Genomic DNA, 67,612 nt, shown 5'->3' with positions numbered 1-67,612 from the left:
AAACGCGCGTTTTTTTTAACGCGCGTTTAAATCTCGACATGCTCGACATGAAAAACGCACCATACAAGTGTGTGCGTGAAAAATAATGCAAGTCTGAAAAGACCCATTGGTTACAGTGCAATGCAAGTTGAAAAACGCACGTGTAAAAAGGGGCCTATTAGGTACAATTAAAAATAGAGCATTAAACGGACATGGGTGCTTTCATAGCAGAAACATATAAGTGTCGGCAGTGAGAACATCAAATAGGCGTATGATACGTTATTGTTATAAAATGCATAGTGCAAAGCCTAAAGCGCAGCACAACACAAATATATCAAAGGTAATACTAAAGTAAAAAAGTATACCAGAAATCAGAGAATAGTGAGGTGTATTGAAGAAAGCACTGCCCAGCTACTCCCCGACACGTGTTTCGTTCCCTACAGGACTTTGTCAAGGGCTGGTGCTGAGAAAATGGAGAAAAAGGATTATATTGTCTGAAGTGACCAATGAGAGAAACATGTACACACCTTCGTATGATGATAGAAGACATGAGGTAAAGGAAAGTATGGCGCATGATCCATGGTTTGTGCGACAGTGTGGATGGGGGGGCGAGACAGACGCAACATCCGGAGCAACCCTGTGATCCAGATGATGCAGTGGCAAGCCGCCTGAGCATGCAGGCGCACAGCGGCCATCGGGTATGCGCACAACCTACCAACATGTCCTGGCGCCATCTTGGAATAAGGCACAAAAAGGGAAGCCAGAAGCTGCCGAATAGATAGTGAAAATCATCAATAGCAGCATATTTAGGTATTGAATAATGCAAATCGTCAGTTGGATAATAAAAATAGCCAATAAGGAGATCTAAAAAGTATTGAGTGCAAACACACATGTAAACAATACGTTTGGAAGCTTCCCCACGGATATGTCTCTCATAGGCTCGAAAGCTAATAGCAGCCAAGTGGATACAACCGCTCCCCCCCCCCCACTATCAAAGAGCTGAAGGAGCGCCTCAATGATGTAATCCGATTAGAGAAAGGAGTATATAGGAAAAGAAAAGCCATAAAAAAAGTTTGACACCATATGGGGTCCCTGGATTGAGACACCGGGTCTCCCCTGTAGGTTTCTTCTGTCTCCCTCTGCCCTCCTGGGATAATCGTGTTATACTTGTATTAAGTATGACCTGAAAGATTAGTAATACTCTTGTGGGAAAGTGCTGTATGAGTGAGGGAAGAATGAATAGCTAGGGGAAGATATTACGTTATCTGATTGTAAATTTCCAAACCCTTGAATGGACTCATCGCCTCAGCGTCATATTATGATGTAGACTTTTGTACTGCTGTACCGGGGAATGGGAGGGGGGAATCTAGGGGTGGGAGTAGGAATTGGGAAGGTGTTGTTAAGTCTTGTTCTAATCGTTGTAAACGGAAAATGTGTTGGAGTGTTTAATAAAAATGATCTGATTTAAAAAGAAAATCTGCATAAAATACAAGTATGATCAGTGTTGCTATATAATGCAGGTGATGACAAAGGTAAAAAGCGAAAGTGACCTATGTGAATGCAGAGGCACTAATAGGTGATGTATACAATGAATACATATAGGCCAGTATTATGTTTCAACCTATGCGATGAGATAGGACATGCTGCTGATAAGCCGCATGCGAAAAAGGTCCCACAAAGGACAAGAAAATATGAAAAAGAAAAAAATGTGTAAAAATTCAAAATTACGAGTGAATGAAGGGCAAGAAGTGACACACAAGGAAAAAGAGAGACAGACTTTGTATGAGCTTCCTAGGAGATAATAAACTGCAGGGCTGCATAGGTCAGTTATTCCAAATTCTTCCAACTGATATTAATGTTCTATATATATATATATATAGGTTTTATTTTATAGGTTTTTATATTTATAGGTTTTATTTTGTTTTAATAAATTTTTTAAAAAAATTCAACCTTCTGTACAACAAAAATGTCTTTGTTTTGCCTTTTCTGGCGCTAATAACTTTTTTCATACTTCAGTGTACAGGTGTCTGGTGTCAGGTGTGGGTTGATCTGACATTTTCTTTGCTACCATTTTGGGGACTGTACAACATTTTGATCACTTTTTATAATTTTTTTAGGTTTTGCAAAATACCGACAAAGTGTCGTTTTGGACATTTGGGTCACTATGTTCTGTCACAACGGGAATAACCATTATCATATCTTGATAGATAGGACATTTTGGGAAGTTGTACTAAACATGTTTATGATTTTAACTGTTTATTTTTACATTCGTTTTAAGAAAACTTAAAAGGAATTTTTCCTGTTAAATACCATCAATAGGGACTGCAATTGCTTATACAGAACAGGGCGGATTCTAGCATATAAGCATATAGCTTAGTAATATACTGTACCCATATACAGCCCCCACTCCAACTTAGTAATATAGTGTATCCCATATACAGCCCCCACCAGCTTAGTAATATACTGTATCCCATATATATTCCCCCCAGCTTAGTAATATACTTTATCCTATATAGAGCCCCCCAGCTTAGTAATAGACTGTAGCCCATATACAGCCCCAGCTTAGTAATATACTGTAGCCCATATACAGCCCCCCAGCTTAGTAATATACTGTATCCCATATACAGCCCCCTAGCTTAGTAATATACTGTATCCCATATACAGCCCCCAACTTAGTAATATACTGTATCCCATATACAGCCCCCCCAGCTTAGTAATGTACTGTATCCCATATACAGCCCCCCCCAGGTTAGTAATATACTGTATCCCTTATACAGCCCCCCAGCTTAGTAATATACTGTATCCCATATACAGCCCCCCCAGCTTAGTAATATACTGTATCCCATATACAGCCCCCCCAGCTTAGTAATGTACTGTATCCCATATACAGCCCCCCCCAGGTTAGTAATATACTGTATCCCTTATACAGCCCCCCAGCTTAGTAATATACTGTATCCCATATACAGCCCCCCAGCCTAGTAATATACTGTATCCCATATACAGCCCCATCTTAGTAATATACTGTATCCCATATACAGCCCCCACAGCTTAGTAATGTACTGTATCCCATATACAGCCCCCCCCAGGTTAGTAATATACTGTATCCCTTATACAGCCCCCCAGCTTAGTAATATACTGTATCCCATATACAGCCCCCCAGCCTAGTAATATACTGTATCCCATATACAGCCCTCAGCTTGGTAATAAACTCCCAATCAAAAGGAGGCTAAGGAGCAGCACCGCTTTAAAAGCGAAAAACTCGGGTGCAGGTCTTCACAACAAGGTCCGATACTGGCCCGTACATCCAAAGAAAAATTATAATGAAGCAGCACTCCGTAGATGTGGGTGAAGTAAGGCTAAGGGGTAACTCACGCGTCCCTGTGGTTACCGTGGTTGCCAGTACAGCGTCATACTCAATCTCGGATTGATCATCCGAGTATGTGAAAGTGCTCAAGTGCAATAAAGTACAATACATAAAAATATGGGGCATACAAAACTCTATGAATATATTCAAATGCAGAGAGACTTGAAGATAAAACATATATTGGCTGCGCGGCCCACAGGCAGGTCTATCTGTGTCATTGCGTAATCGGAGAAAATAGTCCGCGCATGCGTGAAAGAACTTCTATGCCAGTGGTGGCCATCTTGTGTACTGGAAAGTCCCAAACATAGAACCCCGAGCAATCTGGACAGGTAAGGGATCGGGAGCCGCCACAGGGGTTCCGGGCACCGGAGGTTGACTATTACATTTTTTAAAAAATGACTTGTGTATAAGCCGAGGGGAGGTTTTTCAACACATTTTTTGTGCTGAAAAACTTGGCTTATACAAGAGTATATACGGTTTACAGGCTCCCCAGTATAAACAGTATCCGGCCCCATATAAATATATACAGACCCACCCCCAGTATAAACAGTATCTGGCCACATATAAATGTATTTAGACTCTCCAGTATAAACAGAATCTGGCCCATATAAACATATACAGACTCCCACCCAGTATAAACAAAATAAATAAATGCAGACCCCCTGACCCCCAGTATATACAGTATCTAACTCCATATAAATGGAGGGAAAAAATGACGGAAAAACAGTACCCGGCCCCATATAAATATATACAGACACACACCCCAATATACACAGAAACGCACCCCATATAACATATACAGAAGTCCCCCCACCAATATACCAATATATACAGTATCCGGCCCTATATAAATATATACAGCTCTCACCAAGTATATACAGTATCTGGTCCTATATAAATATATACACCCTCCAGTATAAACAGAATCCGGCCCCACATAAATAAATGCAGATCCCCCAGTATATACAGTATCTAACTCCATATAAATGGAGGGAAAAAATGCCAGAAAAACAGTATTCGGCCCCATATAAATATATACAGAGACCCCCCCCCCCCCCCCCGAGTATAAACAGTATCTGGCCCCATATAAATATAAACAGACCCCTCAGTATAAACAGAAGCCTGCCCCACATAATATATAGAAACCCACCCCCCCCCCCACTATATACAGTACCTGGTCCTATATAAATATATACAGACACTACCCCCTCCCCAGTATATAGAGTGTCCAGCTCCATATAAATATATACACCGCACGGCTCTCTTCTTTTCCCGACACCTCTGTCAGCCGCAGCTCCGCTCAGAGACACAGGCGGTGTGACGTCATCACATGCCACCTGTGTTCCTGCATAGTATGGAGTGACGCAGGCAGATGGATAGGTGCTGCATCGCTCAGCATGTAAATCTCACCTGCATCTTAAAGAGACAGGTGCAATTTATTTATCTGGTGGGCAAAATTTGTTGCCCTAATGTGAACGATTCCGGCGCCTGTTGCCGCCAGAATTGTTTACATTAGGTCAGCAAACTTTGCGGCTCCCCAAAGGGCTCTGCATTCTGCCGTCTGAGGTGAGATTTCCGTCTTGCCACATGGCAGATGCATCCCTGATGATCTTACTTGGAAAAATCAAAAAGTTATTGATTTTTGAAGATGGGGATTGAAAAATGGATATACAAAAATGAAAGATGGCCTGGTCGTTAAGGTATAAATACTTGCAGTATCCAAAATTGTGTCATAGGGTATTTCTGTGATGAATTTATCTATTACCAGTGGAAAGGGTCTAGAATTGGTTGCCTCAACTGTGCCCAGAAAAGTCAAAATGCACTCCCGCCACTGTAGGCCCTTTCAATTGTCCAGAAACCAAATAATGACCATGTTGGGGGGCATTTTTCATCACATAAGAAATGTTGCTAGTTCTTTATATTTTAAACCTAAACAAAACCTTACAAATGTGACAAAATAATGAAAATTAGAATTTTTCATATTTGCTTTGCATTAATTCTGCAAAAAAGTGCTAAAGTCTAAATACCTGCAACTACCCTAAGGTGCAAACACAAAAGACTACACAATGACCTTGACTTTTAGGAAATTAATTGTTCTCTAATTTTGATGTTTTTTAATGTAAATAGTTTCTCAGTCCGCAAATATATAGAGAGAAACGCTCCATTTTATATTACTAAGTGTGTACACTGGTCCAGTCTATTAGAGCCTCTCTTACTCAAGTAAGGGTACCAAGATTCAAGTGAGGGGATTTTATACTTGCAATACTTCATCAGTCATTTATATGTTAAAAAGCCCGTGCGGATTAGCATATGTAGGACAGGCATCTAGAGCCATAAAAATTAGGTTAAACAAACATAAATCAGTGATTAGGCAATACCTGACAGAAGAAGAATTAAAAACAGTAAAAATAGGGTTAAACAAGAAACAGGCGTTGTTAGACATATTTTCGTGAGTTTCAGAAAAATGTAAGTGACTTGCGTTGGTTAATCCTAGAAGAAATAACACAAGTAAATGAATTAAAAAAGAAAATATTCCAACAGGAAGTCTATTGGATTACTAGACTAGATACGCTGCACCCTCGGGGGCTCAATGAGCAATGTAATCTAAATGTATTTTTGTAGGATATTTTTGTATTATTATAATATTGTATTTTTGTATTGTGATTTCATAAGTTTGTTGTAATAGTAGTACTTCTAAGTACTTCTTATGTTAAAATGAATATTGTGTAGATAGGAATTACAAAGGCATTTAAAGCTATCCCTAGTCTTTACCGCGCATGTCTGTGGAAGGAAGAACCACCTCCAAAACATCGTAGGATACACCTATGAATGTTGTATTAACGTATGGTCTGAGTAATTTTTGGATCACTAAATAGTTTCTCAGTCTACAACGTATTATTTTGTACTTTGTGTGACCAAGTTAAAAATTAAAACAAAAGTACAACCTGTTGTAGGAAAATTAAACATATTGGCTTATATCACTTTGCGTTATCACTCTGACCTGACTATTGTATTTGTATTTGTTCTTGTATTAAAGGGGTTTGCTCATAAAATAAAATTCTCACATTTCAATCCCCTGGTGATGTCGGCACAATAAAGATCCTTTTTAACCCCTTACTTTACAATTTTACTCAGTTTTATTGCTGTTTTAGCTCATATCACTCAGTGATGGTCAGTGTAAAATTCCAGAGTGTGGACGGGGATTCTCCAAGCTGACACTTCATGATCCCTCTAGTGCTGTGTGAGATTCTGTTTGCTGACAATGTGCTTAGATGATCAGGATCCAGGTTTATATATACTTTAATTTACCTACTGAACATTCTACTAGTAAGTGACACATAGAAGATGAGACATATCAGAGATGAAAGATGATGAGATCCATTAGATGCATATAACACACAATGACAGTACCAGCTTTGCTATCTCAGTCATAACATATACTGTCAGCTCTGTTATATGCCTTCTTCCCCTGGATAAAGACTGTATCTTATCTGTCGCTTGTACAGTAAATCTCCTCACATTGTTGATTGCTCAGTAGGAGGTGTCTCATCTTGGAATGCAAGGGGAGGGGCCGATGCAGAGAAGAGCACACTGCAGCATCAGACAAGTGAACAATCTGTATTGCTTGACCCTAGACTTCTGATCTACGGTCGGATTCCAGGACAACCAAAATTGTATACAGCAATTAATTATATATATATGAAATGCTGTATTTTTGTTAAAAGCAGTGAATGAGAGAATGTGTTAATTTGTTATCCTGAGTATATTTAAGAATCTTGTCTTTGTGGGAATACCCCTTTAATGTAATGTATGTGAACTTTTTTTTAACGGCTTATTATTAAAAATAGATTTACACCTTTAAATCATGAAAACTATTTCAGTAATAAACAGATTATTAACATGGAATAAAAGTTTATTTGGAAGTGAGGTTAAAGTAAAAAAAAATATGAGATGAAATAAAAAAAAGACACATATAGTTTTCGGAAGCGTTGAAACACGTAAATGTAACAGTTTTTAACCATAAAAAACAAAAGCAGTATCAAAACTAAATACAGTTCTTCATGATAGTTAATTGTCTCATCATGACTTGCCTATCTTATCTTTAACCAAAGCCTGGTGTAGGGTAAGACAAGGCGAGTGAGATCCTGTCCTGGAATGTAGAGCAGGGTACATATGGGATTATTCATCTATGTATTAATGCATATATACTGCAATGTAATGTTTTGGTAAAAGTTTTGATGGATGTTGTAATGATTATTTTATCAAGATTTTGACTGCATATCAGAAATAAAGTAAAATAAAGCTGTTTATATATAATGTTGTACATCTAAAATGATGGAGCCACCTTTAAAAGCTATTATACCAACTAGTGCTATCCTACTCAGGTCTTATACATAATGACAGCTAATAGCAGAGCCAGAATACACAGTCCTCCAACCCCAAATATCACTGACATCGAGCTCCTATCCTGACTTTTCACAACTCGCGTTTTAGTCGGCTTCATAATTCGGTCCCATGTGGTCATAATTTGCTTCCTTGCTATTGGCCATTTTCCTGGACCTGTTAAGCGAAACTGTGCTGGAGTACAAGGTCCAAAGATGATTTTGAATGCCAGAACTGGGTCTTTCGTGAGAAGCTCCAATATATTAGGCTTACAGCCTATGTCTGTTGTTAGTTCATCCAAGTATTCAATGTAATCCACCTGGATAGTGTGTTCTCTTCTTGGACCAAACCTGTGTAAAAATGATTTTGTAGCATCTAATCAGAAATGCTTCAGCACATGTTAAAAAAAATTAAGTTTTTATGCCACAACATGACAAATTACAAAGTGAAGAAACTCATTTCTCAGGTGTTTAAAGCACTTGATTTCAGAAATTTGAAGCTTGATGTTCTAAGAACTTCCATAAAATTGTATAATGAGAGCACTTCTTGAGTTATTCTCTGAGGACAGGTGTTGTTTTCTAATGTCCTCCTTAAGGTGCAGGTGGATTTGCATCTTTCACATGTAGATGTGTTTAGATTCTCCATTGGAAAGACCTCATCAAAGTGTTCTCCAAGCCAAACCTTATATCCTTATAGTACATATACACAAAGGGAGCAATTTATCATTTGTTTTTTGTCTATGTTTGGAGTTGTTGTGGTACAAATGCTGTTTTGTGATTTTTCATTGCACCAAATGGACAGTGCAATGTCACTTTGACATAGACCCTGCTTGACCCAAACTCATTATTTGCATAAGCTAGTTTTCACAATGCAACTGAATTCATGATTTGCAATTTGGCCCAAATTTCCATTTAGGCCAGTCCCCACCATGGTCTGTGTTGTGACTTTTGATGTGTTTTGGGGGACTTTTCATGCAACTATCGCAAACAACCCACACAGTGAAAAAACGCTGTCAGCAAAGTTATCAAGGGCCAAAGGCACTTTAATGAATCTGACTGCAGAGCAACCCCAAAGGCAGGCATAGAAAGAGCCGGTCTAATGATAAATTACCCCCAGTGTGTATATATGAAGTAGGGCTAATTATTGTTGTCATTTATCAGTGGCACATTCTGTAAATAGCCCTTTGCCGTTCTGCACTCTCTAGGAGGTTATAAGGTCTGTTAAATATAGAAGAACGGCACTTTTGAGATTATTCATATGCCCATTGTATGGATGTGACGAGTCACAACTACAAAAAGGTATTGGTGAAGGTAAGAGCACTATTTTTATTTCATGCTGCTCTTTCTTAAAATAATATATCTTCAGCAAAATAATTGATAACCAATCTTATGTGAACAACTAGGTCAAGAACTATGGTTCAGTTTACATTCTTCTCTTTTGTATTTCCCTGCTCACCCTCTTGAAGTGTTAACTCTTTGTTCAATGTTAACTACAACTGAGACCAACTACCCAGTCCTTGAACATAATAGCACTAATCTAAAAGTATGGGCCAGTCCACATCTACCCTTGTCAGTAGTGCAACAGTGTGGTCAAAATGATGGTGTAGCCTAAATGAGTACATATCTTTCAGCAAATGCTTGTTAAAGGAAACCTACCATTTAGAATGGTAGGGGTAAGCTGTAAGTACCGAGCACCAGCTCAGGGTTAGCTGGTGCCGGTACTTACTTTCATTGGTGTTATAAACCGCGGTATCGCGGTTTTAACACTTTTTAAACTTTAGAGCAGCAAAGGCTTCGGCGCTGCGTGCGCACGATCGTGCGCGCGCCTACATAGGAAATAGCGGAGATGTTGCATGCGAAGCCCCTTCTGCTCTAAAGTTTAAAAAGTGTTAAAACCGTGATTCCTTTAAAGTCCCAAAGTCTTTCTTTCCCTCTCTAAACTCTCTATCATTTATTTGGGGTTTTTCAAAGTCTAAGCTTTGATTCGCCACAGGACCAAGCAATGCAGAAAAGGGCCTGGGTACTTTTACCTCTACATGCAATTTTCATAGTTGTCTATTTGAAGCCCTGGTGGCAGATCCTGACAAACGAAGTGAATGGCTTAACATCCATGCCAGCATCATCCTTTGCCCCTATGTTGCAAAATCAGGATACACTGATTTTGTCTTTGTATTTTACATTCTTAGTGTGCACATTGGTGTGAACATTGGTTTATGTGTTGATTGAATTACGCCACACCCCTCAACCTGCAGCTCTGCTCTGGTTAATCAACAGTTCCCCTGCTATGGCAGAGCACTTCTCCAATCATTCCTGGGTCAGGGACTGTGGTTTCACATAAATCATCAGCTCACAATTTATTAGGTGCCTGCTATATTCTCTGTTTGGAGCAAACTCCTGGTATCCTAACATTGTTTTTCTCTGCTTTCTTTATTATGGTATCCTGACCTTCTGCCTGTATCCAGACTACCTTTATGCTTTGTGATGATTTTGTACTGCATTTGCAATCTATGTTGTGACATGGGTCTAGATACTATTCTCCTGTGTATGCTTGTTTTGTCTTCTTCTCTTTGTTTTGCACTTTGGCATCGGAAGGGATTGTCTTCTAGTTGTCTATCTACCACCTAGGGTTGCCTGGGCAATAGGAAGGGACAGCTGGGAAGTGGGTTTAGTGTTAGGGCCCAGTCTCTGTGTCACCTGTCAATTCCTAGATCCTGCATTACAACTGACCATGACTTACTTAGTTTTCTGGAGAGACCAGAATACACAAGACTGTTGGCAATGCTTTCACTACAAATCCTGAAGTTCAATATCACACATGCCTCTCGTTTGTATTAATTGGCTGATGATCAAATAACACCTTATTCTGTTTTCCCCTGTCCCTGTTCCCCTTCCTGTATTTGGGAAACCTTGCCTGCCAGTGCTTCATTCCTCTATTTTTGATCTCTGGCTTTTCTGTGATTATGCTTCTTGGTAAAGCTGAACCCTGGTAAAGTTGTTGACCATACTTACAATCTCAATGCAACATATAACAATCTAGGACTACCCCAGGAGTCATAACATGCAAAATTAATGCCAGAGAGTAGAGATCCAAGTACAGGGGTTAAAACATAAAACCAGGAAATCTCTAAGACATCCTAGTTTAACCAATTAAAGCCAGATTAAGACCATTTAAAGGCCCATTGACACTATTAACCAGCATATGAAGCATATACCTCAGCCATTTTGTTCTTATAGAGTATCAATACCTGCTCATGGCTATTTCCTTCTTTTTTTCAATGTCCTTCCTGATAGCATCTGGAGGTGGTAATGTGCACAGACCTAATTAGCAAAACACAAGTTAAAAAATATTTAAGTCATACTACTTGAATTCCTATAAATCTCATCTTAATAACTGCAATGGAAATATCCAATTAAGTAATTCATTCCAATATTACATGCTGTGATATGATGAGCTGTGACATATTCCAAATTGGTGACTGGAAATACATTAGAAACACACTTTCACAAATAACTTTGCTGTCTTACCTTTGAAAACCCTTGTCACCCAACGAGCTTGTATTTCTGAAGAAGACATTATAGGACCAAGAGGTTGAATGAGTCCTATTACACCGAGAGTAGGTTTTTCCAAGTTTTCTGGAAATATGTTTCTATATAAACTTATTTTGTTGTCTTTAACCTTGATAATAGATTCATCCAAAAAGGGGAAGGAGAAGCGATATCCCGTAGCAAAAATTACAACATCAATGTTTTCCACAGACGTTCCATCTTCAAACTTCAAAGATGTTTCTGTAAACTCTGTAACATCTGGTTTTACCACCACATAACCACAGGTAATGCGACTTGGTAGTTCATCATTGAACAAAGGCTCCTTAAATTGAGTACTGTCATAAGAATCAACATGATATAATTAAATGTCAGTCAAAAATATACTGTACTGATGAGCTCCTGTCCCTTCTCCCTCCAACATTGCTTGTCTCAAAACCACCCCTCCCACATCCTCTCTCTCCTCTTCCCTCTTCTTGCTTACTTTGGCGGCCTCCAGCAAGCAATACTTGCACTTCCACCCTGAGCTTTCTTCCTCTTCATGTGTTCTGAAAAGTGTCTCAATTCTCAGTGCGCATGCGTCATGTCGATCTGCCTGGTTGTTAGGCAGTGAGGAGCTACTTAAACTCCATAGAGAGATTGCAGAGTTTGCAAGGTTTATCACTACCATAGCATCATTTGCATTGGTGAGCCAACATAAACAAGAGAAGGGACAATGAGAAATGAGAGAGGATGTGAGTGGGGTTTGAGATGAGTAAGGCGGAAGGAAGAAGGGTACAGAGGTACAGATTACTGTTGAGATCTAAAATCCCCCCAGAACTCAGGACTGAGATACTGGCAGGGAGCCAGGTAAGATAACATGATTGTCAAAGATTAAAGCAATTTATGCACTCACAAAAGATCATTTGCATTCAGCATTAAATGCCATTTGGAACCTGTCATGAATAATATATGTCATTTGTGATGACAGGTTCCCATTAAAGGCAATTTCTAATTAAATTAAATTAAATTTAAACATACATAATTCGTATTGGAATGAAGTATACTTGCAGTATTTCCCTATAAGGCACTACAAGCCTTCTTGTTATCAGGGTTGTTTGGGACATTGGAGGGAGCACCTACAGCTTTAAGATTGTAGGTTGTAGGAAATGTGTGCTAAGGCTACAAAGTGTCCTTCATAATACTTGTTTTACTTTTTGATAAGTTAAGAAGTTATAGACCTACATAAAAGATCAATAATGTAAGGAATAGATTTTTTTCATATCTGCATTTTCTTTATTTTCATCACTAAAAAAAGCATTAAAGTTCATTGTTAAAAATAGTAGACAGAAATAAACCTAACCAAAAATGTGCTCTACCTGTCTCGAGGCTGCAGACCAAAGTTCGCATGGTCAAACCACGCATTCATTTTTTTTTCTGTTAGCCAAATGACAAAAGATGTAGGAAGAGTATTCCTAAGCCAATTCTGAAATCGAGTGTCAAAGCAGATGTCCCAAGGATAACCATGTTCAAATACTCGACTCATGACCCATGATCCTCTCCTTGTGCTGAGGAATACCTACATTGCAATAAATACAAGTCATACATTGTAATAATGAGGTTTCATTACAGATGTGACAATGCTTCTGTACAAGGGCAACAATCCTACTGATGTGACCTGCTTTTAATGACATTGAAATAGTCAAGATGACAGGAGAGCAACGGCATTGCTTCAAGTTATGTGTATGTTATATGTTTTCTAGCGTTAGAAAACATATAACATTCTATGTTATATGTTTTCTATGTGTTCTAGCTTTAGAATTGCCTTATCTGCTAATCTTCTATGAAGGAAGACTAGAGAAATGGGCGGAGGGGACACATTTAGAGATGAGCGAACACTAAAATGCTCGGGTACTCGTTATTCGAGACGAACTTTTCCCGATGCTCGAGTGCTCGTCTCGAATAACGAACCCCATTGAAGTCAATGGGAGACTCGAGCATTTTTCAAGGGGACCAAGGCTCTGCACAGGGAAGCTTGGCCAAACACCTGGGAACCTCAGAAAAGGATGGAAACACCACGGAAATGGACAGGAAACAGCAGGGGCAGCATGCATGGATGCCTCTGAGGCTGCTTAATCGCACCATTATGCCAAAATTATGGGCAACAGCATGGCCATGACAGAGTGACAGAATGAAGCTAGATAGCATGTAAAACATCCAATAATTGACCCTGACACTATAGGGGACGGCATGCAGAGGCAGAGGCAGCGGCAGCAGGCTAGAGAGTGGCATGGCGACATACCCTAATTGGACTCAGGCTTCAAACCAATGGGTGTCAGAGAGGAACCAAAGGAGGTGAGCAAGAAGCGCTCAAATAATATCGGTACATGATAAAAGTTTGCCAGTATATTTTGTGGATTACACAGCAGGGTGGCGACAAAGTTAACATGGAAGCCATGAAAACAACCCAAAATTCTGCCTGACACAGCTCGTTTGATAAGGGGACCATGTATGCTTACAGTTCATGCCAGTCGCTGCACTGGCTGCCAGTCTCCTTTCGAATACAGTTTAAAATAATAATAACCCTCATCCATAAAGCTCTGTATAATGCTGCACCCCCCTACCTCTCCTCTCTTATCTCAGTCTATCGCCCAACCCGTGCTCTTAGATCCGCCAGTGATCTTAGATTAACCTCTACCCTAGTGCGGACCTCCCACTCGCGTCTCCAAGACTTCTCTAGAGCTGCACCAATTCTATGGAATGCTCTGCTCCGGACTATCAGACTAATGCCTAACCTCCAAAGTTTCAAACGTGCTCTTAAAACCCATTTCTTTAGGCAAGCCTATAACACTCATTAACTGCATGAAGTTTTAACTCTTCTACTAACCCGTCCTGTGTCGTCCTCCCATCTGTTATCCAGCAACCAACAGGCACCAGACTTCTCTGCAGTCCCATTCACCCTGGACCTGGTATATAAGATGACGGCTGAGTGGTTCAAGCGACAGCAATTCCATTTATTATATTTTTTTCTATTCCCTAAGAAGAATGGCTTGACCATTAAATATTCTTTTACCTCGTGTTACCCCATCATCTTCATAAACCGTAAGCTCTGGCGAGCAGGGACCTCACTCCTGTTGTTCCATACAAATGTTGTGCTCTGTTACATTACATTTGTATTTGTTTCCTATGATTTGTAAAGCGCTACAGAATATGATGACGCTATATAAATAAAGATTATTATTATTATTATTATGGAGGCAGTGAACTAGTAGTAGATTAAAGGTGCTGCAACTATGTTAGTTGGATCTTGGGATGGAGCTGGCGCTCTGCAGCCAGGCGAGCTTTTGCCAATCCAAGCCCCTGTCTCTAGGCTACTCCCCAAACAGCACTTCTAAGAACCTTTTGTATAAGATCAAGTGTAGTAGCGTTCTTATAAGTTTAGGATATGGAGGGTGAGGGGAATGTAAACAGATGCGCAAGAAGCGCTGAAATAATATCCCTAAATGGTAAAAGTTTGCAAGTATATTTTGTGGATTACACAGCAGGGTGGCGACAAAGTTAACAACTTTGATGTGGAATGCCCTGTAATAGCTCTTGGGCGGTGTGCCTTTTATCGCCTAGGCTCAGCAGTTTCAGCACCGCCTGCTGTCGCTTAGCGACGGCACTGCTGCTGTGCCTAGAGCTACCGACTGATGGCGCCATGCCCACGGATGGTAATTCGGAGGAGGAGGAGGTGGAGGAGGGGTGGGAGGAGGTATAGTAGGCCTTTGAGACCTGGACCGAGGTAGGCCCTGCAATTCTCTGCGTCGGCAGTATATGACCAGCCCCAGGGTCAGACTCGGTCCCAGCCTGCACCAAGTTAAGTGTAGTAGCGTTCTTATAAGTTTGGGATATGGCAGGTGAGGGGAATGTAAACAGATGCGCAAGAAGCGCATGATGCGCATGGAGCTGGCGCTCCGCTGCCAGGCGAGCTTTCGCCAATTCAAGCCCCTGTCTCTAGGCTACTCCCCAAACAGCACTTCTAAGAACCTTTTGTATAAGATCAAGTGTAGTAGCGTTCTTATAAGTTTAGGATATGCCGGGTGAGGGGAATGTAAACAGATGCGCAAGAAGCGCTGAAATAATATCCCTAAATGGTAAAAGTTTGCCAGTATATTTTGTGGATAACACAGCAGGGTGGCGACAAAGTTAACAACTTTGATGTGGAATCCATGAAAACAACCCAAATTTCTGCCTGACACACCTCGTTTGATAAAGGGACGATGTATGGAGGCAGCTATATGGACGACTTTTGGAGGTAGCAATGGAGACAACGTGTGGAGGCTGCTATGGAGACAATTTAATTTGGATAGTGCCTGTATGTGGCAGTCCCAAACATTTTTCAAACCAGAGGAGCAGGTAGGTGGCCCTGCAGTAAAATGGAATAGATTGAGTGCCTGTATGTGGCAGTCCCAAAAATGTTTCAAACCAGAGGAGCAGGTAGGTGGCCCTCCAGTAAAATGGAATAGATTGAGTGCCTGTATGTGGCAGTCCCAAAAATGTTTCAAACCAGAGGAGCAGGTAGGTGGCCCTGCAGTAAAATGGAATAGATTGAGTGCCTGTATGTGGCAGTCCCAAAAATGTTTCAAACCAGAGGAGCAGGTAGGTGGCCCTCCAGTAAAATGGAATAGATTGAGTGCCTGTATGTGGCAGTCCCAAAAATGTTTCAAACCAGAGGAGCAGGTAGGTGGCCCTCCAGTAAAATGGAATAGATTGAGTGCCTGTATGTGGCAGTCCCAAAAATGTTTCAAACCAGAGGAGCAGGTAGGTGGCCCTGCAGTAAAATGGAATAGATTGAGTGCCTGTATGTGGCAGTCCCAAACATTTTTCAAACCAGAGGAGCAGGTAGGTGGCCCTCCAGTAAAATGGAATAGATTGAGTGCCTGTATGTGGCAGTCCCAAAAATGTTTCAAACCAGAGGAGCAGGTAGGTGGCCCTGCAGTAAAATGGAATAGATTGAGTGCCTGTATGTGGCACTCACAAAAATTGTTTCAAACAGAGGACCGGGTAGGTGGCCCTCCAGAAAAATTAAATGCATGAAGTACTATAGCAAGAGCCAGTGGGCCCTGTCAAAAAATAGCCATTTTCCTCTGCTTTACTGTACAAAGAGGAGGAGAAGGAGGAAAATGAGGAGGAGGAGGAGTGGATCAATTATTCAGGTTGAGCTTCCTTCACCTGGTGGAGATTGGAAATTCTGAGAAATCCAGCCTTTATTCATTTTAATAAGCGTCAGCCTGTCAGCGCTGTCAGTCGACAGGCGTGTACGCTTATCGGTGATGATGCCACCAGCTGCACTGAAAACCCGCTCGGACAAGACGCTAGCGGCAGGGCAGGCAAGAACCTCCAAGGCGTACAGCGCCAGTTCGTGCCACATGTCCAGCTTTGAAACCCAGTAGTTGTAGGGAGCTGTGTGATCATTTAGGACGATGGTATGGTCAGCTACGTACTCCCTCACCATCTTTCTGTAAAGATCAGCCCTACTCTGCCGAGACTGGGGACAGGTGACAGTGTCTTGCTGGGGTGACATAAAGCTGGCAAAAGCCTTGTAAAGCGTACCCTTGCCAGTGCTGGACAAGCTGCCTGCTCGCCTACTCTCCCTCGCTACTTGTCCCGCAGAACTACGCACTCTGCCGCTAGCGCTGTCAGAAGGGAAATACTGTTTCAGCTTGTGCACCAGGGCCTGCTGGTATTCATGCATTCTCACACTCCTTTCCTCTGCAGGGATGAGAGTGGAAAGATTTTGCTTGTACCGTGGGTCCAGGAGAGTGAACACCCAGTAATCGGTGCTGGAATAAATTCTTTGAACGCGAGGGTCACGGGATAGGCAGCCTAGCATGAAATCTGCCATATGCGCCAGAGTACCAACGCGTAAGAATTCACTCCCCTCACTGGCCTGACTGTCCATTTCCTCCTCCTCCAACTCCTCCAACTCCTCTTCTTCTGCCCATACACGCTGAACAGTAAAGGACTCAACAATGGTCCCCTCTTGTGTCTCGCCAACATTCTCCTCCTCTTCCTCCTCATCCTCCTCCACCTCCACCTCCTCCGATATGCGCTGAGAAACAGACCTGAGGGTGCTTTGGCTATCAACAAGGGAATATTCTTCCCCTGTCTCTTGTGACGAGCGCAAAGCTTCCGACTTCATGCTGACCAGAGAGTTTTTCAACAGGCCAAGCAGCGGGATGGTGAGGCTGATGATGGCGGCATCGCCACTGACCATCTGTGTTGACTCCTCAAAGTTACTCAGCACCTGACAGATATCAGACATCCACGTCCACTCCTCATTGTAGACTTGAGGAAGCTGACTGACCTGACTACCAGTTCTGGTGGAAGTTGACATCTGGCAGTCTACAATCGCTCTGCGCTGCTGGTAAACTCTGGATAACATGGTCAGTGTTGAATTCCACCTCGTGGGCACGTCGCACAACAGTCGGTGAGCGGGCAGTTGGAGGCGGCGCTGCGCTGCCCTGAGAGTGGCAGCATCTGGGCTGGACTTCCTGAAATGCGCACAGATGCGGCGCACCTTCGTGAGCAAATCAGACAGATTGGGGTATGTCTTGAGGAAACGCTGAACTATCAGATTTAACACATGGGCCAGGCATGGCACATGTGTCAGTCTGCCGAGTTGCAGAGCCGCCACCAGGTTACGGCCGTTGTCACACACAACCATTCCCGGCTTGAGGTTCAGCGGTGCCAGCCACAGATCAGTCTGCGCCGTGATGCCCTGTAATAGCTCTTGGGCGGTGTGCCTTTTGTCGCCTAGGCTCAGCAGTTTGAGCACCGCCTGCTGTCGCTTAGCGACGGCACTGCTGCTGTGCCTAGAGCTACCGACTGATGGCGCCGTGCCCACGGATGGTAGTTCGGAGGAGGAGGTGGAGGAGGGGTGGGAGGAGGAGGAGGCATAGTAGGCCTGAAACACCTGGACCGAGGTAGGCCCCGCAATCCTCGGCGTCGGCAGTATATGAGCAGCCCCAGGGTCAGACTCGGTCCCAGCCTCCACCAAGTTAACCCAATGTGCCGTCAGAGATATATAGTGGCCCTGCCCGGCAGCACTCGTCCACGTGTCCGTGGTCAGGTGGACCTTGTCAGAAACGGCGTTGGTCAGGGCATGGATTATGTTGTCTGACACGTGCTGGTGCAGGGCTGGGACGGCACATCGGGAAAAGTAGTGGCGGCTGGGGACCGAATACCGAGGGGCGGCCGCCGCCATGAGGCTGCGAAAGGCCTCGGTCTCTACTAGCCTATAGGGCAGCATCTCCAGGCTTAGCAATCTGGAGATGTGCACATTAAGGGCTTGGGCGTGCGGGTGGGTTGCACTATATTTGCGTTTCCGCTCCAGCGTCTGGGGTATGGAGAGCTGAACGCTGGTGGATGCTGTGGAGGATCGTGGAGGCGACGATGGGGTTTTTGTGGCAGGGTCCTGGGCAGGGGGCTGACTAGCAGCTGACACAGGGGAAGGAGCAGTGGTGTGCACGGCCGGAGGTGAACGGGCTTGTTGCCACTGAGTGGGGTGTTTAGCATTCATATGCCTGCGCATACTGGTGGTAGTTAAGCTAGTAGTGGTGGAACCCCTGCTGAGCCTGGTTTGGCAAATGTTGCACACCACAGTCCGTCGGTCATCCGGTGTTTCCTTAAAGAACCTCCAGACTTCTGAAGATCTAGCCCTCGCCGCAAGAGCCCTCGCCACGGGAGCTTCACTAGTTGACACATTTGGCGCTGATGCACCAGCTCTGGCCCTGCCTCTCCGTCTGGCCCCACCACTGCCTCTTCCAACCTGTTCTGGTCGAGGACTCTCCTCCGTCTCAGAAGCACTGTGTTCACCCGGCCTCTCAACCCAGCTTGGGTCTGTCACCTCATCATCCTCCGATCCCTCAGTCTGCTCCCCCCTCGGACTTCCTGCCCTGACAACAACTTCCCCACTGTCTGACAACCGTGTCTCCTCATCGTCGGACACCTCTTTACACACTTCCACTACGTCAAGAAGGTCATCATCACCCACAGACTGTGACTGGTGGAAAACCTGGGCATCGGAAAATAGCTCAGCAGCAACCGGACAAGTGGTTTGTGACTGTGGGAAGGGTCCAGAAAACAGTTCCTCAGAGTATGCCAAATTTTCCTGGGAGGGGGCAGACTGGGGGGGAGGAGGCTGAGGTGCAGGAGCTGGAGGAGTGGCGATTTCGGTGACATGGGTGGACTGCGTGGAAGACTGACTGGCGGTGGACAAATTGCTCGAAGCATTGTCAGCAATCCACGACATCACCTGTTCGCACTGTTCTGGCCTCAACAGTGCTCTACCACGAGTCCCAGTAACTTCAGACATGAACCTAGGGAGTGTAGCTCTGCGGCGTTCCCCTGCTCCCTCATCAGCGGGTGGTGTCTCACCCCGCCCAGGACCACGGCCTCTGACCCCTGCAGTAGTTGGACGCCCACGTCCCCGCCCTCGTCCTCTACCCCTAGCCCTCGGGTTAAACATTTTTAAAATGAGAGTTATAACTTTATTTTTTTTTTAACTTTTTTTTGTTTTTTTTTGTGTTTTTTGTTTTTTTTTGTGTTTTTTGTTTTTTTTTGAGTTTTTAAAACCAAACAATGCTATCCTATTGCTATGGCTATTTTCTAGCCAAGTATCAAAGCACACTACTATGCCAGATGAGATGACACTGAGTTAGTGCCTAATTGAAATCCAACCCCTACTAAATTTTCCCACTTCGGTCTATGCTATGGATATGTGCGTCACTAAGCGCAGAACACAGCGGTCGCAAGTCTCACTACAAATTGCTCAGAATTGGCTAGTACATGCACTGCAGAAAGTACAGCCACCAGCAGATCAACCAGAAATCAAATATATAGAACGCTACTGTAGGCGTAAGTAAGCTCTTTGTATTCTCCTATGGCTATTTTCTAGCCAAGTATCAAAGCACACTACTATGCCAGATGAGATGACACTGAGTTAGTGCCTAATTGAAATCCAACCCCTACTAAATTTTCCCACTTCGGTCTTTGCTATGGATATGTGCGTCACTAAGCGCAGAACACAGCGGTCGCAAGTCTCACTACAAATTGCTCAGAATTGGCTAGTACATGCACTGCAGAAAGTACAGCCACCAGCAGATCAACCAGAAATCAAATATATAGAACGCTACTGTATGCGTAAGTAAGCTCTTTGTATTCTCCTATGGCTATTTTCTAGCCAAGTATCAAAGCACACTACTATGCCAGATGAGATGACACTGAGTTAGTGCCTAATTGAAATCCAACCCCTACTAAATTTTCCCACTTCGGTCTTTGCTATGGATATGTGCGTCACTAAGCGCAGAACACAGCGGTCGCAAGTCTCACTACAAATTGCTCAGAATTGGCTAGTACATGCACTGCAGAAAGTACAGCCACCAGCAGATCAACCAGAAATCAAATATATAGAACGCTACTGTATGCGTAAGTAAGCTCTTTGTATTCTCCTATGGCTATTTTCTAGCCAAGTATCAAAGCACACTACTATGCCAGATGAGATGACACTGAGTTAGTGCCTAATTGAAATCCAACCCCTACTAAATTTTCCCACTTCGGTCTTTGCTATGGATATGTGCGTCACTAAGCGCAGAACACAGCGGTCGCAAGTCTCACTACAAATTGCTCAGAATTGGCTAGTACATGCACTGCAGAAAGTACAGCCACCAGCAGATCAACCAGAAATCAAATATATAGAACGCTACTGTATGCGTAAGTAAGCTCTTTGTATTCTCCTATGGCTATTTTCTAGCCAAGTATCAAAGCACACTACTATGCCAGATGAGATGACACTGAGTTAGTGCCTAATTGAAATCCAACCCCTACTAAATTTTCCCACTTCGGTCTTTGCTATGGATATGTGCGTCACTAAGCGCAGAACACAGCGGTCGCAAGTCTCACTACAAATTGCTCAGAATTGGCTAGTACATGCACTGCAGAAAGTACAGCCACCAGCAGATCAACCAGAAATCAAATATATAGAACGCTACTGTATGCGTAAGTAAGCTCTTTGTATTCTCCTATGGCTATTTTCTAGCCAAGTATCAAAGCACACTACTATGCCAGATGAGATGACACTGAGTTAGTGCCTAATTGAAATCCAACCCCTACTAAATTTTCCCACTTCGGTCTTTGCTATGGATATGTGCGTCACTAAGCGCAGAACACAGCGGTCGCAAGTCTCACTACAAATTGCTCAGAATTGGCTAGTACATGCACTGCAGAAAGTACAGCCACCAGCAGATCAACCAGAAATCAAATATATAGAACGCTACTGTATGCGTAAGTAAGCTCTTTGTATTCTCCTATGGCTATTTTCTAGCCAAGTATCAAAGCACACTACTATGCCAGATGAGATGACACTGAGTTAGTGCCTAATTGAAATCCAACCCCTACTAAATTTTCCCACTTCGGTCTTTGCTATGGATATGTGCGTCACTAAGCGCAGAACACAGCGGTCGCAAGTCTCACTACAAATTGCTCAGAATTGGCTAGTACATGCACTGCAGAAAGTACAGCCACCAGCAGATCAACCAGAAATCAAATATATAGAACGCTACTGTATGCGTAAGTAAGCTCTTTGTATTCTCCTATGGCTATTTTCTAGCCAAGTATCAAAGCACACTACTATGCCAGATGAGATTACACTGAGTTAGTGCCTAATTGAAATCCAACCCCTACTAAATTTTCCCACTTCGGTCTTTGCTATGGATATGTGCGTCACTAAGCGCAGAACACAGCGGTCGCAAGTCTCACTACAAATTGCTCAGAATTGGCTAGTACATGCACTGCAGAAAGTACAGCCACCAGCAGATCAACCAGAAATCAAATATATAGAACGCTACTGTATGCGTAAGTAAGCTCTTTGTATTCTCCTATGGCTATTTTCTAGCCAAGTATCAAAGCACACTACTATGCCAGATGAGATGACACTGAGTTAGTGCCTAATTGAAATCCAACCCCTACTAAATTTTCCCACTTCGGTCTTTGCTATGGATATGTGTGCCACTAAGAGCTAAACACAACGGTAGCAAGTCCCCCTGCTAATTCCTCACAAAATGGTACTAGATGCAAATTAAAATAAAAAAAGTAGAACGTTATTGTAGCCCTAAGAAGGGCTGTTGGGTTCTTTGAGAATCACTCCTGCCTAACAGTAAGCTAATAGAACACCCTAACGCTTTCCCTGACCAGCAGCAGCTCTCTCCCTAGCGGCATCCAGACACAGAATGATCCGAGCAGCGCGGGCAGCGGCTAGTCTATCCCAGGGTCACCTGATCTGGCCAGCCAACCACTGCTATCGACGTGTAAGGGTACCACGTCATGCTGGGTGGAGTGCAGAGTCTCCTGGCTTGTGATTGGCTCTGTTTCTGGCCGCCAAAAAGCAAAACGGCGGGAGCTGCCATTTTCTCGAGCGGGCGAAGTATTCGTCCGAGCAACGAGCAGTTTCGAGTACCCTAATGCTCGACCGAGCATCAAGCTCGGACGAGCATGTTCGCTCATCTCTAGACACATTGAAGTTCTGTCAAGCTCAGATGACCTTAAAATAATGTTCGGGATCAGGTTCGGGGACCGAACCCTTGTTAAATAACTTGCACTGGCCATCTGCATTTAAATGGCTACTGCATGGTTTAAAGAGTTAGCACTGCTCACAGGTGTTAAATAAAGAGCTGCAACCCTAACTTCTGAATAAAGCCCATGTCCGGGGGACCATAACAGTCACGGGTCAGAACATTGCGGATTCATCACTATACATGACTACATGGAGGATGGAACAACATTTGGTTTGTTTTTTTAATTGCATCCAAACCAAAGCCCAACCCCTGGTACTACACAGAGGATTCTGTCAGGGTGCAAGTTAAGTTAAAACACACAATTATATTGTAAAGCAAATGCTTGCACTTCTACAACCTGTCTTTAGTGAAAAAGAGGTCCCTGGTGACAGGTTTGAGCAAGCATTGAATTGCATTTGTTTCTGATCATTCACCTGCATTTTATTCTTTTTTTTAACATCACTTATATTTCATATTTTTTTATAGTATAGTACTTTATAAACATACATTATAACTTGTAGTATTCACTATCCTTGTACATGTACCTGTGCTGCAGTGCGGCTTAGCTCTACTGCGATATCAGCTCCTGAATTCCCCATACCAACAACCACAACTCGCTTTCCATTGAATGCTTTAGAATTTTTGTATTCCCGACTATGAAAGTGTTCACCTTTAAATGTATTTATGCCTAGAAGGTAATAAAAGTAATAAGTATTTATTAAATAACAAATTGTTTGCTAAAAATATGGCATTTGGCAAAGTCCAATAGACAAACTATAAAGTATTGACCCAGCACTCCTAACACTTGCTGGCACTGCGGGGCCTCGGGGGCACCATGACCCACATATCATAGAGCTGTCCCCAAATCTGAACCTTCTGGCAGAGGGTCATCGAGCTTATTTCTGACCTTACAAAGATCAGACATGATTATTCCCCCTGCTTCATTCCTTCCACTTCTCATCTATATGGTTAAGCGCTCCCTGCTTATTGTGCTAACTGCACATCCACCACGGGGGAGAAAGCAGTGGAACGCGACACAAGGAAGGCCCTTCATGCACAACTCCATCAGGTGAGTGTACCACTACACTATTGCATTATTATATAACATCAAGGGTATTACATTATAGCAGCACTTTCTGTCCCTCCTTGTCTCCCCACCTTCTCTCCATATTGTTGATTAATAGGTATAAACAAGATTCTTATTGGCATTACTAAGATCATACTGTAAGTATTCGTTAGGACTTTTTACATATACTGCATTATTGTCTTTATACTTGATAGATAAGATCCATGCCCTACCGGAATTCTTGTCGCTTATATTACATTACCAAACTTGTAAACTCTGTCTGTATCTTTGAATAAAGCTTTTCTTTGAATGATAAAAAATATGGTATTTGAAAAGTTTTAGCAACTTTAAAAGGGTAAAGTATTTTAGGTAACTTTAATGGGATTAGTATAACTTTTTAACTTTGACTGTTTAACTTTTCTGTGAGCCTCTAGGGCCTGCCAGTCATGTAGTATATAGCCTGCCAGCCCCTGTAGTATATAGCCTGCAAGCCCCCTGTAGCATATAGCCTTTCAACTCCTGTAGTACATAGCCTGCCAGCCCCTGCCAGCTGAAAAACTCAGCTTATACTTGAGTATATACGGTATGTAAATTATTATTATTTTCATAGAAAATAAGAGGGAAGAATAGAAGAAGTTTTACAGTTTGCTGGCCTGGAGCACTCAGGTATGTGTTAAAGAGAACTTTTTACAACCTTACACATGTGGAACGTTATCTACTGGGAGGGGGGATGTGTTCTGCTAATCTTTTCGACATGTAGAAGATTTTCATAACACTCCATTACCTTTGCTCCAGCTCCTCTTCTCTGACTGTGGATAGGGTTCTAATGGACAGATATATTACCTGTACCCTGATATTACCTGTACCCTGATATTACCTGTACCCTGATATTACCTGTACCCTCACTGTCCCATAGTAATAACAGAAAACAGAGCTGAAAGTCCTTCTCCATTCTTGTAAAAGCAGACTCCAATTAAAATTCTAAAAAAAAAACTAAACTCTGGTAGTGACTAGGAGCTTCCACAATTCATGGGCTGATATAATTGCTATTGTTAGATTTTGGCTGATAGCCTCTCTCGACATTGTGTAAACATATGCCTTAAAGCTTTAAACCAAAAATGCTACAACTTCTGATTTCATACAGGTGGTCACACTTGCTTATGATCTTTTCACCAAGAGTATTTGATTAACAGCATCTGACTGCTATTTACTCTCTTAATTCCAATAGGCAGTAGGCTTTTGGTTGCTATCACATGTGCCGCCAGCACTGCATTTCATAACGCAACACCAGCGCCTCGGGGGATGGGACTCATCACATAAGCGTTTCCAGTGAAATGCATGCGATTTTTAACCAATCCCGGTGTCTTTCATGTAAACAATACATCAGGTGCCTGGCTACTGGGGCACACTTAGATTCCCGGTGGTTACGTTGACATGATGCGTTTGAATTACATATAGGCACACAATTCATGCACAGTGGGGAGGAGTTTCTCCCAATCACATATGCACAATGCAAACCACATGGTGCGTCTACGTTTACAGAAAAATGTATTTACGTGTAATAAAGCATTTTGCCCAATTAATTTAAAAACATAAGGCAAACGCATTGTGGGAATGCAGCTTGAAACATTTGTTTAATCTAATACCAGCAGTGGATCATTGGATGTTCCTTGGTCCTGCGCTGATCTCTTCTAGTAACATGCTTGGGGTTATGGGCAGAGGCGTTGGATTGATGGCTCCATTAAGGGACGCAAGCACTAAGAGTTCCTAGGGCAGCATCACTACTACATATGGCCTGGGTGATGCCCAACTTTAAATGTTCACCTGGAAAATCCTCCAGTGGATAATATGGATCTGAATGATGGCCACTGCAAACCAGAACGGCATCAAATATGGTAGTGTCTTGCTTGCCATTTTTCTCTGTAGTAACTTCCCATTGTCCTGTGCTTGAAAAACGGGGATGTTTCTTCACACTGCGCACAATTGTCTAATAGAAGAAAACAGAAAAAAATAAATAAAAAAATAAACAAGCTGTCAAAAGTATTCTCATATTTATTTGCTATGTAACACTATGCATGCCGTAACACAATACTGTGCACCTAAACGGGTGTTCCGGTGTTTATTCGCACTATGCACCACATTTATGTTGGAAGTCCAACATAATGGTGGCACACGCCCTTTAAACTAAGTGCACCAGAAAAAAACTGGTGCACCCAGTCCATGAAATTTGGGTGCCCGAATGTGAGTCTTTATGAATGGAGCACACTCTGCCCAATAGTGAGGTAAACTGCATTTAGTGCAGTTTGCCTCACAATAATAAATGTAGGCCACAAAGTTGTAATTTGCACAATTGTCAGGCTTTTTCTCCTTAAACCGCAATCAATAAAACATTTGCTACTTTTTACCTGAAACTGGATGTATTTCAATAGATCAAATTTCTCAACGAATTTCTTGTAATACTCCAGCATTTTGGAATTGTGAAGAAAGTTTGGGAAGTTTTCTGGGAAGGGAAAATCACTGTAACACATCATTTCTTTACTGGTGTTAGTGACCACAGACTCATAGATGCTGGCCCGACCGCTCTCCACCTCTGGCTGGAAAGAAATATGCACAATTGATGATGTTACTATAATTTTATCATAAAGCCATAATTCATATTCAGGACCGACTTTAATATTAAAGAGGACCTGTCACCCGAAATAATCCCTTTAGGAGCACTTACCAAGGTAAGCAGCTCCCTAGCCCTACCCAAGTAATAGCAGTTTTAAATCTGGAAACACTGGAAAGCTAAGGAAACACTGCAGTAGATAGCAGTCTGTATTCATGAGGGGGCGGTTCGGCAGTGACTCTCCAGGCTCCATGCAGCAGCCACCGCCATCTCAGACCGCCCCTCATGAATAATCCGGACAGCTATGTACTGCAGTGTTTCCTAGTTTATCAGTATGTTCCAATAAGGCTTAGCGCTTTAACATTGCTATTGCTGGGATAGGGCTAAGGAGATGCTTACTTTAGTAGGTGCTCCTAGAAGGATTATTTTGGGTGACAGGTCCTCTTTAACATTCCATATGCTCTAGCATATTGCCCCAGTTTTGTTTCTTATTTTTATTTTTTGTAGTGGTCGGTACTATAAATGCAGAAACTAATTTCCTGTATAGGTAAAGATTTTAAAGATACCCTGCTGGCTACCTTCTGTGCTGTAGCATCACAAGGTGTTAGACTGTCTCCCCCATGGTCTCCCAATATTTCCCCCTCTATCTGCCTGATGAATTCTCACTACCACAGAGGAGGTTTTAGCACACAGTGGGAGGGGGAAGTCCTCCTTATATACTGAATCTGCAAAGATGAGTCGTGGCTGGAAGAAGTTGCCTGGAAGATCAGACTGAAGAGACAACATCAGATACGCCAACTGTACATCACTGGATTACACTGCAGTCTCTGTGCAGGACTGGTATCTATTAATACTATGGTCACTATTTTGTGATGAATACTGGTCTGTGGGTATAGGATTTTATTCAGAATGGCAGTATTATTCAGTCATTACGCAATAGTCATAGTCATGTGATAGTAATATTGACCCTGCATGGCAGTGTTTTTTCTAATAACAGTATGGCTGTAAATATCCATAAATAGAGGTTATATTTGGGAAATTATTAGTAATACTGGCCTTTGTATAGGATCTTTTGTTCATTGTCTGTATGTTGGTATTTTATGCGTTTATGTTGTGGTAATGCTGTGGATCATTTGGACACTGTAGCGCTATTGTTTGGAATATTGGTTTTATGGTGGTTTTATTTATTAACAGTATGGTGGCATTATTATTTGGTTGTTCATGGGCCAGAACTGGAATCTGTGTAGTAAAGATATGGAATTATGGACTATGTCCTTATTTGCACCCTGTGTGTCCCTTAACCTCTGTCCCTGTCCTCTTGCCAGACCTCAATAAATCGCAGGTGTCAACTGGGCAATGATTCCTTCCCTGGGTTTGCCCACAGAACAGTAAGAAAATAAACAAGAGAAACAGACAGACAATAGAGAGATTAGGCAAACCAAATCTAGATGGCAGCAAAGGTACAAAATCAAAAGGCAATAGAATGGTTAAAAGTACAAGCAAAAGCACACTAGAATATACAGAGAACCTGTAAAATTGTGTCTGGACACTGCCTTCCCCCAGCAGCTGACTGATTCGGCCGACCAGTAAGCCACACCTACTTGTTGCAGTGTATTTATAAACTGAATGTCTGATGAACTGAGGATCCTAGCTGTGTCATTTTGGTATTGGTTAGTACCATATAAAGTATAGATGGTTTCAAAGAATAGTTAATATAGAAGAGGTCATTGAATAAGAAGAGAGGTTGCATCATTTCCTTTTAATTTACTGTAAACAATAATATACTATATTGAGTTTTGTAGGGCGATATTTCATTTTATTTGCAATTTAGGCATTGCATATAACAGAACAGAGTAAATATTATTCTGGCAATGGTTTCATTCCTGGCTGTTTCCCCACTGCAAAGTTACTTACAACTTACTATCTGACTTTGCAAAATCCCTATTAGCCCCTGTCTTTTATTGGCATTATCTCCTCTGTGTCTGTAGTCCAACTTCCATTGAATATGGACATTGTGGCACATTTACTAAGAACAGTGCAAACTTCACTGTGTGCAATTTGCCTGTGTAGTGTGCAGAGGGCGCCAGATTTACAGATCTGACAGAGTGCAGCACTATTGTTTTGGGGGCACCTTTAACATGGGGCGTGCAACACACTTCTGTCAGACTTTGCATGTTATATCTGGCACACGGTCCTTCTGACGACAGGAACTCCCCTTCAGTGGAGAAATTTGTGTTGCATGATGACTAGTGCAGTCGCAACACAAATTGGTTGAGTGCAACACAAATGTGGTGCAGACACTTCTTAAGTACATGTGTAAGCAGTTTGCAATGAAAAGTATGGCAGAAAACTGGCGCACTGCCCTTAGTAAATGTGCCCCACTATCTCTCATGAATTTCTTAAAGGGCCATAATGTGCATCAACAGGTGTGTTACTGCTACTAGTCTTTCAGCACTCACCTGGGGCTATGTAGCCCAGCATAGTCCTATTGAATGGTATATTTATCCTTCAGCTACCTTGATATTCACCCATTGCCCAGAGATCGGTGCATTCCTAGACAATTCTAATGATCAACTTCCCCTTTGTGTACAACTCTGGCTTTTTTTCTGACAGCCATGATACTTTGCCTGTTTTTGAGATTCGCTGCCATGGTGCCGGCCCTGAACTTGAACAGTCACATACTCTTCAGTGATTTCCATAGTATCTCTACTAACCCACTAAACTCCAGTAAGTCAATTGCTATGACCACGGAGACCACCTCCTCTCCTCCTCTGGTGTTAGACTTTCGATTTCCCTGCAGTGAAAATGTACAAGGGTGTATAAAGGAAAAAAAAGCGACGGATGCTATGCAAACCACCCAGATATACAACATGTCCTATATTTTAACTTGGTCACAGAGGGGTAAGACACTGTACAGGGGGAGATTTATCATCAGTCTCTTACAGCAGAACTGTTCTGGTTGCCCATGTCAACCAATCAGCTCTCAGCTTTCATCTTTCTCCAGCTTTTTATACAATTAAAGCTGAGCTCTGATTGGTTTCCATGGGCAACTAGAACAGTTTTACCTCAGAAACTTGATGATAAATCTCCCCCTGTGTGTTCACCGCACCGTGACCGAGCGCCATAGGAGTCAATAGGGGCTGTGATCTGGGCGCAAATTGTGTGGCCAGAACAAGCCCCCCCCCCCCCCCCCATTACGGTCATGTGAATAATCCCTTAGACTACATGCACACAGCATATAGTTTTCTGACTACCCATAATTGTGCTCCATATGTGTCGTGTTGTCCTTATTTATAATGTATTTACAGTCCTATATAATATGGAAGGCTGTCATTGGCTAGTTCCAGTCACTTGATTTTGTGTCACATGTATCACACCTGTGTGGCATCAGTATTTTTATAACTCTACAGACTTCTATGGAAAAGTCTATTCCTGTCTGTACAAATACAGACAGGAATACGACCAGCTTCAAAACAAAAAAATCATTGCGGATGTGACACACAGATGCGGACTTGTGCATGACTACATTGAATAACATTGAAACATGAGACTTCTGTATAGAATCCATATGAGACAACATAGTGTGCATGTAACCTAACAGTAATGTTCTACTCTGAACACAGTCTCACTGTTCCCTTTAAGAATCAGACCAGAAGAAAAGTAGAAATTAAAGACCATCCCAAGAAATCTAAATGAAAGAATCTCCCATTGCTTCACCTTTCCATTACATTAACATCGGACTCTTTACTATTAGATTATACATCATTTTACATAAATCTACATTAATTACTAGAGATGAGCGAACACTAAAATGCTCGGGTACTCGTTATTCGAGACGAACTTTTCCCGATGCTCGAGTGCTCGTCTCGAATAACGAACCCCATTGAAGTCAATGGGAGACTCGAGCATTTTTCAAGGGGACCAAGGCTCTGCACAGGGAAGCTTGGCCAAACACCTGGGAACCTCAGAAAAGGATGGAAACACCACGGAAATGGACAGGAAACAGCAGGGGCAGCATGCATGGATGCCTCTGAGGCTGCTTAATCGCACCATTATGCCAAAATTATGGGCAACAGCATGGCCATGACAGAGTGACAGAATGAAGCTAGATAGCATGTAAAACATCCAATAATTGACCCTGACACTATAGGGGACGGCATGCAGAGGCAGAGGCAGCGGCAGCAGGCTAGAGAGTGGCATGGCGACATACCCTAATTGGACTCAGGCTTCAAACCAATGGGTGTCAGAGAGGAACCAAAGGAGGTGAGCAAGAAGCGCTCAAATAATATCGGTACATGATAAAAGTTTGCCAGTATATTTTGTGGATTACACAGCAGGGTGGCGACAAAGTTAACATGGAAGCCATGAAAACAACCCAAAATTCTGCCTGACACAGCTCGTTTGATAAGGGGACCATGTATGCTTACAGTTCATGCCAGTCGCTGCACTGGCTGCCAGTCTCCTTTCGAATACAGTTTAAAATAATAATAACCCTCATCCATAAAGCTCTGTATAATGCTGCACCCCCCTACCTCTCCTCTCTTATCTCAGTCTATCGCCCAACCCGTGCTCTTAGATCCGCCAGTGATCTTAGATTAACCTCTACCCTAGTGCGGACCTCCCACTCGCGTCTCCAAGACTTCTCTAGAGCTGCACCAATTCTATGGAATGCTCTGCTCCGGACTATCAGACTAATACCTAACCTCCAAAGTTTCAAACGTGCTCTTAAAACCCATTTCTTTAGGCAAGCCTATAACACTCATTAACTGCATGAAGTTTTAACTCTTCTACTAACCCGTCCTGTGTCGTCCTCCCATCTGTTATCCAGCAACCAACAGGCACCAGACTTCTCTGCAGTCCCATTCACCCTGGACCTGGTATATAAGATGACGGCTGAGTGGTTCAAGCGACAGCAATTCCATTTATTATATTTTTTTCTATTCCCTAAGAAGAATGGCTTGACCATTAAATATTCTTTTACCTCGTGTTACCCCATCATCTTCATAAACCGTAAGCTCTGGCGAGCAGGGACCTCACTCCTGTTGTTCCATACAAATGTTGTGCTCTGTTACATTACATTTGTATTTGTTTCCTATGATTTGTAAAGCGCTACAGAATATGATGACGCTATATAAATAAAGATTATTATTATTATTATTATGGAGGCAGTGAACTAGTAGTAGATTAAAGGTGCTGCAACTATGTTAGTTGGATCTTGGGATGGAGCTGGCGCTCTGCAGCCAGGCGAGCTTTTGCCAATCCAAGCCCCTGTCTCTAGGCTACTCCCCAAACAGCACTTCTAAGAACCTTTTGTATAAGATCAAGTGTAGTAGCGTTCTTATAAGTTTAGGATATGGCGGGTGAGGGGAATGTAAACAGATGCGCAAGAAGCGCTGAAATAATATCCCTAAATGGTAAAAGTTTGCAAGTATATTTTGTGGATTACACAGCAGGGTGGCGACAAAGTTAACAACTTTGATGTGGAATGCCCTGTAATAGCTCTTGGGCGGTGTGCCTTTTATCGCCTAGGCTCAGCAGTTTCAGCACCGCCTGCTGTCGCTTAGCGACGGCACTGCTGCTGTGCCTAGAGCTACCGACTGATGGCGCCATGCCCACGGATGGTAATTCGGAGGAGGAGGAGGTGGAGGAGGGGTGGGAGGAGGTATAGTAGGCCTTTGAGACCTGGACCGAGGTAGGCCCCGCAATTCTCTGCGTCGGCAGTATATGACCAGCCCCAGGGTCAGACTCGGTCCCAGCCTGCACCAAGTTAAGTGTAGTAGCGTTCTTATAAGTTTGGGATATGGCGGGTGAGGGGAATGTAAACAGATGCGCAAGAAGCGCATGATGCGCATGGAGCTGGCGCTCCGCTGCCAGGCGAGCTTTCGCCAATTCAAGCCCCTGTCTCTAGGCTACTCCCCAAACAGCACTTCTAAGAACCTTTTGTATAAGATCAAGTGTAGTAGCGTTCTTATAAGTTTAGGATATGCCGGGTGAGGGGAATGTAAACAGATGCGCAAGAAGCGCTGAAATAATATCCCTAAATGGTAAAAGTTTGCCAGTATATTTTGTGGATAACACAGCAGGGTGGCGACAAAGTTAACAACTTTGATGTGGAATCCATGAAAACAACCCAAATTTCTGCCTGACACACCTCGTTTGATAAAGGGACGATGTATGGAGGCAGCTATATGGACGACTTTTGGAGGTAGCAATGGAGACAACGTGTGGAGGCTGCTATGGAGACAATTTAATTTGGATAGTGCCTGTATGTGGCAGTCCCAAACATTTTTCAAACCAGAGGAGCAGGTAGGTGGCCCTGCAGTAAAATGGAATAGATTGAGTGCCTGTATGTGGCAGTCCCAAAAATTTTTCAAACCAGAGGAGCAGGTAGGTGGCCCTCCAGTAAAATGGAATAGATTGAGTGCCTGTATGTGGCAGTCCCAAAAATGTTTCAAACCAGAGGAGCAGGTAGGTGGCCCTGCAGTAAAATGGAATAGATTGAGTGCCTGTATGTGGCAGTCCCAAACATTTTTCAAACCAGAGGAGCAGGTAGGTGGCCCTCCAGTAAAATGGAATAGATTGAGTGCCTGTATGTGGCAGTCCCAAAAATGTTTCAAACCAGAGGAGCAGGTAGGTGGCCCTGCAGTAAAATGGAATAGATTGAGTGCCTGTATGTGGCAGTCCCAAACATTTTTCAAACCAGAGGAGCAGGTAGGTGGCCCTCCAGTAAAATGGAATAGATTGAGTGCCTGTATGTGGCAGTCCCAAAAATGTTTCAAACCAGAGGAGCAGGTAGGTGGCCCTGCAGTAAAATGGAATAGATTGAGTGCCTGTATGTGGCACTCACAAAAATTGTTTCAAACAGAGGACCGGGTAGGTGGCCCTCCAGAAAAATTAAATGCATGAAGTACTATAGCAAGAGCCAGTGGGCCCTGTCAAAAAATAGCCATTTTCCTCTGCTTTACTGTACAAAGAGGAGGAGAAGGAGGAAAATGAGGAGGAGGAGGAGTGGATCAATTATTCAGGTTGAGCTTCCTTCACCTGGTGGAGATTGGAAATTCTGAGAAATCCAGCCTTTATTCATTTTAATAAGCGTCAGCCTGTCAGCGCTGTCAGTCGACAGGCGTGTACGCTTATCGGTGATGATGCCACCAGCTGCACTGAAAACCCGCTCGGACAAGACGCTAGCGGCAGGGCAGGCAAGAACCTCCAAGGCGTACAGCGCCAGTTCGTGCCACATGTCCAGCTTTGAAACCCAGTAGTTGTAGGGAGCTGTGTGATCATTTAGGACGATGGTATGGTCAGCTACGTACTCCCTCACCATCTTTCTGTAAAGATCAGCCCTACTCTGCCGAGACTGGGGACAGGTGACAGTGTCTTGCTGGGGTGACATAAAGCTGGCAAAAGCCTTGTAAAGCGTACCCTTGCCAGTGCTGGACAAGCTGCCTGCTCGCCTACTCTCCCTCGCTACTTGTCCCGCAGAACTACGCACTCTGCCGCTAGCGCTGTCAGAAGGGAAATACTGTTTCAGCTTGTGCACCAGGGCCTGCTGGTATTCATGCATTCTCACACTCCTTTCCTCTGCAGGGATGAGAGTGGAAAGATTTTGCTTGTACCGTGGGTCCAGGAGAGTGAACACCCAGTAATCGGTGCTGGAATAAATTCTTTGAACGCGAGGGTCACGGGATAGGCAGCCTAGCATGAAATCTGCCATATGCGCCAGAGTACCAACGCGTAAGAATTCACTCCCCTCACTGGCCTGACTGTCCATTTCCTCCTCCTCCAACTCCTCCAACTCCTCTTCTTCTGCCCATACACGCTGAACAGTAAAGGACTCAACAATGGTCCCCTCTTGTGTCTCGCCAATATTCTCCTCCTCTTCCTCCTCATCCTCCTCCACCTCCACCTCCTCCGATATGCGCTGAGAAACAGACCTGAGGGTGCTTTGGCTATCAACAAGGGAATATTCTTCCCCTGTCTCTTGTGACGAGCGCAAAGCTTCCGACTTCATGCTGACCAGAGAGTTTTTCAACAGGCCAAGCAGCGGGATGGTGAGGCTGATGATGGCGGCATCGCCACTGACCATCTGTGTTGACTCCTCAAAGTTACTCAGCACCTGACAGATATCAGACATCCACGTCCACTCCTCATTGTAGACTTGAGGAAGCTGACTGACCTGACTACCAGTTCTGGTGGAAGTTGACATCTGGCAGTCTACAATCGCTCTGCGCTGCTGGTAAACTCTGGATAACATGGTCAGTGTTGAATTCCACCTCGTGGGCACGTCGCACAACAGTCGGTGAGCGGGCAGTTGGAGGCGGCGCTGCGCTGCCCTGAGAGTGGCAGCATCTGGGCTGGACTTCCTGAAATGCGCACAGATGCGGCGCACCTTCGTGAGCAAATCAGACAGATTGGGGTATGTCTTGAGGAAACGCTGAACTATCAGATTTAACACATGGGCCAGGCATGGGCCGAGTTGCAGAGCCGCCACCAGGTTACGGCCGTTGTCACACACAACCATTCCCGGCTTGAGGTCCAGCGGTGCCAGCCACAGATCAGTCTGCGCCGTGATGCCCTGTAATAGCTCTTGGGCGGTGTGCCTTTTGTCGCCTAGGCTCAGCAGTTTGAGCACCGCCTGCTGTCGCTTAGCGACGGCACTGCTGCTGTGCCTAGAGCTACCGACTGATGGCGCCGTGCCCACGGATGGTAGTTCGGAGGAGGAAGTGGAGGAGGGGTGGGAGGAGGAGGAGGCATAGTAGGCCTGAAACACCTGGACCGAGGTAGGCCCCGCAATCCTCGGCGTCGGCAGTATATGAGCAGCCCCAGGGTCAGACTCGGTCCCAGCCTCCACCAAGTTAACCCAATGTGCCGTCAGAGATATATAGTGGCCCTGCCCGGCAGCACTCGTCCACGTGTCCGTGGTCAGGTGGACCTTGTCAGAAACGGCGTTGGTCAGGGCACGGATTATGTTGTCTGACACGTGCTGGTGCAGGGCTGGGACGGCACATCGGGAAAAGTAGTGGCGGCTGGGGACCGAATACCGAGGGGCGGCCGCCGCCATGAGGCTGCGAAAGGCCTCGGTCTCTACTAGCCTATAGGGCAGCATCTCCAGGCTTAGCAATCTGGAAATGTGCACATTAAGGGCTTGGGCGTGCGGGTGGGTTGCACTATATTTGCGTTTCCGCTCCAGCGTCTGGGGTATGGAGAGCTGAACGCTGGTGGATGCTGTGGAGGATCGTGGAGGCGACGATGGGGTTTTTGTGGCAGGGTCCTGGGCAGGGGGCTGACTAGCAGCTGACACAGGGGAAGGAGCAGTGGTGTGCACGGCCGGAGGTGAACGGGCTTGTTGCCACTGAGTGGGGTGTTTAGCATTCATATGCCTGCGCATACTGGTGGTAGTTAAGCTAGTAGTGGTGGAACCCCTGCTGAGCCTGGTTTGGCAAATGTTGCACACCACAGTCCGTCGGTCATCCGGTGTTTCCTTAAAGAACCTCCAGACTTCTGAAGATCTAGCCCTCGCCGCAAGAGCCCTCGCCACGGGAGCTTCACTAGTTGACACATTTGGCGCTGATGCACCAGCTCTGGCCCTGCCTCTCCGTCTGGCCCCACCACTGCCTCTTCCAACCTGTTCTGGTCGAGGACTCTCCTCCGTCTCAGAAGCACTGTGTTCACCCGGCCTCTCAACCCAGCTTGGGTCTGTCACCTCATCATCCTCCGATCCCTCAGTCTGCTCCCCCCTCGGACTTCCTGCCCTGACAACAACTTCCCCACTGTCTGACAACCGTGTCTCCTCATCGTCGGACACCTCTTTACACACTTCCACTACGTCAAGAAGGTCATCATCACCCACAGACTGTGACTGGTGGAAAACCTGGGCATCGGAAAATAGCTCAGCAGCAACCGGACAAGTGGTTTGTGACTGTGGGAAGGGTCCAGAAAACAGTTCCTCAGAGTATGCCAAATTTTCCTGGGAGGGGGCAGACTGGGGGGGAGGAGGCTGAGGTGCAGGAGCTGGAGGAGTGGCGATTTCGGTGACATGGGTGGACTGCGTGGAAGACTGACTGGCGGTGGACAAATTGCTCGAAGCATTGTCAGCAATCCACGACATCACCTGTTCGCACTGTTCTGGCCTCAACAGTGCTCTACCACGAGTCCCAGTAACTTCAGACATGAACCTAGGGAGTGTAGCTCTGCGGCGTTCCCCTGCTCCCTCATCAGCGGGTGGTGTCTCACCCCGCCCAGGACCACGGCCTCTGACCCCTGCAGTAGTTGGACGCCCACGTCCCCGCCCTCGTCCTCTACCCCTAGCCCTCGGGTTAAACATTTTTAAAATGAGAGTTATAACTTTATTTTTTTTTTAACTTTTTTTTGTTTTTTTTTGTGTTTTTTGTTTTTTTTTTGTGTTTTTTGTTTTTTTTTGAGTTTTTAAAACCAAACAATGCTATCCTATTGCTATGGCTATTTTCTAGCCAAGTATCAAAGCACACTACTATGCCAGATGAGATGACACTGAGTTAGTGCCTAATTGAAATCCAACCCCTACTAAATTTTCCCACTTCGGTCTATGCTATGGATATGTGCGTCACTAAGCGCAGAACACAGCGGTCGCAAGTCTCACTACAAATTGCTCAGAATTGGCTAGTACATGCACTGCAGAAAGTACATCCACCAGCAGATCAACCAGAAATCAAATATATAGAACGCTACTGTATGCGTAAGTAAGCTCTTTGTATTCTCCTATGGCTATTTTCTAGCCAAGTATCAAAGCACACTACTATGCCAGATGAGATGACACTGAGTTAGTGCCTAATTGAAATCCAACCCCTACTAAATTTTCCCACTTCGGTCTTTGCTATGGATATGTGCGTCAGAACACAGCGGTCGCAAGTCTCACTACAAATTGCTCAGAATTGGCTAGTACATGCACTGCAGAAAGTACAGCCACCAGCAGATCAACCAGAAATCAAATATATAGAACGCTACTGTATGCGTAAGTAAGCTCTTTGTATTCTCCTATGGCTATTTTCTAGCCAAGTATCAAAGCACACTACTATGCCAGATGAGATGACACTGAGTTAGTGCCTAATTGAAATCCAACCCCTACTAAATTTTCCCACTTCGGTCTTTGCTATGGATATGTGCGTCACTAAGCGCAGAACACAGCGGTCGCAAGTCTCACTACAAATTGCTCAGAATTGGCTAGTACATGCACTGCAGAAAGTACAGCCACCAGCAGATCAACCAGAAATCAAATATATAGAACGCTACTGTATGCGTAAGTAAGCTCTTTGTATTCTCCTATGGCTATTTTCTAGCCAAGTATCAAAGCACACTACTATGCCAGATGAGATGACACTGAGTTAGTGCCTAATTGAAATCCAACCCCTACTAAATTTTCCCACTTCGGTCTTTGCTATGGATATGTGCGTCACTAAGCGCAGAACACAGCGGTCGCAAGTCTCACTACAAATTGCTCAGAATTGGCTAGTACATGCACTGCAGAAAGTACAGCCACCAGCAGATCAACCAGAAATCAAATATATAGAACGCTACTGTATGCGTAAGTAAGCTCTTTGTATTCTCCTATGGCTATTTTCTAGCCAAGTATCAAAGCACACTACTATGCCAGATGAGATGACACTGAGTTAGTGCCTAATTGAAATCCAACCCCTACTAAATTTTCCCACTTCGGTCTTTGCTATGGATATGTGTGCCACTAAGAGCTAAACACAACGGTAGCAAGTCCCCCTGCTAATTCCTCACAAAATGGTACTAGATGCAAATTAAAATAAAAAAAGTAGAACGTTATTGTAGCCCTAAGAAGGGCTGTTGGGTTCTTTGAGAATCACTCCTGCCTAACAGTAAGCTAATAGAACACCCTAACGCTTTCCCTGACCAGCAGCAGCTCTCTCCCTAGCGGCATCCAGACACAGAATGATCCGAGCAGCGCGGGCAGCGGCTAGTCTATCCCAGGGTCACCTGATCTGGCCAGCCAACCACTGCTATCGACGTGTAAGGGTACCACGTCATGCTGGGTGGAGTGCAGAGTCTCCTGGCTTGTGATTGGCTCTGTTTCTGGCCGCCAAAAAGCAAAACGGCGGGAGCTGCCATTTTCTCGAGCGGGCGAAGTATTCGTCCGAGCAACGAGCAGTTTCGAGTACCCTAATGCTCGACCGAGCATCAAGCTCGGACGAGCATGTTCGCTCATCTCTATTAATTACCTATAATTACTTACGATTACGCCACCCATCATGATTCTTATGTCAAAACTGGGATAATAATCTGTTACTGGTTACATGCTTCCATACATTAGCTGCAATCATCTCAATCTAAGGGCTCAGACATGTCTTATTTTTAGTTTCTCACCTTGAAGGCAAAGAAACCAGCGGCTCCCAGTCATAGGCAGTTATAGAGCTCTAGCTTTATAGCACACGGGCTTAGTGATTAGCATTACAGCCTTGCAGCGCTGGGGACCTGGGTTCAAGTCAACATCTGCAAAGAGTTTGTATGTTCTCTCTGTGTTTGCGTGGGTTTCCTTCCACAATCCAAAAACATACTGGTAGCTTGAGTAGATAGTGAGTCCCATTGGGGACAGGGACTGATTTGCCAAGCTCTGTGCAGCGCTGCGTAATCTGTGGGCCCTATATATAAATAAAGGAATTATAATCTAGCTTTTTATTAACATGAATGATTCTGTAATTAGTTACTGTGTAATTGAATAACATATTTGAGAACAAGCTAGATGTAGGTATTACTCAACATACTGAATATTTGTTGTTTGCCTTGCTTTTTTTTTTTTTTTTTAAAAAGCAAGATTCATGCTTCATGTGTTATGGGAATGTATCCCTGGCTCACAATGCTAGGTGGCCTAAGTTCCTGGACAATTAACAGTGTGAGGCACAGACTAGAAATCATTTTTATCCTTTGGCTTTAGACATTTGCATATGGTTGTAAGGTAATATCTGCATCATGTGGCCGTGAAGAGGTAGTGACCCCAAATACACAACTTTTACTGCATGTAATACCGAAGTTACTAAGAATGTAAAGTATTTTAGTGGCTGGCATATACATTAAAATATAGTCTATTAGGACACAAAACATTTTATATATAGCACAATACTTACTGTGAACCTCCAGAGTCCCCCAATGTCTTCACTCCTTTCATAGCAGGTTGGCTCCAGTCCCTCATCCAAGCAGCATTTAATGGATATCAGTCCACTGTTCCCCGCGCCAATCACTGCTACTTTCATGATAATTGTTGGCTACGAATTACAAAAGGACAAATAATCATTTGCACATTCCATCATTATGCTGTTTTACAGGAAATGGATAAAGCTTTGGTTTAATAAAACAAGAAATAATACTGATAATTATTGATTGCCTCTTACCCATGATTAAGGGGAGGTAGAAATGTGTTTGATGGATTTCTACATGCCCTATCAATATGATTTCTGAGAGTTTCCTGGCTTATGTAACCAAGATAGCTGCCTCATCTACTTACCGGCGCATATACAAACCCCCCACAGCCATTCCAGACCACCTCCTTCATCTTCCGGCCCTGCCTTTAGCTGGTGATGTCACCCAGCTCTTGCAAATTCCCACGTGATCAGAAGCAAGGCTGCACAGTCATTAGTCAGCCGGACAAGAGAACTGGGTGACTTTAGCGGCTTTACTCACAGGGTCGGGTGGTAAAGCGGCAGGCAGGCTGCCTGGGGAAATTGGTAATAAATGGTGTGACAAACTCCCACCCTCAGGTCAGTACATAACGCCCCGTCAACCTATACGAGATAGTGCCTTTATGCTACATTCTACTCTCTTAGCCTTGAATATGTGGACATTTCACAGGTCATTTGCATACAGCTTTAGGACCTCATTGCTTAAGTTTACAGGCATATAGAGGGACAATGAAGGGGTAGAGGCAATGCTTTCTAATGACAGTTTATGAAAATATATTTAGGTTAGGGGGTTAATTTGCCTGACAGGTTCTCTTTAAGGATAGAATCAGTGACTTATTAAGTTTTAAATATTTAATATTTATGTGCAGTGCAGACTTAAAAAATATACAATTGCCAGAAAAAAATAATTACAAAGAATATACACAGGATACAGTCAAACCATTTTCAAAAAGGGAATAAAACAAATAGACCTTACCAGTGAAATAGAGCACTTATCCAGGCAGGAGGATTGTCAGAAGAACTTGAGACTTGAGACTCAGAACCCTTGTGAATGACAATGGGCATTTCCTTAGCCCAATAATTTATAGTTCATGGATTTTCCTCCCACCCCTTTAGTTTGCGACTTCCCTCAGAGTGAGACACACTTGTTAGTGAGTGGTTATAAAAAAACGTATATTTCTTCACAGAAAATGGTTACATAGAGGCAACCATCTTCACTTGACTGGGTACCTCATTCTCTATCTCTCCATTCCACATTTGGGTTACTGGCTTCTTAGTCAAATCACTGGTTATGTGATCTGACTATGTTCCTGAATAGCTAAAGCCCAGAAATGTAAAAGGCATGTAAAACTATTTCCCCTGACCCTATCCTGTTAGTGGGACCTCATAACTACAGATGATGTCAAAGTTATTAAGAAATATTTGTAATCTATTTGTTGTACTTTTGGTGGGAATGAAGCTATACAAAGCTCACCAATATGCATATGCAACCTCTCTCTTTGGCCTATAGCTACCCATACTCATGTAGCTATTGTACCTGTAGGAAAAGTGAACAATGGCAGTGACCATTTTTTTGTGTGTGTGTGTGTGTGTGTGTGGGTTTCAAAAACCTCTCCCTAGTAGGACCAGCCACACTTCTGATAATCGATCACCATGTGGGGCTTAGTGTAACTAGAAAATATTACAGAAATCTACTGTTTTAATTTTCAACTTGAAAAAGTGTTTGCTTGGCTCATGTGATAACCAGGCCCAGCCCTATGTGTGTTATCTAGAGATGAGCGAACATACTCGTCCGAGCTTGATGCATTAGCGTCCGAGCTTGTTCGAGCTTGTTCGAGCATTAGCGTACTCGAAACTGCTCGTTGCTCGGACGAATACTTCGCCCGCTCGAGAAAATGGCAGCTCCCGCCGTTTTGCTTTTTGGCGGCCAGAAACAGAGCCAATCACAAGCCAGGAGACTCTGCACTCCACCCAGCATGACGTTTTACCCTTACACGTCGATAGCAGTGGTTGGCTGGCCAGATCAGGTGACCCGGGAATAGACTAGCCCCTGCCCGCGCTGCTCGGATCATTCTGTGTCTGGATGCCGCTAGGGAGAGAGCTGCTGCTGGTTAGGGTGTTCTATTAGAATAGTGTTAGGCAGGAGTGATTCTACAAGAACCCAACAGTCCTTCTTAGGGCTACAATAACGTTATACTTTTTTTTTTTTATTTGCTTGTGGCTGGGCTTGCTGGCACTAGTAGTGCAGCTAGTACCATATTGTGAGGAATTTGCAGGGGGACTTGCTACCGTTGTGTTCAGCTCTTAGTGACACACATATCCACCTCAAACACCGAAGTGGGACAATTTATTAGGGGTTTGATTAGAATTAGGCAGAGTCTGCTGATTTTTTTTTTTTTTACCTTTATTTCATTTTATAGCTCAAACTCATCTTGCAAAGCAGTGTGCTTTCATTGTAGGCTACAAAATAGCCATAGGAGAACCCCAACGGCTTACTTAGGCCTACAATAGCGTTATATTTTCCTTTTTTTTGTTTGCTTGTGGCTGGGCTTGCTGGCATTAGTAGTGCAGCTAGTACCATATTGTGAGGAATTTGCTGGGAGACCTGCGACCGTTGTGTTTAGCTCTTAGTGACACGCATATCCACCTCAAACACCGAAGTGGGACAATTTATTGGGGGTTTGATTAGAATTAGGCAGAGTCTGCTGATTTATTTTTTTTTTACCTTTATTTCATTTTATAGCTCAAAGTCATCAGGCACAGCACAAAATCCAGTTGTGTGCTGTCAGTGTAGGTTAGAAACTAGCCATAGCAATAGGATAGCATCGTTTTGTTAAAAAAAAAATAAAAATAAAAAAAAAAAAAACACAAAAAAAAAAAAATTAAAAGTTTACACTTTAATTTGGAAAATGTTTAACCCGAGGGCTAGGGGTAGAGGACGAGGGCGTGGACGTGGGCGTCCAACTACTGCAGGGGTCAGAGGCCGTGGTCCTGGGCGGGGTGAGACACCACCTGCTGATGAGGGAGCAGGGGAACGCCGCAGAGCTACACTCTCTAGGTTCATCATGTCTCAAGTTACTGGGACTCGTGGTAGAGCACTGTTGAGGCCAGAACAGTGCGAAGAGGTGATGTCGTGGATTGCGGACAATGCTTCTAGCCATTTGTCCACCAGTCAGTCTTCCACGCAGTCCACCCATGTCACCGAAATCAGCACTCCTCCGGCTCCTCCACCTCAGCCTCCTTCCCCCCAGTCTGCCCCCTCCCAGCAAAATTTGGCATTTGAACCGGCATACTCTGAGGAACTGTTTTCTGGACCCTTCCCACAGTCACAAACCACTTGTCCGGTTGCTGCTGAGCTATTCTCCGATGCCCAGGTTTTCCACCGGTCGCAGTCTGTGGGTGATGATGACATTATTGACGTAGTGGAATAAGTGTGTAAAGAGGTGTCGGACGATGAGGAGACACGGTTGTCAGACAGTGGTGAAGTTGTTGTCAGGGCAGGAAGTCCGAGGGGGGAGCAGACTGAGGGATCGGAGGATGATGAGGTGACAGACCCAAGCTGGGTTGATAGGCCGGGTGAACACAGTGCTTCTAAAACGGAGGCGAGTCCTATAGCAGAACAGGTTGGAAGAGGCAGTGGTGGGGCCAGACGGAGAGGCAGGGCCAGAGCTGGTGCATCAGCGCCAAATGTTGCCCGTAGTCAAGCTCCCGTGGCGAGGGCTAGATTTTCAGAAGTCTGGAGGTTCTTTAAAGAAACACCGGATGACCGACGGACTGTGGTGTGCAACCTTTGCCAAACCAGGATCAGCAGGGGTTCCACCACTACTAGCTTAACTACCACCAGTATGCGCAGGCATATGAATGCTAAACACCCCACTCAATGGCACCAAGCCCGTTCACCTCCGGCCGGGCACACCACTGCTCCTTCCCCTGTGTCATCTGCTAGTCAGCCCCCTGCCCAGGACCCCGGTCCAAACACCTCCCGTGCGAAAACCCCATCTTCGCCTCCACGATCCTCCACAGCATCCACCAGCGCTCAGCTCTCCATAACCCAGACGCTGGAGCGCAAAAGGAAGTATAGCGCAACCCACCCCCACGCCCAAGCCCTCAACGTCCACATCTCCAAGTTGCTTAGCCTGGAGATGCTGCCCTATAGGCTGGTAGAGACCAAGGCCTTTCGAAACCTCATGGCGGCGGCCGCCCCTCGGTATTCGGTCCCCAGCCGCCACTACTTTTCCCGATGTGCCGTCCCAGCCCTGCACAAGCACGTGTCAAAGAACATCATCCGTGCCCTGACCAACGCCGTTTCTGACAAGGTCCACCTGACCATGGACACGTGGACGAGTGCTGCCGGGCAGGGCCACTATGTATCGCTAACGGCACAATGGGTTAACTTGATGGAGGCTGGGACCGAGTCTGACCCTGGGGCTGGTCATATACTGCCAACGCCAAGGATTGCGGGGCCTACCTCGGTCCAGGTCTCAAAGGCCTACTATGCCTCCTCCTCCTCCTCCCACCCCTCCTCCACCTCCTCCTCCTCCGAATTACCATCCGTGGGCATGGCGCCATCAGTCGGTAGCTCTAGGCACAGCAGCAGTGCCATCGCTAAGCGACAGCAGGCGGTGCTCAAACTGCTGAGCCTAGGCGATAAAAGGCACACCGCCCAAGAGCTATTACAGGGCATCACGGCGCAGACTGATCTGTGGCTGGCACCGCTGAACCTGAAGCCAGGCATGGTTGTGTGTGACAACGGCCGTAACCTGGTGGCGGCTCTGCAACTCGGCAGACTGACACATGTGCCATGCCTGGCCCATGTGATAAATCTCATAGTTCAGCGTTTCCTCAAGCCATACCCCAATCTGTCTGATTTACTCACGAAGGTGCGCCGCATCTGTGCGCATTTCAGGAAGTCCAGCACAGATGCTGCCACTCTCAGGGCAGCACAGCGCCGCCTCCAACTGCCCGCTCACCGACTGTTGTGCGACGTGCCCACGAGGTGGAATTCAACATTAACCATGTTATCCAGAGTTTACCAGCAGCGCAGAGCGATTGTAGACTGCCAGATGTCAACTTCCACCAGAACTGGTAGTCAGGTCAGTCAGCTTCCTCAAGTCTACAATGAGGAGTGGACGTGGATGTCTGATATCTGTCAGGTGCTGAGTAACTTTGAGGAGTCAACACAGATGGTCAGTGGCAATGCCGCCATCATCAGCCTCACCATCCCGCTGCTTGGCCTGTTGAAAAACTCTCTGGTCAGCATGAAGTCGGAAGCTTTGCGCTCGTCACAAGAGAGGGGGGAAGAAGATTCCCTTGTTGATAGCCAAAGCACCCTTAGGTCTGTTTCTCAGCGCATATCGGAGGAGGTGGAGGAGGATGAGGAGGAAGAGGAGGAGAATGTTGGCGAGACAGAAGAGGGGACCATTGTTCAGTCCTTCACTGTTCAGTGTGTATGGGCAGAAGAAGAGGAGTTGGAGGAGTTGGAGGAGGAGGAAATGGGCAGTCAGGCCAGTGAGGGGAGTGAATTCTTGCGCGTTGGGACTCTGGCGCATATGGCAGATTTCATGCTAGGCTGCCTATCCCGTGACCCTCGCGTTCAAAGAATTTATTCCAGCACCGATTACTGGGAATATACTCTCCTGGACCCACGGTACAAGCAAAATCTTTCCACTCTCATCCCTGGAGAGGAAAGGAGTGTGAGAATGCATGAATACCAGCAGGCCCTGGTGCACAAGCTGAAACAGTATTTCCCTTCTGACAGCGCTAGCGGCAGAGGGCGTACTTCTGCGGGACAAGTAGCGAGGGAGAGTAGGCGAGCAGGCAGCTTTTCCAGCACTGGCAGGGGTACGCTTTACAAGGCCTTTGCCAGTTTTATGTCACCCCAGCAAGACACTGTCACCTGTCCCCAGTCTCGGCAGAGTAGGGCTGATCTTTACAGAAAGATGGTGAGGGAGTACGTAGCTGACCATACCATCGTCCTAAATGATCACACAGCTCCCTACAACTACTGGGTTTCAAAGCTGGACATGTGGCACGAATTGGCGCTGTACGCCTTGAAGGTTCTTGCCTGCCCTGCCGCTAGCGTGTTGTCCGAGCGGATTTTCAGTGCAGCTGGTGGCATCATCACCGATAAGCGTACACGCCTGTCGACTGACAGCGCTGACAGGCTGACGCTTATCAAGATGAATAAAGCCTGGATTTCTCTGGATTTTCATTCTCCACCAGGTGAAAGAAGCTCAACCTGAATAATGTATGCACTCCTCCTCCTCATTGTCCTCTTTCTCCTCCTCTTTGTACACTAAAGCATAGGAAACTGGCTATTTTTTGCCAGGGCCAACTGGCTCTAGCTATAGTACTCTATGTATTTACCTGCTCCTCTGGTTTGAAAACTTTTTTGGACTGCCACATACAGGCACTATCCAAATTAAATTGTCTCCATAGCAGCCTCCACATGTCATTTTTTTAGCTGGCTCCACACGTTGTCTCCATTGCTACCTCCCCACGTCATCGCCATAGCTGCCTCCAAAAGTCGTCCATATAGCTGCCTCCATACATTGTCTCCTTATCAAACGAACTGTGTCAGGCAGAATTTTGGGTTGTTTTCATGGATTCCACATCAAACTTGTTAACTTTGTCGCCACCCTGCTGTGTAATCCACAAAATATACTGGCAAACTTTTATCATTTACCGATATTATTTTAGCGCTTCTTGCGCATCTGTTTACATTCCCCTCACCCGCCATATCCCAAACTTATAAGAACGCTACTACACTTGATCTTATACAAAAGGTTCCTAGAAGTGCTGTTTGGGGAGTAGCCTAGAGACAGGGGCTTGGATTGACGAAAGCTCGCCTGGCAGCGGAGCGCCAGCTCCATCCCAAGATCCTCCGAATTACCATCCGTGGGCATGGCGCCATCAGTCGGTAGCTCTAGGCACAGCAGCAGTGCCGTCGCTAAGCGACAGCAGGCGGTGCTCAAACTGCTGAGCCTAGGCGATAAAAGGCACACCGCCCAAGAGCTATTACAGGGCATCACGGCGCAGACCGATCTGTGGCTGGCACCGCTGAACCTGAAGCCAGGCATGGTTGTGTGTGACAACGGCCGTAACCTGGTGGCGGCTCTGCAACTCGGCAGACTGACACATATGCCATGCCTGGCCCATGTGTTAAATCTCATAGTTCAGCGTTTCCTCAAGCCATATCCCAAACTTATAAGAACGCTACTACACTTGATCTTATACAAAAGGTTCTTAGAAGTGCTGTTTGGGGAGTAGCCTAGAGACAGGGGCTTGGATTGGCGAAAGCTCGCCTGGCAGCGGAGCGCCAGCTCCATCCCAAGATCCAACTAACATACTTTTAACTGCAGCACCTTTAATCTACTACTAGTTCACTGCCTCCATACATGGTCCCCTTATCAAACGAGCTGTGTCAGGCAGAATTTTCAGGTGTTTCACCAGATACATAGTGGAACGCGGCCCATCTGTCGCCGCCATGCTGGAGACCTGAAGTTGCAATCATAGCAGCGCAATATGGATGCCCCATACTGTCGCTCTTAATCATGGAACCATTTCCGTAAAAACAATTAAAAATAGAACCACTATGCTATTCCATTATTCCTAGGTGAAATATTCAAACGACCCGGCCTGCTTTGAAAATTATAATTTTTTCAAAGTAAACGCTTCTGGCCCCCAGGCCCATTTTGGGTGGGGAGGAGCCGAGAGACAGGGGCTTGGACAGGCAAAAGCTCGCCTGGCAGCGGACCGCCAGCTCCATCCCAAGATTAGGCAGCCTCAGAGGCATCCATGCATGCTGCCCCTGCTGTTTCCTGTCCATTTTGCCTCCACGATCCTCCACAGCGTCCACCAATGTCTCCATGTGCAACTTTCAACTGTCTATACCACAGACGCTGGAGCACGAGAGGATATGCAGCACATCATCCCCTTATCAAACGAGCTGTGTCAGGCAGAATTTTCAGGTGTTTCACCAGATACATAGTGGAACTCGGCCCATCTGTCACCATGCTGGAGACCTGAAGTTTCAATCATAGAAGCAATATGGATGCCCCAGTAGTCACTCTTAATCATGGAAGTCGTCTCCATGGCTGCCTCCCCATGTCGTCCCTTTATCAAAAGAGCTGTGTCAGGCTCATTTTTTGGGTGTTTCACCAGATACGTTATGGAACTTGGTCACTATGTCGCCACCATGCTGTGTTATCGACTAAATATACCGTCAACCTTTTGTTCACATAGGAAATCATTTCAGCGCTTCTTGCTCACCTCCTTTGGTGAAACCTGAGTCCATTTAGGGTATGTCGCCATGAGACTCTCTAGCCTGCTGCCGCTGCCTCTGCGTGCCGTCCCCTATAGTGTCAGGGTCAATTATTGGATGTTTTAGATGCTATCTAGCCTCATTCGGTCACTCTGTCATGACCATGCTGTTGCCCATAATTTTGGCATAATGGTGCGATTGAGCAGCCTCAGAGGCATCCATGCATGCTGCCCCTGCTGTTTCCTGTCCATTTCCGTGGTGTTTCCATCCTTTTCTGAGGTTCCCAGGTGTTTGGCCAAGCTTTCCTGTGCAGAGCATTGGTCCCCTTGAAAAATGCTCGAGTCTCCCATTGACTTCAATGGGGTTCGTTATTCGAGACGAGCACTCGAGCATCGGGAAAAGTTCGTCTCGAATAACAAGTACCCGAGCATTTTAGTGCTCGCTCATCTCTAGTGTTATCCTATAAAAATAAAGTAAGTTTGTGTCTGTTCCCAAGAAATGACCGCCTAGCAGATATATCTTCCCATACATATACTGCCCTTAGTGGGGATGTCTAGTCCAGTGATTTTCAACCTTTTTTGAGCCGCGGCACACTTTTTATACTTAGAAAATCCTGGGGCACACCACCAACCAAAATAGCACAAAATGACACTAAAACAGTCATATTATACATATAGTTAATAATATAGATTCTAAATTTATTTTACTCACTCAGTGTGAAACCTGGGCCTGTTTCGATAAACACGAAAGGGATATCCTGGCAGGAATGGTGGAAAGACACACACGAAGCTCTCCCTCAACAGTTCTCAGTTTCTCCCTGTTTTTAGTATATGGTTCTGATTATTATGTGGCTCATATACTGCAAAATAAAGGGGTACAATGAGAAGTACTATGGCCATGAGGCCAGAGTACAAATGCCAGCTCATATACTCAGCATATGAGCTGGTACTTGTAGTACTCCAGCCTCATGACTATAGTATTTCTCATTTTACATTTCTCATTGTTATATGCAGTATACTGCTGGAGTACTAAAAGTACCAGCTCATATGCTGAGTATTCTGCCAACAGTTCATATACTCAGGCAAAAGCTCATATAGTCAGCATTATTGGTGGGCATTACCTTGGCGGTGGGCAAATGCGAGAGTCTCTCCGCTCTCAGGATGATGCGCCGGCCTCGGTGACGTCATTTTGTCGCGCAAGGTTCAAAGCTTGCGCATGTGTTATTGTACACGTCTCCTACATTGTAAGAAGCCGTGACTGCGCATCGCTGCCAATGCCGGGAAACAACACACAGGGGGCACCATAGTTTGGGGAACTTTCCCCACGGCACACCCGACCATGTGTCGCGGCACACTAGTGTGCCATGGAACACTGGTTGAAAATCACTGGTCTAGTCCCATTACATGCAGAAGTCAGACCCCATTTTAGAGAATAGAAGACGTGGAGTAATGAAAAGAGCAAAGGAGGCAGTCAAAGCCGATCAGGGACACCATTATGATGACTATTTATGCCATTTTATCATCGTGTTGTATTTTTGTGCTCTGTGCATTTAAACTTTCAATACACTGGGGCACATTAACTTACCCGTCCTGTTGATGCCGCCAATCCAGAATGTCTGACGAGGATTTGGATCTGCCGCGATTCACTAAGATTGTGCGTCCAATTTCCTTCATGTGTCGCTTCCCCCGCTGAGGTTCGCCGGAGTTCACCTTCTTCTTCCCAGTGCATGTAAGTGCTTATCTTACAATTTGGTTTTTAAATTCCGCTGTTTGTCTGAAACAGTCAGGTTGTCCGGCGTCCACGCCCACGATTTGTGTCGCATGAAAGCCGACGCCGATGTACCACAATCCGATCGCGTGCGTCAAAAACCTGGGGCAATTCAGGGCAAATCTGAAAAAAATTGCAAAACCCAGCGAAAATGCGGTGTTTAGACCCTTAGTAAATGTGCCCCAATGTGTGACAAAGTGCTGTGTGTTAAACTTGTGACTGCTGTTGAAGTAAAGGACATTAACTGCAACAAAACAGGTATTATTCATGGTGTTTTATTAGGTTCCTCTGTTGCTATGATGTAAAAATGACTTTTATTCCCTTTATCTTCTCTCAGATATCCAGTCAAGGATCCAGTCATCCGTGTGGCAGTGAAAACATTGGTGGGCCCGACACCTTATGCATAGCTCCCAACCGTCCTGATTTTGCCGGGAAAGTCCCGTTTTTCTTACCTCTGCCCCGCGTCACGGGCAGCTATGAGATTGTCACGGATTTTCCCCCCAGGTCCCGCTGTGTCCGCATAGTAAATACTTTGAAAGCCTGAACTCACAGTACAGAATGGCTTCTACAGACATCGGGACGGAATCCTTTTCAGAGAGGTGTCGGGCTTAGCGGAGAGCAGGGACCACGTCATCAGCTTCAGATCTCTATCCATATATGGTCACTGCATCTCCTAGGGTTCCCCAGAGCAGGCATTGGGAGGGAATCCTTTTCAGAGAAGTGTTGGGCTTAGCGGAGAGCAGGGACCACGTCATCAGCCTCAGATCAGCATCTGTCCATATATGGTCTCCAGGGCTTCCCCAGACACAAGCTCTTTATTTAATTAAATAAAGTTTTGCCCAGGCTGAGATTCAAACCTGGGACCCTCTGCACTGTAGACAGGAGCCTTAACTAACTGAGCTATAAGCCCAGTGATACCTAGCTGAGGATTTCTGGTAATGAAGAAGTGTTATCTGCCAGTGTTACACTGTGACACAGACTTACTGCCCTGATCTATAGAGAGGGATCTTCTCAGAGATTATTTATGTTAATTATTGAAACTATTATTATTATTATTATAAATGTTAATATTTTTATTATTATGGAGACGATTATTAATAATAGTAAAAATAATAATAATAATCATCTCCACAATAATAATAATAATCTCCATAATAATAATAATAGTCTCAATAATTACAATAATCTCATAAAAGATACCAAAGCATTAATCTGTGTCACAGTGTAACAGTAGTCATAGTTCTTAGTTGCCAAAATTCTACACTTAGATAATCACAGAGGTTATAGCTCACTTAGTTGAGGTGCTGTGTCATTATTGTACATGGACACTGCAGGTTCTGGGTTCAAATCCCAATGAGGGATTTTGTCCCTCTTTCCCTTTCACAAATGTTGGGAGGTATGCTTATGGCTCCACACCCCCCATCGCTGCTGACTCCACCGATGTGCCAGGACTTCAACTCTATTTTCCGCCTCCGATATGAAGGGAAGATAATGGTCCACAATATAAGAGGTCCCAATATGAGTTGTGTTGAGGAATATACACTTCTCAGTCTCCCATAGATCACAACTAGAGATGAGCGAACATACTCGTCCGAGCTTGATGCTTGTTCGAGCATTAGCGTACTCGAAACTGCTCGTTGCTCGGACGAATACTTCACCCGCTCGAGAAAATGGCAGCTCCCGCCGTTTTGCTTTTTGGCGGCCAGAAACAGAGCCAATCACAAGCCAGGAGACTCTGCACTCCACCCAGCATGACGTGGTACCCTTACACGTCGATAGCAGTGGTTGGCTGGCCAGATCAGGTGACCCTGGAATAGACTAGCCCCTGCCCGCGCTGCTCGGATCATTCTGTGTCTGGATGCCGCTAGGGAGAGAGCTGCTGCTGGTCAGGGAAAGCGTTAGGGTGTTCTATTAGAATAGTGTTAGGCAGGAGTGATTCTACAAGAACCCAACAGCCCTTCTTAGGGCTACAATAACATTATACATTTTTTTTTTATTTGCTTGTGGCTGGGCTTGCTGGCACTAGTAGTGGAGCTAGTACCATATTGTGAGGAATTTGCAGGGGGACTTGCGACCGTTGTGTTTAGCTCTTAGTGACACACATATCCACCTCAAACACCAAAGTGGGACAATTTATTAGGGGTTTGATTAGAATTAGGCAGAGTCTGCTGATTTATTTTTTTTTTACCTTTATTTCATTTTATAGCTCAAACTCATCTTGCAAAGCAGTGTGCTTTCATTGTAGGCTACAAAATAGCCATAGAAGAACCCCAACGGCTTACTTAGGCCTACAATAGCGTTATATTTTCCTTTTTTTTTTGCTTGTGGCTGGGCTTGCTGGCATTAGTAGTGCAGCTAGTACCATATTGTCAGGAATTTGCTGGGAGACCTGCGACCGTTGTGTTTAGCTCTTAGTGACACGCATATCCACCTCAAACACCGAAGTGGGACAATTTATTAGGGGTTTGATTAGAATTAGGCAGAGTCTGCTGATTTTTTTTTTTTTACCTTTATTTCATTTTATAGCTCAAACTCATCTTGCAAAGCAGTGTGCTTTCAGTGTAGGCTACAAAATAGCCATAGGAGAACCCCAACGGCTTACTTAGGCCTACAATAGCGTTATATTTTCCTTTCTTTTGTTTGCTTGTGGCTGGGCTTGCTGGCATTAGTAGTGCAGCTAGTACCATATTGTGAGGAATTTGCAGGGAGACTTGCTACCGTTGTGTTTAGCTCTTAGTGACACGCATATCCACCTCAAACACCGAAGTGGGCAATTTATTAGGGGTTTGATTAGAATTAGGCAGAGTCTGCTGATTTTTTTTTTTTTACCTTTATTTCATTTTATAGCTCAAAGTCATCAGGCACAGCACAAAATCCAGTTGTGTGCTGTCAGTGTAGGTTAGAAACTAGCCATAGCAATAGGATAGCATCGTTTTGTTAAAAAAAAATAAATAAATAAAAAAAAATAAACACAAAAAAAAAAATAATTAAAAGTTTACACTTTAATTTGGAAAATGTTTAACCCGAGGGCTAGGGGTAGAGGACGAGGGCGTGGACGTGGGCGTCCAACTACTGCAGGGGTCAGAGGCCGTGGCCCTGGGCGGGGTGAGATACCACCTGCTGATGAGGGAGCAGGGGAACGCCGCAGAGCTACACTCCCTAGGTTCATCATGTCTCAAGTTACTTGGACTCGTGGTAGAGCACTGTTGAGGCCAGAACAGTGCGAAGAGGTAATGTCGTGGATTGCGGACAATGCTTCTAGCCATTTGTCCACCAGTCAGTCTTTCACGCAGTCCACCCATGTCACCGAAATCAGCACTCCTCCAGCTCCTCCACCTCAGCCTCCTTCCCCCCAGTCTGCCCCCTCCCAGCAAAATTTGGCATTTGAACCGGCATACTCTGAGGAACTGTTTTCTGGACCCTTCCCACAGTCACAAACCACTTGTCCGGTTGCTGCTGAGCAATTTTCCGATGCCCAGGTTTTCCACCAGTCGCAGTCTGTGGGTGATGATGACATTATTGACGTAGTGGAAGAAGTGTGTAAAGAGGTGTCGGACGATGAGGAGACACGGTTGTCAGACAGTGGTGAAGTTGTTGTCAGGGCAGGAAGTCCGAGGGGGGAGCAGACTGAGGGATCGGAGGATGATGAGGTGACAGACCCAAGCTGTGTTGATAGGCCGGGTGAACACAGTGCTTCTGAGATGGAGTCCTATAGCAGAACAGGCTGGAAGAGGCAGTGGTGGGGCCAGACGGAGAGGCAGGGCCAGAGCTGGTGCATCAGCGCCAAATGTTGCCCGTAGTCAAGCTCCCGTGGCGAGGGCTAGATTTTCAGAAGTCTGGAGGTTCTTTAAAGAAACACCGGATGACCGACGGACTGTGGTGTGCAACCTTTGCCAAACCAGGATCAGCAGGGGTTCCACCACTACTAGCTTAACTACCACCAGTATGCGCAGGCATATGAATGCTAAACACCCCACTCAATGGCACCAAGCCCGTTCACCTCCGGCCGGGCACACCACTACTCCTTCCCCTGTGTCATCTGCTAGTCAGCCCCCTGCCCAGGACCACGGCCCAAACACCTCCCGTGCGAAAACCCCATCTTCGCCTCCACGATCCTCCACAGCATCCACCAGCGTTCAGCTCTCCATACCCCAGACGCTGGAGCGCAAAAGGAAGTAAAGCGCAACCCACCCACACGCCCAAGCCCTCAACGTCCACATCTCCAAGTTGCTTAGCCTGGAGATGCTGCCCTATAGGCTGGTAGAGACCGAGGCCTTTCGAAACCTCATGGCGGCGGCCGCCCCTCGGTATTCGGTCCCCAGCCGCCACCACTTTTCCCGATGTGCCGTCCCAGCCCTGCACAAGCACGTGTCAGACAACATCATCCGTGCCCTGACCAACGCCGTTTCTGACAAGGTCCACCTGACCACGGACACGTGGACGAGTGCTGCCGGGCAGGGCCACTATATATCACTGACGGCACATTGGGTTAACTTGGTGGAGGCTGGGACCGAGTCTGACCCTGGGGCTGCTCATATACTGCCGACGCCGAGGATTGCGGGGCCTACCTCGGTCCAGGTCTCAAAGGCCTACTATGCCTCCTCCTCCTCCCACCCCTCCTCCACCTCCTCCTCCTCCGAATTACCATCCGTGGGCATGGCGCCATCAGTCGGTAGCTCTAGGCACAGCAGCAGTGCCATCGCTAAGCGACAGCAGGAGGTGCTCAAACTGCTGAGCCTAGGCGATAAAAGGCACACCGCCCAAGAGCTATTACAGGGCATCACGGCGCAGACTGATCTGTGGCTGGCACCGTTGAACCTGAAGCCAGGCATGGTTGTGTGTGACAACGTCCGTAACCTGGTGGCGGCTCTGCAACTCGGCAGACTGACACGTGCCATGCCTGGCCCATGTGTTAAATCTCATAGTTCAGCGTTTCCTCAAGACATACCCCAATCTGTCTGATTTGCTCACGAAGGTGCGCCGCATCTGTGCGCATTTCAGGAAGTCCAGCACAGATGCTGCCACTCTCAGGGCAGCACAGCGCCGCCTCCAACTGCCCGCTCACCGACTGTTGTGCGACGTACCCACGAGGTGGAATTCAACATTAACCATGTTATCCAGAGTTTACCAGCAGCGCAGAGCGATTGTAGACTGCCAGATGTCAACTTCCACCAGTACTGGTAGTCAGGTCAGTCAGCTTCCTCAAGTCTACAATGAGGAGTGGACGTGGATGTCTGATATCTGTCAGGTGCTGAGTAACTTTGAGGAGTCAACACAGATGGTCAGTGGCGATGCCGCCATCATCAGCCTCACCATCCCGCTGCTTGGCCTGTTGAAAAACTCTCTGGTCAGCATGAAGTCGGAAGCTTTGCGCTCGTCACAAGAGACGGGGGAAGAAGATTCCCTTGTTGATAGCCAAAGCACCCTTAGGTCTGTTTCTCAGCGCATATCGGAGGAGGTGGAGGAGGATGAGGAGGAAGAGAAGGAGAATGTTGGCGAGACAGAAGAGGGGACCATTGTTCAGTCCTTCACTGTTCAGCGTGTATGGGCAGAAGAAGAGGAGTTGGAGGAGTTGGAGGAGGAGGAAATGGGCAGTCAGGCCAGTGAGGGGAGTGAATTCTTGCGCGTTGGGACTTTGGCACATATGGCAGAGCTGAAACAGTATTTCCCTTCTGACAGCGCTAGCGGCAGAGGGCGTACTTCTGTGGGACAAGTAGCGAGGGAGAGTAGGCGAGCAGGCAGCATTTCCAGCACTGGCAGGGGTACGCTTTACAAGGCCTTTGCCAGTTTTATGTCACCCCAGCAAGACACTGTCACCTGTCCCCAGTCTCGGCAGAGTAGGGCTGATCTTTACAGAAAGATGGTGAGGGAGTACGTAGCTGACCATACCATCGTCCTAAATGATCACACAGCTCCCTACAACTACTGGGTTTCAAAGCTGGACATGTGGCACGAACTGGCGCTGTACACCTTGGAGGTTCTTGCCTGCCCTGCCGCTAGCGTGTTGTCCGAGCGGGTTTTCAGTGCAGCTGGTGGCATCATCACCGATAAGCGTACTCGCCTGTCGACTGACAGCGCTGACAGGCTGACGCTTATCAAGATGAATAAAGCCTGGATTTCTCCGGATTTTCTTTCTCCACCAGGTGAAAGAAGCTCAACCTGAAAAATGTATGCACTCCTCCTCCTCATTGTCCTCCTTCTCCTCCTCTTTGTACACTAAAGCATAGGAAACTGGCTATTTTTTGCAAGGGCCAACTGGCTCTATCTATAGTACTCTATGTATTTAATTTTTCTGGAGGGCCACCTACCCGGTCCTCTGTTTTAAGCAATTTTTGGGAGTGCCACATACAGGCACTCAAACTATTTAATTTTTCTGGAGGACCACCTACCTGCTCCTCTGGTTTGAAAACTTTTTTGGACTGCCACATACAGGCACTCAATCTATGTAATTTTTCTGGAGGACCACCTACCTGCTCCTCTGGTTTGAAAACTTTTTTGGACTGCCACATACAGGCACTATCCAAATTAAATTGTCTCCATAGCAGCCTCCACATGTCGTCTTTTTAGCTGGCTCCACACGTTGTCTCCATTGCTACCTCCACACGTCATCGCCATAGCTGCCTCCAAAAGTCGTCCATATAGCTGCCTCCATACATTGTCTCCTTATCAAACGAACTGTGTCAGGCAGAATTTTGGGTTGTTTTCACATCAAACATCAAACTTGTTAACTTGTTAACTGTCGCCACCCTGCTGTGTAATCCACAAAATATACTGGCAAACTTTTATCATTTATCAATATTATTTCAGCGCTTCTTGCGCATCTGTTTACATTCCCCTCACCCGCCATATCCTAAACTTATAAGAACGCTACTACACTTGATCTTATACAAAAGGTTCTTAGAAGTGCTGTTTGGGGAGTAGCCTAGAGACAGGGGCTTGGATTGGCGAAAGCTCGCCTGGCAGCGGAGCGCCAGCTCCATCTCAAGATCCAACTAACATAGTTTTAACTGCAGCACCTTTAATCTACTACTAGTTAACTGCCTCCATACATCGTCCCCTTATCAAACGAGCTGTGTCAGGCAGAATTTTCAGGTGTTTCACCAGATACATAGTGGAACTCGGCCCATCTGTCGCCACCATGCTGGAGACCTGAAGTTGCAATCATAGCAGTGCAATATGGATGCCCGATACTGTCGCTCTTAATCATGGAACCATTTCCGTAAAAACAATTAAAAATAGAACCACTATGCTATTCCATTATTCCTAGGTGAAATATTCAAACGACCCGGCCTGATTTGAAAATTATAATTTTTTCAAAGTAAACGCTTCTGGCCCCCAGGCCCATTTTGGGTGGGGAGGAGCCGAGAGACAGGGGCTTGGACAGGCGAAAGCTCGCCTGGCAGTGGACCGCCAGCTCCATCCCAAGATTAGGCAGCCTCAGAGGCATCCATGCATGCTGCCCCTGCTGTTTCCTGTCCATTTTCCCTCCACGATCCTCCACAGCGTCCACCAATGTCTCATTTCAACTCTCTATACCCCAGACGCTGGAGCACGAGAGGATATGCAGCACATCATCCCCTTATCAAACGAGCTGTGTCAGGCAGAATTTTCAGGTGTTTCACCAGATACATAGTGGAACTCGGCCCATCTGTCGCCGCCATGCTGGAGACCTGAAGTTGCAATCATGGCAGCGCAATATGAATGCCCCATACTGTCGCTCTTAATCATGGAAGTCGTCTCCATGGCTGTCTCCACATGTCGTCCCCTTATCAAAAGAGCTGTGTCAGGCTCATTTTTCGGGTGTTTCACCAGATACGTTATGGAACTTGGTCACTATGTCGCCACCATGCTGTGTTATCGACTAAATATACCGTCAACCTTTTGTTCACATAGGAAATCATTTCACCTCCTTTGGTGAAACCTGAGTCCATTTAGGGTATGTCGCCATGAGACTCTCTAGCCTGCCACTGCTGCTGCTGCCTCTGCATGCCGTCCCCTATAGTGTCAGGGTCAATTATTGCATGTTTAAGATACTATCTAGCCTCATTCGGTCATGGCCATGCTGTTGCCCATAATGGTGCGATTAAGCAGCCTCAGAGGCATCCATGCATGCTGCCCCTGCTGTTTTCTGTCCATTTCCATTGGTGTTTCCATCCTTTTCTGAGGTTCCCAGGTGTTTGGCCAAGCTTCCCTGTGCAGAGCCTTGGTCCCCTTGAAAAATGCTCGAGTCTCCCATTGACTTCAATGGGGCTCGTTATTCGAGACGAGCACTCGAGCATCGGGAAAAGTCCGTCTCGACTAACGAGTACCCGAGCATTTTAGTGCTCGCTCATCTCTAATCACAACACATACTTTCAGTGTGTTTATGGCATATGCAAGGTCAGAACTCAGATTACTGAATCAGCAATAGATTTTTAAAACCAAAAACTAATGGTGTTCCAGTTGAGTCTGGTCATGATATCTTTTAGAGGGACCATAGACAAACAGGATATGGGCTTGTGTAAATAATTGGGCACGCTAGGCTGGTGAACTGATTACACAGTCAGCTGAAGGCATGAGAAAGCTAAAATATTAAAAGCAAAGATATATGAAAACTTAAACATACAAAGGCTAAAACATCCTTCCCATCCTTGTGAGCTCTACTTATGTATAAGGTATATATTGCAACAAGCACAATTACAGATATCAGTATTAATACAGATATGTTTTTGTCATGGTATGTTCCATGTCAAGTTGGGGATTAGAGGGGGCCATAGTATGAGTTGAAGATGAGGGGCAACAATATAAGGGATGACTGAGGGGATACTTTACTTTTATACATTTGGTTTAAATCACGCTTGCTCCTGTGGACATATGTGCAATAGACTTCCCCTTCAGTGGTACATTTAAACTACAACAAATAGAGGCAGATATATATCCTGTGTTGACATCTAGTGGTTGTTTCTGGTACATTCCCTGTTTTTATACTGAATATATGGATCTGAATTGTAACCAAGAGAAAGCAATCTCACATCTCTGTTCCAGTTACTTACATGAGTTAAAGGTATAGTGAGCGGAATAAAGATCATAATGTGGCAGCTTGCACAGGTATTTAAATAACTGGTGCATTGCGAATGTGTCGCACTTGACCCTCTTTTTTGGCGCATCGGAATTGGCTTCCATGTGAAATAAATGGCGGGGTGAGGATGCAGTCGGACGATCCGACTAATTCAGATTGAGCACGGTATTTAACTTTTTAATTGTGTCGCAAGCCCAAGCACTTACATGCAACACTAAAACGATGGTGAACTCTGTCGGACCTGAGCGGGGAAGCGACACGTGCAGGATATCCGGCGCACAATCTTAGTGAATCGCTGCAGGGCTTTTCTGTGAACTCCGGTGACAGGTAAGTAAATGTGTCCCAGTGTGTTACTGTTATCCTATTAAAATAAAGTACAAACGTGTCTGTTTTCATGTATTGACCCAGCAGGTACAATACATACACATTCCCTATTTTACAAGAGAATGGATGAAGTAAGGGTGTGAATGCATTTGTGATGCCACAATTAAGGAGCTACATCCCACATTACTGGGCTGCCACTAAAATACCATAAAGGAAACTATTAATTTCATTTACATTCTTCATCCCTCTTCCTGTAGGCAGTTTTACTTCTGACCTTCATTTTTGCAAAGGCTCACAGACCGCACACAGATGACACCATGGCGACGGCCAAGAATAGGACCCGCTAAGTTTTTGTCTCAGGGGCAATTGGCTCAGACACCGGGCTGAGGAAACCATATCTGTGTGAATGAGCCCCCAGACATACATGGAGATGTGAGCTAGCTGTAGAAACAATGGCTAACACACGTCCCAAAATAATATTTGTGAAATACATGGAGTTATAATATTACATATTAATATAATAATAAACAGCAAAGAAGAACTTTTCGAAGAAGAACCTTTTTATAGTGATTTTACCGATTTAATACTCCAAAAACCCTACAGTTTAGCCTTTAACACATATCGCAATACCGCAAACTGAGTTAATAATGCGTTGGCATGCAGCAAGGGGTGTATGGAGAGTGATCACAGGTGCTGTTAGCGATCGCGAGTTTTAACCCTTTACATACCCCCCGGAGCATATAACAGCCAGCAACATGTGTGCACCATCATATTGGCTGTGATCATTAGGTTTAAAGTACCCAGGTTTAAAGTACCCAGTCTAAAAAATTGTTTCAAAAAATGTAACCCCCTTCCCCTATAACTTGTATAAGAATAAATAAAAGATAAAAATCACAAGCATGTTAGGTATTGATGTGTCCCAAAAGTACTATCAATATGGAAAAACGCATATTTCTGGGGGTGAACCCTGTGAACCCTGCTTTTTTGCTATTAAGAAAAAAAGTTGTACCATGTTGTACCATCCAGCAAACTGTATCAATGTAAACATCATTATATCCTGCAAATGACACCTTAAATATCTAGATACACCAAAGTATGAAAAAAATATTTGTGCTAAAACCTATTAAAAACCTGTATAACTTTATTGTCTTTTGGAATTCAAAGTGCAATTAGTAAAAAGAGCGCCTACAAGAAAATGGCGCAAGTGAGTTTTTTCATCAAGCTCACAGTACGCTTCCCAGTATGAGGCATGGAAAATTAAATAAAACCAAAAGGAAGTACATTTTGTTACAACAAAAACATGCCCTGTACATGGAAAAATGAAAATGTTATGGATTTTTTAAAAAGGGGAGTAAAAATTCACTGTAATGTAACACCTGGCTGCTGCATTTAATTCCACACTGTGAGTGTTAACCAATTGCAGACAGAATAAATGGCAAAATCTTGTACTGTAGAGCCTCAGTATAGATCCATATAGTCTCCATGCAGTGACACACAGACTCTCTAGGATTCCTAGTTTGTGGAAAAAGTTAGCGTGCAGGGTCTGATTTAGAAGAAATTGTTAAATAAGGAATACACAAATTTCTGAATACAACCCAAATCTAATAATCTTTGACTTTAGAACATAAAATCATCTAGTATTTTACTTACTGAATGAAGCCACAGCTGTCACCTCCCTGCAGATGCCAAGTGTCTGTGTGATGCACTAAAGTTATTTCATGACATCCGATGGTTTTATTTTGGCACTCCCAGGCAAATACAAACCCACAGAAAGTCCTCTGATCTGGGCGTAACCAAAAGACGACAGCTTAAGACAGAATAGATCTTCATTACACACAATGATCTGCTCTCCTTTAGAACCTTAAAATGTGGCACATTTTGCTTGTCCATACAGTTTGTAAAGCCACATTCTATAAAATACACAAAAAACATATATGGAAAGACAGTGGGACATTTATTTGTAATTACAAACTTTAACCAATGAAAGGGGTAGGTTGTGGTGAGATTTGTGACACTGTGGGGCAGATTTATCAAGTATCTGAAAGTCAGAATATTTCTAGTTGCCCATGGCAACCAATCACAGCTCCCCTTTAAAATATTCATGAACACTGGTAAAATGAAAGCTGAGCTGTGATTGGTTTCCATGGGCAACTAGAAATATTCTGACTTTCAGACACTTGATAAATCTGCCCCTTTATCTAGCTTTCAGTGTAGCTTATGCATTTGAAATAGTGTTTTTAATATTTCTAATTACATCTTCTATAAATACCTGTACATGAATGTCACTTATATGCACCATGTAAAGGGAACCTGTATTCATTTTCATTTTCATTTTCACCTAATGACCGGTTCTCATATACTTTTTATCACAAATCTGCTTTTATAATTAACATTACTGCTTCCACTCACTTTTAAAACTAATAATATACCCGACTCCCTGCGAACAGACAGGATCAAGTCATCTGGTCATCCCTGTTCGTGTTTTGTCATCACCATTATCTCCTCAAAGCTCTCTCAGCTCTCCCTCCCCTATCTCCCTCATGCCAACGTGAGCTGACAGAGATTTGGTTCCATTACGGGGTTAGCTCAAGTCGACACAAGTGAGGGAGAAATAAAGAGCTGTGAGGAGATAACAATGCTGATACAGGGTAAAAATGTGAAATCCTGATAACTGGTTCTCTTTAATCTTTACGAGTTAAACAAATGAAACAATTTCAGTCCAATTCCTGATGCAACTTTTACGCTGTTTAAAGTGCACCCTTTCTACATCCACTTAAGCCACAGGGGGGCAGATTTACTTACCTGGTCCATTCGAGATCCAGCGGTGGGTTCTCCGCCGAGGATTCGGGTCTTTCGGCGATTCACTAAGGTAGTGCGCGCGATGTCCACCAGGTGTCCCTGCTGCACTGAAGTCCGTTGGAGTTCGCTGAAGTTCACCATCCGTTGCCATCCGTTCACCATCCGTCACCATTACGCGCCGGCTGTCTGCAAATTTTAAAGGGCAAGCACACCGCTAATTGGTGCTGGCCACCTAACAACCTATAAATGGTCAGCCTCTTCCTGTGACCACTGCCAGGTCTTTGTGTTTCTATGCCTGAGAGAAAGCTTTGTTACATGCCCTGATTTCCCGCTGTGACCTCGATTCCGTTTTTGACTTTGTTCCTGTGCTGCCTGTCCAGACCTACCGCTACATCCCCGACTCTGATCCAGTGCATGGACCACAACCCCTGGTGCCTGACAGTGAGCTAATGGTAGTGCCCTGAATCTGTGGCACTCCGTTGGCCTAACCAAACTAATTTCCCCTGATGATTGCGCTGTGTGGAGTGCCCCCTCCCCAGACTCGCACTCCTTGTCCTGGCTCCTGCTCCCGTCCTGGACTAGGCCGCGCCTCCCCGCTTTCTTGGGTGCGCGTGCGGCAATACTTAAATGATTTAAAGGGCCAACGTCCCTTTAATTGGCTCCAGCTAATCCGGGCGCACCCTTATAATCAGGCAACTCCCTTCACTCTCTGCCAGATCTTCAAGTCTTTCCACTGAAGAGAAAGCCTCCTGTCCGTTTCCAGGCGCCTTTGTGTTTCTGTGAGTTTCTACACGCCTTCGTGTTTCCTGTGGCAGTCCTGTGTTCCTGTGGCGGTCCTGTTTTCCTGTGGCGGTCCTGTGTTCCTGTGGCGGTCCTGTACTCCTGTGGTGTTCCTGTGGCGGTCCTGTGTTCCTGTAGCGGTTCTGTATCCCGTTGGCCATCCTGAGGTACTGCCTTCCAGAGGTCCTGCCTTCCCGAGGTCCTGCCTTCCCGAGGTCCTGCCTTTCCGAGGTCCTGCCTCCTGTTTTCATACCTTGGCTGCCACCGCGGGCCTAGTCACACCCGTGAAAAGACCTGGTGGCTCCCCTCCACAGCAAGACCATCCCGCTTTGCGGCTGGTTCTGGGGAAGACCAGGGGTCCACTTAGATTCCGGTCCTGGGTTGCAGCTAGTACCATCATCTCCTGCGGTAGTCTAGGGAGTCCACAGACTTTAGCCCAAAGAGACTCTCCCTCACCCCCGTGCGTGACACTGTGGTCCATGAAACACATAGGAACAACTTAATTTAGTAATTAGGATGATAGCAGCTCAATCATTGGGAAATCTTGGGGACAACTCTTGTAAAGGCAGGAGTTATAAGATGTGAGGGCGACTGAAGCAAAGATAGGGCCGGGTAAGATGCCTGTGACCAGGATCTGATGGCAAGCCATTGTCTGATCACCAACAAAAACTGACATATGTGAGATCTAAACATATCTTTCACCCTTACCTTACATGTTACACTGGCTGACTGTAAGTACTGTAATCATATTGCATGTTCTAAGTCAATCTATCAGTACTTAAAGGGAACCTACCACCACAAATCTACCTATAAAGGTAGATTGGGTGGTAGGTGGATCAATGGGACGTGAGGATAGCCCTTTTAAGGGCTAATCCTCACGTCCCTGCACCTTTTTGATAACTTTTCTTAGATATATATTCAAATTTACTTATGCGGCTACTGGGGCCGCATCTGAGGTTACACGAGGCGGCTACTCCACGCCCCGGTAGCCTCTTTTCCCCTCCTACTTACCCACTACTCACTCCTACTTATAGTATCTCCAATATGTATATATATATACATACATATTGGAGATACTATAAGTTATTGACTACATTTTATAATTAACAAAACATTATAAAAACAATGTTTCTTTTATTCTTCACAATGTAGATAGTTCTTCACAATGTGTTGCTAACATAATTAGTAGTTTACCATGTATACTCGACTATAAGCCAACCCAAATAAAAGCCACAAAAAACTGGGAACACCTATTGACTTGAGTATAAGCTTAGGGTGGGAGACGCATTCGTCACAGTCTCCCCCCAGTATATAGCTATTCAGCCCAGTGAGCACCGGTATACAACCAGCCCAAGGATGTAGCCAGCCAGCCCCAGTATACAGCCAGTTACTTTATTAGGGAAAAGAAAGAGATGAGGGAAGGGAAAAGTTGTGAGTGTGTAAACTAAAAAATAACTTTTATTAATTCTTATAAAATAGTTTCATATTTATTTGTGAAATATATCCAAAAAACTAGTATGGCTTCACTAGTATCACCATACTTTATGATGGCCAGAGAGGCTGTCAGGTGCCAGCCCAGGACAACTATACAGGAGTGGATCCCCTAATTCTTCCTGTACTTCTCCTGTAAAAATATCTAACGTCCCCTTAAAATATTCTTATATAAGAACAGATGCGTTATCAAAAAACGTATGTGCTTTGCGTTTTTAAAAGACTGCTTAAAAACGGACCAAAAATGGGTTCAAACCGCATGTCAGCACGCTGCAGGACGCCGATCAATTAATGACAGAAGTTCTGCGAAACAACGCGCAACAATAAGAGCATGTAAATTTATCCACATAGTGTGAACTGCTCTATATCACGCCACAGCATTAGTTACAGAGACTGCCGTGTCCTGCTGCAGCTGGGAGCCTGCAGCTGGGAGCATGGCATACTCTATACTCTTCTTAGCACGTATTCAGACTAAGTGGCAGTGTGTAGTACAGGGGGAGTAAAGGCACTACTGTATACACATAAGATCAGTGCCCTATTGTGTCTCTGAGGCAGCCATTTTGAACTATATAGTGAAACCACGCTGCTGCACAAGTAAATTATTATTCTGCTTGTTAAGGTTTTTGTGCATATACAATAGTAGAACTAGATTATATTTACTACCAAGTGAGAGCAGATTGTGCAGTGGCATCTGCTGCATATACAGTGATAATACTCTGTATCCCAAATACCCCCTTATATAAAAATATTGTAGGGGGACATTATATATTTTTACAGGAGGAATATATTTTTAACAGGAAGAATTAGGGGATCCGCTCCTGTATAGTTGTCCTGGGCTGGCACCTGACAGCCTCTCTGGCTATCATAAAGTATGGTGATACTAGTGAAGCCATACTAGTTTTTTGGATATATTTGACAAATAAATATGAAACTATTTTATAAGAATTAATAAAAGTAATATTTTAGTTTACACAACTTTTCCATTCCCTCGTCTCTTTCTTTTCCCTAACAAAGTTACGAGATCTTACAGGTGGTGCACATTGTGAGTGTATATTATAGTGTGTGAACACGACTCTTTGTTCATCCAGTATACAGCCAGCCAGCCTGCCCGAGTAAATAGCCCTCCAGTGCCCAGTATGTAGCCAGCATGCCGCTAGTATATAGCTAGCCAGTCCCCAGTATATAGCCAGCCTGCCCCGGTATATAGTCAGCCCCAGTATATATCCAGCCAGCCTTTCCCAGTATATAGCCAGTGCCCAGTTTATAGCCAGCCTGTCCCCAGTATACAGCCCCAGTATGCCCAGTACATAAAAATAGAAGGTCAATACTCCCCTTTCCCGTGATAAACCCCCCCCCCCCCCCCTTACCGTTCCTCTTCTTGTAGCGGCAGGTTCGCGCAGGTCCGTGATGGCAGGTGCTGCTGCCATCATATTGTGTGAGCCTTCAGCCAGGCACACACTCTGACATCATCGCCTGTGCGCCGCAACGTTGCATGGACCTAGTGCTGCTGGATGTAAGAAGAGGACCTGTGGGGGGCGTCGGAAAGGTGAGTATTCACTTTTTTTTTACTAGAGTAAAAGCCGTGTTTGGGTTTTTCAGCACATTTTTTGTGCTGAAAAACTTAGCTTAAACTCGAGTCTACACACTCATTTTTAGTTCAAAGAGGAGTACAATTGCAAAAGCAGTCAGGAGACTGGTGCCTATCTGAGAGAGAGGCTGAGACGTAGTAACTGGAAATAAGTAAACTGCAGGCCTGCAGCAGTGTGGTCACACTAGCCAACTGTAAGGCATTAATGTTGCATCTATTGGATGTTGCATTCAAGATATTTACTTGTATTTATGGTTTTTCCTTCTACAGGTGTATTACAAATTCATTGCCTGACCTTATCCATAATGGTATTCTCAGAAGAGGAAAGGTTAATTAATGTCTTATTATATTATTGTGTTTGCAAAGTGCCTTCAAGGGAAAGTTACACAATATCCCACTCTTCTGGTTTTACACTTAATGTGGAGGAGGGGATAGGGTTTGCAAACTAATAATGCAAATAGTAGATTTGTACATAATCATCTTGGGAGGAAACTGGGTGTTGCACGAGAAAACCCTATACTTTAACAGGGAGAATCTCCTTTCTATGTGCCAATTGTTAATTCACGTGACTAGGCCAATTCCCGGCTGTGAAAAATTGATAATTTAATCAATTTTTCACAACCAGTTTACAACTTTGTGCTGTCCGTTTTTCACTGATCCTATTAAACTGTTATCTATAAGTGATCAGTGAAAAGTAATTCAGACTAGAACATGCTCTACTTTGTATTGAAACAGACACTGTCCTTTAAAAGAATATATAAGTCATTATACTCACACAAAATGCTCACAGTCAGATATGCAGCCCAGAATTCAGCAAATGTAAAAGTGGCCCAAAATACTACCATATAGTTACCATATATTGGTCTACGTATGTGCTACAATGTTCCAAACAATTAGATACTTTAGATATGGATGACCAATCCTTGGAATATGGCATCAGTATCAGATTTGTGATGGTTCAACAACAAGACTCAGCATCAGCTGATCTTGAGGGCCAGCAGCCATAAAAGGGATGAAGCCAAAAAGCTTAGAAACAGCACTTTACGGGAATAGTGCAGCTCTGCTCCTATTACATGAATATGCAGCAACACCACCTCTATATGAAGAGGGCTTAGCCCATGAGTTAATGTAAAGTATATGTACCCCTTATTGATAGTACAGAACCATGGAGATAATGGTGCTATGTATAAAAATAATAATAGCTGCAGTACTCCAGCACAGCCTTGTGCTTGTGTCTATTACGTAGCCTCCTAGACTCTACTAATACCTATGTCTCTGCACTCCCTCTACCTCCAGATGAAGCTTATATGAACCTTGGGCTGACCCAATGCCCATTTTAAAGTAAAATTATGATAAAGGTTTCCCTTTGATTAAATCTCTACACCAAGTGGCAAATTGTTCCAAACTTCCTCCCCTTTTCTCTCCAGTTCTGCAAATCAATAACAAGGATTCATGTTGGCGTCCCACACCAGCTCAGAGAATAAGCCGCCATTTAGATTTTTATCACTATGAGCATTTTTTTTCTCCAAACCTTCTTTGACCATGGAGATGGTCTTCAGTGAAATTTCTATAGAGGATATTGTTGTAGCCCATAGTATAAAATCATTTATAGTATAAAAAAAAATATATGTATTTCACACACACTTTTTAACCCCTTAGTGACCGAGCTCATTTGCAGCTTGATGACCAAAGCCTTTTAAGGCTCCAGGGGTAGTGAACCCACAGGACCACTGCGGACGATGACACAAGCTGACACCTGGGACCGGTGTAAGTGGTACCCTGGTTTCACCAGAACCCGCCGCAAAGCAGGTTGGACTTGCTGCGGCGTGGTACCACCAGGTCGTTCCACAGG

The 67,612-nt window shown here is 44.8% G+C and overlaps 1 protein-coding gene across 6 annotated transcripts; it reads right to left on the bottom strand.

Moving 5' to 3' along the window:
* Positions 1-7,253: 7,253 nt before the first annotated feature.
* On the bottom strand, positions 7,254-60,875 carry LOC140103728 (dimethylaniline monooxygenase [N-oxide-forming] 2-like). Of its 6 annotated transcripts, none has more exons than XM_072126945.1 (10): positions 60,753-60,851; positions 58,985-59,139; positions 39,640-39,777; positions 26,313-26,501; positions 25,732-25,894; positions 23,387-23,529; positions 12,627-12,826; positions 11,251-11,606; positions 10,971-11,043; positions 7,254-8,076 (listed from the first exon to the last, which is right to left on the bottom strand). In XM_072126945.1, the coding sequence occupies exons 3-10, from the start codon at positions 39,763-39,765 to the stop codon at positions 7,725-7,727; spliced, it is 1,602 nt and encodes a 533-aa protein (XP_071983046.1). In that variant the 5' UTR covers positions 39,766-39,777; positions 58,985-59,139; positions 60,753-60,851; the 3' UTR covers positions 7,254-7,724. The 6 variants fall into 6 exon arrangements, with proteins under 6 accessions (XP_071983046.1, XP_071983047.1, XP_071983045.1 ...); XM_072126946.1 differs by lacking the exons at positions 58,985-59,139; positions 60,753-60,851 and adding exons at positions 40,667-40,734; positions 49,538-49,658; XM_072126944.1 differs by lacking the exon at positions 58,985-59,139 and having other exon boundaries at positions 60,753-60,875.
* Between the last annotated feature and the right edge of the window lie 6,737 nt (positions 60,876-67,612).

This window comes from Engystomops pustulosus, chromosome 10 (genome assembly GCF_040894005.1).
Source record: "Engystomops pustulosus chromosome 10, aEngPut4.maternal, whole genome shotgun sequence".
Lineage (NCBI taxonomy): Eukaryota > Metazoa > Chordata > Amphibia > Anura > Leptodactylidae > Engystomops > Engystomops pustulosus.
This window is presented reverse-complemented; position numbering and strand designations above follow the sequence as displayed.

Bases quoted from the DNA above. Each gene is read 5' to 3' on its own strand.
- LOC140103728 (XM_072126943.1), bottom strand. From the start codon at position 49,681: ATGCACTGGGAAGAAGAAGGTGAACTCCGGCGAACCTCAGCGGGGGAA. The intron at 25,895-26,312 runs GTAAAAAGTAGC...TTCTTCTATTAG, and splicing joins TGAAATACATCCAGTTTCAG to ACAATTGTGCGCAGTGTGAA. The intron at 8,077-10,970 runs GTATTGATACTC...ATTTTTACACAG, and splicing joins AAGGAAATAGCCATGAGCAG to GTTTGGTCCAAGAAGAGAAC.